The following is a 52,777-nucleotide window of genomic DNA, read 5'->3' as shown; positions in this document are numbered from 1 at the left end:
AGACGTAGGGAAATAATACTCAGAGTCCAGGCATGTGATGGAAAATTTATTTTTGTAAAAGAATGAGAGAAATGATGTTACACTCTCACCTTGCATTATGCTGCAATGAATCTTTCTCTATGATGTATATTTTTAGAGAGAGATTATGTAACTAGTCTAATTTTTTTTTAAAAAACTTTTTTTCTGTATTAAAAGACATACAAAAGTTATCCTTTCACGATGCAAAGCAGTAAGAAGGTGATTCCCTAGTTTAGAAATATTTTTGCTAGAAGGGAATTAGAAATCAACTTCATGGCTCAAACTCTCACTTTAACTGGATTTGATTTGAAAATCAAAGGCAAATATTGAAAGAGATAGTGAGATACCGAACCATCTTAGAGGTGCAATTGAGTCCAACTAAATTGATTAGCTAGACGTTCGAGCTTGATTCGATTTAAAATACTCAGATCAAAACTCAATTCGAGATCGATTAAGTGCTAATATCCTAAGCTTGAGCTTGGCTCGATTAAAAAAAAAAAAATTCAAGATTAACTTGAATATCAACTAATTCATACTTGAACTTAAATTCGAGCGTAAGCCTGGATACACACACACACACACACACACACACAGAGTCAGGCTAGAATCAGGTCAATTAAATTTGGATTTAGATTCGATCAGATCAAAATTCTATAATAGGAGTTCTACATCAATGATCCAAACTATTGAATATGATCTACTATCTCAAAACTATTTGCACACAAAAAAATTATATAATTTGGAGACTCCTGGTCTATGCATTAAGTAATCAAAAATTGAACAGTCTAAATAAAATGAAGTTAGATATATTTTTTAATCACTTGATGCATAGATGAGGGGTCTTCAAATCATGATTTTTGATGTACAAGTAGTTTTGAGGTAGTAGATCACATACACTACCTCATATCCAACGACTTGATTCATCAATGTAGGATCCTTAGTCCATTTTTGATCTGACCAGATTTGAGCCAAAATTCGGTCGATTTTACTCAAGTCTCTCTCTATATATATAAAATAAATAAATATTATTAAAAATAATATAAATACAAATAGATTCGCGAGCTTTTGAGCCAAGTATTCTATTATTTGAGCTACTCGAGCTCAACACCAGTTTGATAATAATCGAGTCGAATTGAGCTTGAGTAGTTTGCAAAAAGCTCGACTCCTTTATCTATCTATTTGATGGAAGAGTCTTGTAGGCAATGGACTATATAATGAGTGGTAGCCTTTCCCCAAATATTTCTATGCCTCCCAAACTCTGGTGAAGGCATGATTTGATCTCAAGTCACTTCTTGTTAAAAGTTTTACTAATTTGGCAAGTTAGCAGCTTCTCTCTCTTAAATAGGTAAGAACAACTGATTGTAATAGTTAAATCTCACCTCCCTCATAAACAATACCATTGCCTTATGCTAGACTCTGCAGGGAAGATCATAGCCTCTCACTAAACCTTTCCTTCTCTCAAGTTGTCACAAATTTAGAATAATCATCCTATTGAGAACATCGATAGCGTTGATTCAGAATAAGGTCAATTATCTATATATCTGTTTTCAGAAATCTTTACCCTTTTATTTCCCTCCCAAAAGCTAATGTTTACCTGTATATTCATAATGTTATCTGGTTGTCATTGCTCGATGCACGATCCCTCGCATTTATTGTATTACATTCCTGCATGAGAGATGAAATATCAGTCATCTGGCCATACTGTTCAGTGAAATCTAATCTAGTTGGTGACCCTATTGCCCATGATGAGATTAGGATACATGGGACCACTTATTTGAATAGGGGTTGAAACCTTGAGTCTTTTTCATCTGTTATGTTGATCTTATTCCTCTCATTTTTAGTGCTATAAACATTGCCAATCACTGTTATCGGAAAAAAAACATTGCCAATTAGATTTAATATCATTCTCCACCCATTTATTGTTGACAACATTGGTGTTGCAATTACATGTTGTATCTCCCCATTAGCGTACCCATGGAATAAGGCCATGAATACACGTCAACAAAAGAATCTAGTCATTTCCTTGCCACCAAACTGTTCCTGAGTGATCTCAATCTAGAAAGGAAATGAACATAATTTCTACCAATTTTTTTGATGGTCTATATAACATCAATTTGATAAGCAGGGCAGGGCCCCCTTGGGCTCAGAGATTCCGACATCGACTTGATGGAGAATCTAAATGATTGGCGGTGACCTGAAAAATTTGTCTCTAATCAGAAGTCTGTAAGCTGTAGCCTCCCAAATGATTGTGCTTTCCTTTTCTTTTAAAAGTTAAGTGCTTGTGAATCCAGGTGTCTTCAAAAATCTCACCAAAGCAATTGTGAAAATATCACCAATACAATAGTCGCAAGTGGAAGATTGCTTTCTCTAGTGGAATATTTGCTTCCTGTTCTGCTGATGAGTTTCCCCGCTTTCATTCAAAAAAAGAAAAAAGAAGAAATTCTTCCATGATTTTGCTGCATTACCTCAATGAAGTTGGTTAGGCACTGTGAATTTGTGCTTCCTATTTACAGGGTTGATCTTATGCATCAGGATACAATCTATTAAACTATAATTATTTTTTACAATCAGCTCCCACCATGGCATCAATCTTCTGTGCATGAATTTAGGATAAATCTTGGGTAATTAGTGTTTTTAGATATGAAAACAAGTTTACCAGTATCATCTATCAAGCTTAGCTCATTATTTTGGAAAGATATGTGCGATATATACATCATCAAATATTTTAACCTGGATTTACTCTAACAAGGTTCAACCCCTGTCGTCCTCATATATTGAGGATGGTTACAATGATTAAAAAGACTTAACTTTCCAGAAAGACTCAAGTCTTTTTTGCTTACAGTTAAAACTTTCTCCTCCTTTTCCAAAAAGGGTATTCTGTAAAAGAAAATAAACAAAATTTAATATAAAATGCTAGTCTTCTTTTTTTTTTTTTTTGTTGGGGGGGGGGGGGGGGGTAAGATAAAATGCTAGCCTTTTATAAAGAAGATGTAGGAAGATATTTTATTGATGAAATATGTAGGAAGATAGTGTCAGGAACAGTACAACTTGAGTGCATCCAAGAAGGACACGATTATTTCTACATGACCATATGCTTCTTCATTCCTTTTGACATACTTAGATGTAGTAATCAATCTCGATGGACCCACTCTTGATTGCTACAGGTTCATGGAATCCGCATAGCTGCAATCCAATTACAAGAGTATCCACCCACCCAACCTAAACCAACTTAATAAAATGAATCATGACACCAGCAAATCCCCTAATTTCAATCAACTCACAGCAGCATTTTTGGTGCTTAAGGTATTTGGCCCGACGGTGATCGTAGATTGATCTCCTGCGTCCATGCACTCTTGTCTTGGTTGTGGATGTGCCAGTAAGTCTGTGCTAGTGCATCTGGATCCATTGTAAAGTCCATGCTTCGATTTCCTCGTGATGATCTGATTAGCCTCATCATACGAAATCAGGCAATATTGTTTTTTAAAAGGCAAGTAACAATGTATTCGCAACAAGGCAAATCACTTAAGAAAACTTGACTCCATTTCCCTCTTATTTTTACTTAAAGACAAATTGGAGGAGAGAGAATCATACTTGTATTCTAATTTTCTAGGTTTAAAATCTTATGAATAGACGCAATGTGGAATCATCATGCACCCACTTATTGATTAGTAGGCTTCCCAGTTATTTGTTATTGTTATGGCATAGATGCCTGGATGGACAAATGACAATAGCTATGCTTTTACATATATATATATATATATATATATTAAAGAAACTATGAGAATGATAAAAAAAGGATATTGCATGCAAAATCTTGAGATACTAGGAGATGAAAGCAGACTATTCTTCTTGCAATTTTGATTCTTGCACTTTTGAGGAGTGGAATATGTTACTTCTATTGCTTATGTTGGTCTTCAAAATTTCAAAGAGTAGTATGTTCTTTGCCATCAAAAAACGCTACCAGCCTCACAAAATTTGAAACAAAATCAAGAAGATTCCATAGTCTATTCCTATTGTTTGATTTTCATAGGAGTTCTTATTATTCATCCCTTTATCTCTCTAACTGATCCCGTTATCTTTTCAATATGTGAATTCTTTTATCATTTTTATTAAAAGCTGGAGCCTTCCTTTATCATCAAAAGAAGAAGAAGAAGAAGAAGAAGAAGAAGATAATGATGATGATGATGAGAAAACCACTAACCTGGGCATACCAATTACTCCATCGATGATAACATGAGCAACATGGACACCAGATGATTGGAACTCTCTCGCTAGGCATTGTGACAATCCCCTCAGAGCAAATTTCCCACAACCTATTTGTAGAGCGAATTAGCATTAGCCTTAGTCTAAATCAACATACCATCTCATATATACTACTTTTTTCATCCCATGCAATAGAAAGTTTTGTTTGGAATAAGATCCTACTTAATTCACAGAAGCCTGCAAAGCCATTAAGAGAAGCCGAAGAACCGGTGAAGATGATGGTGCCTCTGCCCCTCTCCACCATCCCAGGAATCACCTTCAAACAACATAAGCAATTATACACCAATAGAGTTATCAAAACTTCGATGCCAAGCAATCTATATATTTGTTTGTCCAATCAAAGCCATGATCAAAATGCATGATTAAAGCTCAAGTTTTCTCAGTGCCTGCCTGCTGCGCACAGTGGAATGCCCCCACCGTGGACACTGCGAGAGATCGCTCGAAGGACTCGAGGCTAATGGCAGTGAATTTGGTGGCCTGGCAGGAGACAGGCTCGCAAGCATTGTAGACCAGAATCTCGACAAAACCAAGTGAAAGGACGCCTTCAAAGGCCTCGCGCACCGACTTGGAGTCGGAGCAGTCGATGCGGATGGCGAACACTTGAGCTTTTGCTTCCCTGGCGATCTCCTCGGCGAGCCTCGATAGTTTAGCTGATGGAGATTTGAATGGATAGTTACGGATGAGGGAAGGAAAAAGGAAAAGGATATAAATGGATGGATGGAATTTAAATTGATCACCGAGGTCTCGTGCGAGGATGGCGACCGTGTAGCCTTCATAGGCAAACTTCCGAGCAATGGAGCAGCCGAGTTTGGGGCCAACACCGACGATGGCAGCGATGCCTTTGGAGGAGTTGGCGCTTGACATGGATCGCATGTCTGCCAAGTTGTCACCAAAAGGAACAAGTCTTTATTCTGGAGGAGGTGGTTGTGTGGGGGTGTGGAGTGTGGAGAGAGAGATGGGGCTGCGTTTGGAGCCCCTTGGCTGCCTCTTGAGAGACGTACCTTGGTTGATCTTTAAGAGAGGTAATGGTGAGATGTAGTGGGCTTCTTTGTGTTATATAGCAGCTGCAGTGCATCAGTGTTAAAGTGGGAGATTCATGTAAGCAATGCCAATGGATGCCGTGTGGCAGGCATGTGGCAATCATTGAGATGCGACGTTTACGAATGTGGCACAATCATGTATGCATGTCTGATTTGTCAGGCTAGGTGTGCTTTAGATTGGCTACTGCTAAGAGTAATTTATACTGTTGATTTATTACTTGGTAGTCTTAAGTTTTGGATAGTCAAGTGGTTAGGTGATGTGTTATGAAAGTGAGATCGCTAGGTGTTGTGCATTCAAATCACCTATAAATTAGCTATTTATCTTAGTAATTCGATTGTCATCTGACCCCATCTCAGTGTCTATCTTACTTCATGCAAGGGTTTTTGAGATAAGTGGTTGGTTAACAGCACATGAGGCCTTTGTTTGTTGAGATAAGCTGTTTGTGAGTCCCAAATGCGGTGCCTAGACTTAATTCTTTTTGGGTTGAAGTCAAATCAAAAGTTTCATATAGTCCTCACCGACGATCAAAATATCTAAGCTGAATTTTGTCCTCATGTAAAATAAAGCACTGTAATATTAGCTATCCAAAACAATCATATGGGTCGATTGTATGGATATTGTTGATTTTGGAGGCAATATCTTTTACAATCACACGATCGAATCTTTAGGTCACGTCTTTCTTAGATGCAGATTCCTTGAGACTTTTCATTCTGTGATCGTTGTCAAATTAAGTAGTCAGGACCTGCCAAAGAATTCTCCTCTCTGTTCTATGGACTGGCTTGGAAAGAAAGAACTACAAGAATATTCTTAAACAAAGCTATTTCAGCAGATGGTGTTTTACAATCCAGCATCCACCTCTTCAATGACTAGTCCATTTTGTGTACTCAAAAGCAGCTTCTCTGTTTTCAAAAGATTTAGTGCAACATTAGGCCAGTTAATTGCTGATGTATCTCTCTCTCTTTTTGATCAGGCTTCACCTAATCTTTTACTCCTGTTCTTCGCTTCTCTCCTCTGTAATTATTTCCTCTCCTTTTGAATAAATTTTGGGTGGTTTTTTCCTCCCTTAAAAAAGAAAAAAAAAATTCCTATGATTGGCTATGCATAGAGGGAAACAGTCAGTATGCAAGTTATCTCAAACCTTGTTGATTTCCAGTATTATACAAACTATGAAACCTTGGCCCTCATCGAACTTGCGAGCTGGTTGATTTAGAAGAAAGAAGAATATGAACAAGATCTCTTTGGTCTACAAACAATTGCTGCATGTACAAGTTATAGGGAAAGTCCAACAACATGGGTAAATAGAATCTAGTGGCCAAAGTTATCACCAAGGCTGGATTGTAGAGGCTTAGATTTGTGTGGACAATAAGCTGCTTGGATGTTGGACAGGATTGGAATCCCACTTAAGTTGGTCCTTATTGGATTAGGTCTGGCTAAAATCTTTCTACTAAAAGCAAATTAGACTCATCAAGAAAGCTGGGTCCATATTATTCCAAACTTTCTCGGAATCAAATTGGGTCCTAGGAAGAGCTTAAATGACATCCTATTTCAATTAAGATGTAGACCTCTATTATAATTCTCTGCTCATGAAAAGTAGACCTGATTAGCCATTTTACTCAGCACTAGTAAGTAGTCCTCAACCATTGTCCTCCAGACCCTCCACTTTGCCCGAATCCATTATCCAAGAGTCAAGCAGATGAAGGTTCATTTGTTGTATCCCATGGGAAAGCAGCTAAGTGCATGTGGAAGGTCTTTAAGATTCTCTGTCCGTTAACAGGCATCCATACACCTGAAAGTGGGGAGGTCTCTTTGCTGGTCTGCATTGAAAAGTGGGGAGATTCTCTGTCTAGCAGCTTCTTGCATTGATATCTAGATATTTTTATGTTATATATTCATATGGTTGCACTGCAAAGATATTAGTTCTACATGCACCACCTTGGGAGGATGTATCCAGTAGTCAGGAAGAAAGAAAAGTCTCTCCCTTGGGAAAGGGACCGGGACCAGTCTTTGGATACATTCCAACCACCTAAAAGGCAGGATAATTAGTTGGTTGATGTGCCTGCAATTGCTCTACACACATCATGAGAACTCCAGACTCGGTTTAAGTAAACACTATAGAATGCGAATTATATAAATCGAGGACACTTCGAACTGATATGTGATCCGTCATGCAAGCTAATTGGTTAGACTTTATCCTAATTAAATTCAATAACCAATATCTGCTACGGGAAAAGTCTTATCCATTATAGTTGTGATAAAGATCTGAATCCAATTGATCCTTTTTTTTATTGCATATTAGAGCTCTCACAAAATATCCAGGGGGATTTTATTTTACTTTCTGGTGAATTGTTATTAGGTTTATTTCTTTCAAATGTTCAAAGTTTAAGTTTAAATGCTATATTGTCAAAAAAAAAAAAAAAAAAAACATTATTGATTACAGTAAATATCTGATTCTTAATATATCGAATTTTTAATTGATGTTTTTCTGGATTTCATCAGATCTTGTCACGATTTTAGTTTCAAATCACAATCAGATCTTTATGACCTTGTCTGAATTATATTCGCATAGAGAGTAGATTCTCAATGAAAATGTTGTCATTTTCGGAATAGAGAGTTGTTGATAGTTTGCTACAGTTCATACTTTGCCAGAATTAATGTTACAAACTGAAACTTGTCCCAGTGGATATACCCATCTATCAATCAAAAATCCTGGCTTGACATCTTCACTGATGTATTTTAAAGTATTGAGATCTAGGCAATTATAATGCTGGTGAGTTTCAACCAAGATTCTAGCGTCTCTTGGACAACATTGGAAGGAGGGATAGGCTTTGCATGAATAATGCCAAACTAGTAATTGTTTAGTATCTTTCCTTTAGACACTGTAGCTGCTATCACTTTTGGTCCAGGTTGTCTTTCCCAGCATCAAGGTGCTCAATTTGGGCATCCAAGTAGCCAATTGGGCCAACCATGTTCACCCACTTGTCTAGACATCTTAGTGAGAACCACAAGAATCAAATCCTGATCCATTCTTATCTACAACTATGTACACAGATGCATCATGAACAGGTTAACTTTCCACCAAAATGTCACACCAAGTGATTCACTACTTTCCTTCATTCTTGATGATATTGATGATTGTTTCACCAAGTTAGAACTACAGTCTTCGAGATAAGTGTTCCCCAAGAAACTAGCATGTTGGAAAATCTGTTTTCAAAATGAATTCAGTTCATTTATCAAGAGAAATGAATTCAATTTTGGTTTCTATGATTGAGATATTTGGAGAAATATCTCATACAGAAAAACACCAATTAGTAATGAAGGTCAAATGTCGGTAGTTTAATTAACACATTCATAGAATTGTGAGTAAGATCTAGTGACCTACTTTGCTTTAGAATCATTTTTCCTTTTTCTAGGAGACTACCCAAAGAAGATTTAAGACTGTTATTATTCTCATTGAGTTTAAATTGCCAGATGGTTACTTAAGTTCAGTCTTAATATAAGAACATTGGACATTTTTCCCATAAAAATCATCATTTGTTCTTCTATCTTTTCAAGAAAAAGAGAAGAACACCCATCCAAGCTTGCACTATAATTACTTAGGTGTTGTTTGGTATATGTGATATAATCACTGGAGTGATGTGATCACTAAGATGATATGAATACTGAGGTGATGTGCAAATATTGAGGTAATATATAATCACCGTATTTGGTATATCACTGAAAATAAAACTTCACTGTGTTTGATATATCATCAAATAGTAATGTGATAATATATAAAATACCATAAATAGCCTTATATATTGGTATATAATAATTACTTTATAATTTGATTAAATATTCTTCATGTATAATTCCTCACAAAAATATGTAACAGTAGTAATAATAATAATAATATTTATTTATTTATTATTATAGGTATTTATTTTAATAAACCTATTAAAATGACATTATGATAATATTATATATAATCAGACTTGACTAGGCTCAGCCAATTTTAACCATTAACATCAAGATTGCTCATTAGAAATGATTTAGCCATCAAAATAAATTAAAAAAAAGAAAAGAATGAAGGATTTAGCGTAATCTATCTATACTAATTAACCATATCTACTGTTAGGATTTGACGCCTCGAGATTCAGTCCATATTGAGCCCACAGCGAGGTTCGCGATAAAAAATGGAGTCTAACGAGATCAAGATCACCCCAAACGGAGCTTGGATGGAGGAGATACGAGCTTTTGAAGTCGGCACGAGATCCGAGGCGGTGGAGGACCGCCGGCAGCCGGCGGCAGGCCGGTGGAGGGGTGGCGGCGCGCGGCCCAGGTGGGGCCAATGCTCGGGATGCGCGACCCAGGCATGCGGCTGAGGCCGCGAGTGCGGGCGCGGCCCAAGCCCTCGCGCGCGGGCAGGCCCAGGCCCAGGCGCCCTGCCTGGGCCTGTACCCCAGTCCACCATGGACCGGGTGGTCCATGACTGGGCCTGTGGACCGCATGGGTATTTTTCAGGCATTTCACGCGGTCTACGATACTATTTCATAGACCGATTGTGATTGGATGGCCCAAAGAGTTTTCGGTCTTGATCCGACGGTTCAAGGGCGTGGTTTGGCTTGATTAAGAACTGCTAAACCTAATCTAAGTCATATTTAACCCTTTTAAAAGGGCCTGTGACGCAGAGGAAAATAGTGGTTCGGTTTTTTGCTGAGGGCACCGCACGGAACCTGAGAAGAGAAGAAAAAAAAAGGCGTGAGGCCGCTGAGAGAGAAGGAGCAGGGCTCCTGGACAGCGGACGCCGGTCACTTTAGAGGTTCAGGGGGTCTTCCAAGAGAGAGAGAGCTTTCGAGAGGAAAACTTCTAGAGAGAGAGAATTGGGTGCACAAGGGTTGAGGGTGAGGTCTCCTCTTGTAAAATTTTCTTTTTCATAGTGAAGTTTGCTTGCCCCATGGAGGCGAGCCCTTTTGTGGCTGATCCACGTATTTTGATTATTTTGTTGTGTTTCTTTTTTCTTCCTACTGCATCGCGTGGTACTGAAAAGGTCTTGAGAGGTAGTATCCTGGCTAGACATCCATCCAACAAGTGGTATCAGAGCAAGGCGATACAAGGATGCAGATTGCAGTGGTGGTGAGCAAGACTGAAGATGGAGAAGATAGGAACAATCAAGATGGAGAACAATAAGTTTGATGGTAAGAGCAATTTCTCCTTGTGGCAGACAAGGGTGAAGGACGTGCTCATCCAACAGGGGTTGATCGATGCTCTCTTATGCAATGAGAAGCCGACCATTATGGAGGTGCGGGATTGGAAACGGCTACAGATGTAGGTGGTGAGCACCATCCGCATGTACCTGGTGGATGAGGTGGTGATCCATGTGCTGAGCGAGACTTCTCCGACGGTGCTGTGGTCGAAGCTCGAGGAGTTGTACATGGCGAAGTCTCTCACCAACACTCTTTTTCTCTGGAGGCAGTTTTACCAACTGCGGATGGCCGAGGAACAGAGCGTGCAGGAGCATCTAAGTCACTTCCAGAAGATCCTCACTGACCTCCTCGGCGTTGGCGAGAATGTTGAGGAAAAGATCAGGGCACTGATTTTGCTGGCGTCGCTTCCTCCTTCGCACGAGTCCTTGGTGACTGCTCTTCTAGTGGGGAAAAGCACCATCAAGATGGGCGAGGTCACCGCAATGATACTCCAGAATGAGGTTCTCAGGAGGAAGAATCCAGCTTCGAGCTCAGGTAGCGGTAGCTCAGCTTTGGTGGCTTCTGGAGGAGCAGGAGGTGGTAGATGGAGCGACAGGAGATCGCAACGAGGGCGGTCCAAGTCTAGGAGGGACTTGAGCAAAATCAGGTGTTATCAGTGTGAGGAGTTGGAGTATCTAGCTAGAGATTGCCCTCAACTCAAAAATCGGATGGTGGCTGCTATAGCGACGGCCGGCAGCGATTCAGATGGAGATGTCCTGGAGATATCTGACGAGGTATCTACTTCTTTCCAGCAGTGGATATTAGATTCTGCATGCCCCTATCATGTATGTTGCAGAGAGGAGCAGTTTGACTCCCTGGAGAATAGTGAGGGCACTGTATATCTGCCGGATGGATTGAGCTGTGCGATCAGAGGCATCGGGACGGTCAGTTGGAGGACACATGACGGTGCAGTGAGGAGATTGGGGGAGGTCCGATACATATTCGATTTCAGATGGAATCTTATCTCACTTAGCAGATTGGATTCGAGAGGCTACAGGACGGTAGCTGATGGAGGAATCCTGAGGGTGCTACGCGGCGATAGGATTATGTTGGAGGGGAAGAAGGAGAGTAGAGGACATTATTACCTGACGGGGAGCCCAATGCGAGGTGGAGCTTCGGGAGCCAGGCGGAGCCCAAAGTGAGGTGGAGCTCCAAGAGGCGGATCGGACACGAGACAGGAGACTCGAGAGGACGAGAGGCGATGTCGCAAGGTGAGATTCTTATTGCCGCAGGATGATGCCTCGAGCAGGTCTCAGGTCAGGAGGAGCACAGCATACAACAGAGATGGGATGGAGCAGCCTGGCTCGACTCCCATGTTTGCCCATCCATGATCAGCAGGCGATTGCCTCAGGATATGGGGGCGAGGAGATCCAGAAGCTCTCGAATTTTGGAGGAGACCGAATATCTAATCGAGGTGGAGATTGTTAAAATTTGATGCCTCGAGATTCAGTCCACATTGAGCCCACAGCGAGGATCGCGGCGAAAAATGGAGTCCAACGAGACCAAGATCACCCCAAACGAAGCTTGGATGGAAGAGATACGAATTTTTGAAGTTAGCACGAGACCCGAAGCGGTGGAGCGGCGGTGGCGCACGGCCCAGGTGGGGCCAATGCTTGAGACGCGCGAGCCAGGTGCGCGGCCCAGGCCGCGCTGCGGGCGCGGCCCAAGCTCGCACACGCGGGCAGGCCCAAGCCCAGGCGCCCTGCCTGGGCCTGTTCCCCGGTCCACCATGGATCGGGCGATCCACGGTTGGGCCTGTGGACCGTGTGGGTATTTTTTAGGCGTTTCATGCAGTCTATGGCACTATTCCATGGATCGATCATGATCGAATGGCCCAGAAAGTTTTCGGTCTTTATCCGACAGTTCAAGGGCTTGATTTGGCTTGATTAAGGACTCCTAAACCTAATCTAAGTCATGTTTAACCCTTTTAAAAAGGCCTGTGACGCAGAGGAAAATAGTGGTTCGATTTTTTACTGAGGGTGTCGCACGGAACCCGAGAAGAGAAGAAAAAGAAAGGCGTGAGGCCGTTGAGAGAGGAGCAGGGCTCCTGGACAGCGGACGCCGGTCACTTCAGGGGTTCAGGGGGTCTTCCAATAGAGAGAGAGCTTTTGAGAGGGGAACTTCTAGAGAGAGAGAATTAGGTGTACAAGGGTTGAGGGTGAGGTCTCCTCTTGTAAATTTTTTTTTTTCATAGTGAAGTTTGCATGCTCCGTGGAGGCGAGCCCTTTTGTGGCTGATTCACGTATTTTGATTGTTTTGTTTTATTTCTTCTTTCTTCCTACTGCATCGCGTGGTACTGAAAAAATTTTGGGAGGTGGTGTCCTAGCCAGACATCCACCCAACATCTACTTATAGAAATAAAATAGGTATCTAATAAATAAATAAAAAGTATCCATATCATTTAACTAAATCTATCAATAAACATAAAAAAAAACACATCTAGTAGACATGTGTCTATAGAAAAAAATGAGGAGGATTTTTATTTTCTTTCTAATTTACTGACTAAGAATATTTTTGTTCCAAGATAATTTCAGTACATCATCATCCGGTGATGTGCTATCACCTGCAATATATGCGGTGATAGCATCACTACACAATACAGTGATGCAATCACTGAATTATCACTGAATCTTTCATCACTGGATGGGATTTTACAATACCAAACAAGATGATCACATCACCTAACTTACATAATTGGAATGATGTGAAATATCACCTCTTATCAAACAGCACCTTAGGTTCCACTACTTGAGGATGCATCACCAAATACTCAATCCAGAATCGCTGGTCAAACAAAAAGTATAACCACTAAAGCAAGTCCATCTTCTTCTACCTTGAACAAGCACTACCTACTAAAGTTTGGATGCAAGTTAGAGTTGATTGCTCATAACACGCATTTCCATCTTTTTCCTCAAAATAAAGATGTTGGGGAATACCGACCGACCCCGCTCGTGCCGACTTATAATCGGACATACACGACCAACCGACCGACCGACCGACCGATCGACCGACCGATCGTCGGGTGTCGTTACCGATCGATCGACGGCTGTCAGCTAACCGAGGATATGTCGGTCGGGCAGACCTTTTCCGCTCTCCCGACCGACTGCACCAGGGGGGTCCGATGCTCGACTCCCGCGACGTGCCCGACTGACCATCGGAGGGGTCCGAATCTCCACCCGACGCCCCTCAGTTGGCCGCCGACCTAGGATCGGTCGGCTCCTCCAATCGCTGTACTACTGCTAGAGATTGTCAGTTCTGACAACAGCATGCGGCACTGCCGTCTAGGGGCATTATCCCACCTAGGGTGTGGGTCAACCCTAGAGATTTGACAGTCCCACGGTGATTTGACACCTTTACGGCGACTCTGACAGTCTACAGTGAGTTGACAATTCTTCAATTGTCCGCGCCATTAATGACGGCGCCATACCACACTCCACTATATATATCGGGGAAGGCAACAGTGCTAGAGGTCCCTTCGAAACTCTTGGGCTTGCTCCCTCTCTCTCTTTCCCTCTCTCGTTGAGCTCCTTATTTTCTTTTCACTGTTGCCTAGTCTCCTCTCTGACTTGACCGTCGGAGGGTCCCCGCCGGAGCCGTCTCCGGTCAGTGCGGACTTTCTTTTGCAGGCGCTCGTTCCCGGCGACCAGGCGACGAGGAGATTGGCTGCAACAGATTGGCGCGCTAGGTAGGGGGGGCAGTGCACTCATAGTGACAAGTTGGTGCTTCATCGACAGCACCGGGGATCGTAACCCCCATGGAATTCAAGATGACAAAGATAAGAGCTCAGCGATCGAGGGTCACTGGATCGACGAGGCGCTCTTCCCGTCGGGAAGAGGCCTCTCCTCCACCCTCCGTGACGAAACCCAGCTCTCCGCATCCCGCGGTGACCACGGAGGTGCAGATCGCGGTGATCGTACGGCAGATGACCGTGCTGACGGACGTGGTCAAAAGCCTTCAGCAACAGCCGGTCCAGCTGCCGCCATCACCGATCGGACAACCGACGGCACGTCCGATGCCCTCCAGGAGCAGCCTCCGATGCCCGCATCGATCTCCGTCGCCTCCGCAGGAGCGCCTGCCACAGCGCTCCCACAGAAAGGAGGAGGGGCGGCCGCGGCGCGACGCCCATCGGTTCCAACAGCATTCTCCCTCCCAGCTGGAACGAGCGAGGAAGGAGAAGCGACCGCGAACGCCGTCCGCCTCTCTCTCGGACTCTTCTGGAGACTCCACTCCTGGGGTCTCCCAGCACCGACGGACAGACGACTACGAACGCAGGTTCGAGGAAATCGACTGTCGGCTCGCGCAGTTGCAGGTGGACGGACAGAAGTCTTCAAATGACGTCGACTTTCAGACCGCCCAACCTCTCTCCCAACTCATCCTCGACGAACCGATCTCCGGTCGGTTCAAGATGCCGTACGTGGAGCCCTACGACGGCTCCACCGACCCAATCGACCACCTAGAGAGCTACAAAGCTCTCATGACGATTCAAGGGGCAACCGACGCTCTCTTTTGCATCGACTTCCCCGCCACGCTCCGCAAGGCTGCCAGGGCCTGGTACTCTGGTCTTCGATCGGGAAGTATCCACTCCTTCGGGCAGCTCGAGCACTCTTTCGTGGCTCACTTCAGCACCAGCCGGAAGCCACCACGAACGTCGGACAGACTTTTCTCCCTCAAACAGAGAGAAAATGAGACACTCCGACACTTCGTGATGCGATTCAATATGGCCACGCTTGAGGTCCGGGACCTCAACGAAGACATGGCCATCTCAGCTATGAAGCGGGGGCTGAGGGCATCCCGATTCACTTACTCCCTGGACAAGACCCTCCCCCGGACGTATGTCGAATTGTTGGAGTGCGCATACAAGTACATGTGCGTGGACGAAGGAGCCTTCGACCGATGCTTGACCGAATTCAAGGGCCCGAAGGAGAAGCGAAGAAAGGGTCGGGACCCCGCCGAACCTAGCAGGCCCCCGACCGACGGTCGGGTCTCGCCCCGCGATGAAACCAGAAGTCACCCCGACGGCAGACTCCAAGGCCGACACACCCCAGGTATGACTCCTACACTCCTCTCTCTGCTCTCCGTGCATAGATTTTGATGGAGATCGAGGGGGAAGAATACCTGCGACGGCCTCCGCCTCTGAAGGCAAAAGGCCTCGACCGACGAAAGTACTATCGATTCCACCGGAGCCACGGCCACAATACCGAGCAATGCATCCAGCTTAAGGATGAGATCGAAGCTCTCATCCGTCGAGGGTATCTCGGTAAATTCCGGAGGAACCCGCCGACTCAACCAGTCGCAGATCGACGACCGCAGCCGATTGAAGAAGCGACGACTAATCAGCCAACGGTCGGGGTCATCAATATGATTTCCAAACGACTTGGCCTGGGGACGTCTGCTGGAGGGGAGCCGACTTAGAGGCTGCGCCCGGATGATGCAATTACCTTTACGGAAGAAGATGTTTGGGGCATCCAAACTCTCCACGACGACGTTGTTGTTGTCTCGACGACAATAGCGAACTACGATGTAAAAAGAATTTTTGTAGATAATGAAAGTTCAACGAACATTTTATTTTACTCGACCTTCTCTCGGATGCGACTATCAACCGACCGACTCAAGAGGGTCCCTACGCCCTTGATAGGCTTCGCCGGGGATGCCGTCGCGATGGAAGGAGAAATTACTCTGCCCGTGACGGTCGGCACCGAACCATGACAAAGCATGGTCCATTTGACTTTTGCGGTCGTCCAAGTGCCCTCGGCCTATAACGCCATACTTGGAAGACCCGGACTAAACGCCCTCAAGGCGATTGTCTCGACGTACCATCTTTTGGTTCGGTTTTCGATAAAAAATGGAGTCGGAAAGATGCGTGGAGACCAACAGCTCGCTCATCGATGCTTCCAGATCTCCGCTCAAAGCGACGAGTTGAGGGGCTCCCTGACGATCGACAAACTAGACCAACGGGAGGAGGAAGAACGGGGCTCGCCGGCCGAACAGCTCATGTTAATCCCGATAGCGGAAAGCCCCGACCGAAAGGTGTGGGTCGGGTCTCAACTACCCGACCCAGAACGACAACGGTTGGCGGAGCTGCTGAAGGCCAACGCCGACATATTTGCTTGGTCGGCGGCGGATATGTCGGGCATCCCTCCGGAGACAATAATGCACCGACTCAACATCGACCCGACGATGAGGCCGGTGAGGCAGAAGAAAAGGTCTTTTGCTCCCGAAAGACAGAAGGCCATCGACGAAGAAGTGGACAAGCTACTTGAGGCGGGCTTCATCAGAGAAGCTACATATCCCGATTGGCTCGTCAATGTTGTCATGGTCAAGAAAGCCAACGGGAAGTGGAAGATTTGTATCGACTACACCGACTTGAATCGGACCTGTCCGAAAGACAGCTTTCCACTTCCAAAGATCGACCAGCTGGTGGATGCGACGTCCGGATTTCGACTGCTCAGCTTCATAGATGCCTTCATCGGGTACAACCAGATCTGGATGGCACCCGAAGACGAGGAGCACACTGCCTTCGTGACCCCCAAGGGCCTCTATTGCTATCGAGTAATGCCCTTCAGGCTGAAGAATGCCAGCGCTACCTACCAACAACTTGTCAATAAGGTCTTCAAAGATCAGATCGGGCGCAATATGGAAGTATACGTGGACGACATGCTGGTAAAAAATGCGCAGACTGTAGATCATGTTCGAGACCTCGAAGAGGCTTTTCGCACTCTACGACAACATCGAATGAAGCTGAATCCGACTAAGTGCGCTTTTGGAGTGACATCGGAGAAGTTTCTCGGGTTCCTCGTTTCTCAATGAGGAATCGAGGCTAATCCTGAGAAAATAAAGGCAATCATCGACATGCGCCATCCGAACACCAAGAAGGAGGTCCAGTAGCTGAACGGAAAGATCGTCGCTCTCAGCCGGTTCATCTCTCGATCGGCTGAAAGGTGCCTCCCGTTCTTCAAAACTCTGAGGCAGGCGAAGGGCTTCTCTTGGTCGGATGAGTGCCAATGGGCCTTCGAGGATCTGAAGAGGTATTTGGCTTCCCCGTTGTTGCTTGTGAAGCTGGGGGTCGGGGAGGTATTGTATCTCTATTTGGCCACCTCCCCCGAGACGGTCAGTTCGGTGATCGTCAGAGAAAATGAGAGCCGAACTCATCAACCTATCTACTATACCAGCAAAGTGCTCCGCGGCACTGAAGCTCGATATTCGGAGATGGAAAAGATGATTTTCGCCCCGACCATCTCCGCACAGCGACTCCGCCCATACTTCCAGGCGCATGCCATTGTGGTCCTCACCAACCAGCCTCTGAGGGCGATACTGCGCCGACCCGACACATCGGGATGATTGGCAAAGTGGACGATGAAGCTCAGCGAGTTCGACATACAGTACCGACCGTGACCTGCCTTAAAGGCTCAGGTCCTGGCCGACTTCATCGCAGAATGCCCGACGACCGACAAAGGGTCGGAAGACGTGGACCCCGGACGAGATGCGGTCTCCAAGCCTGACCCGGTCTCCACCTGGGTACTGCACATCGACGGAGCTTCAAACGCTCAAGAGAGCGGGGTTGGGTTCCTGCTCACCAACTCGGATGGGATAGTCACCGAGTACGCCCTCCGATTCGACTTCAAAGCCTTCAATAACCAAGCCGAGTATGAAGCGCTCCTCGCCGGCTTGAGGATGGCAAGGAAATTTGGGATCGACAGTCTCCGGGCATTCTTCGACTCTCAGCTGATCGTGGGGCAGGTCAAAGACGAATTCGAGGTGCGAGATCCAGCCATGGCAAAATATCTCCAGAAAGTGAAGGATCTCGTGATGCGCCTCGAGTATTTTAAAATCTGCCACATCTCCAGGTCGGAGAACGTCCGGGCCGACGCACTCTCCAGACTGACGATCTCGACTTTCGATTCTTTGGGCCGGACGTTCGTGGAGAATCTCGAGCAGCCGAGCATCGACAAGGTCGAGGAGATGCTACAACTGACAGCTGAACCAAGCTGGATGGATCCGATTGTTCGGTACCTGACCGACAGGATCAGCCCTGAAGATCCCATGGAGGCCAGGCGGCTCCGGTGGTCGGCCTCCCAATATGTGATCATGGATGGCCGACTCTACAAAAGGTCGTTCTCCCTTCCTTGCTCAGGTGTTTGGGACCGACCGACGCAAATTACGCACGCAGGGAAGTGCACGAAGGAATCTGCGGGAGTCACTTGGGGGGCAAATCCTTAGCCTACAAGGTCCTACGGCAGGGTTACTACTGGCCCACCATGAGGAAGGATGCGGCTGAGTTGGGTCGAAAGTGTGAACCATGCCAGAAGTACGCCAACGTACAACACCGATCGGCCAGCTAAATCACTCCTATTGCCGCCTCATGGCCCTTTGCTCAGTGGGGGGTCGACATCCTTGGTCCTTTCCCTCCGGCATCGGGCCAGAGGAAGTTCATAGTCGTCGCCATCGACTACTTCACCAAGTGGATGGAGGCCGAGCCCCTGGTGCAGATTACCGAACGAAAGATGGAGAACTTCATCTAGAAGTCCATCATCTTCAGGTTCGGATTGCCGCATACCATTATCACCGATAATGGGCGACAATTCGACAACCAAGACTTCAGAGACTTCTGCGCGAGGTTTCACATCACGCACCGACTGACTTCAGTCGGGCACCCACAGTCCAATGGCGAAGTCGAGGTGACCAACCGGACCATACTACACGGGCTTAAAACCCGACTGAATGATGCCAAAGGCCTCTGGGTCGACGAGCTGAGCTCCGTTCTATGGGCTTACCGAATGACCCCCCGCGTTCCGATCGGAGAGTCGCCTTTTAGTTTGGCCTAAGAGACGGAGGCAATGATACCGTTCGAGATTGGGCTGCCATCTACCAGGGTCGAGCAGTATCAAGAGCCGAACAACTCTGATTGCCAGAGAGCCGACCTAGACCTCCTCCCCGAACTACGGAACGAGGCTCAACTTCGCATGGCTTCATACCGACAGAGAGTAGCCCGGTATTACAACGCCAAGGTCAAGCCAAAGCTTTTCAGGCCTGGGGACTTAGTCCTGAGAAAGGCAGAAGTCTCGAAGCCCCTGGACCAAGGAAAGCTGGCTCCGAATTGGGAAGGGCCCTACACGGTGGCGGACACCTACGGGCCAAGGGCTTACCGACTGAAAACTCTGGAAGGGAAATCGATTTCCCGGACCTGGAATGCTGACAACCTGAAGTTGTATCACTAATGAACTTTGTACTTGTTCATTTGGAATACAAATTCAGTTTCAAATTTCGGAGTCTTAGCTCTTCGACTGATGATCGGCGCTCACCAAGAAGGTCGAGTCCCGACGTCCCAACTCGGACTTAGTGTCCGCGTGGAACCGACGGCTCGACCGCCGACCGCCGACGATGTATCGGGCGCTCACAATGGTCGAACCGTCCACGACAACGGGAGTTAACACTCCTTCTACGATCAGAGTTTCGGGCCAAACGATCGGCTGATGTGCCGACGGGGCCCCAACTAAGGAAAGGCAAAACGCCTGTGCGACCGCCGTCGCGACTTACTGACTGAGCTACGGTCGATCGAAGGATATTCGGCTTACCACCGTCTATCACACGAAGCGACCACCGTCGCATTCATAACTCACCGACCGAGCTACGGCCGACCGGGAGATATTCGGCTTACCACTGTATATCACGCGGCGCAGTGTAAGTACCCGACACAAGGGTATCGGGATCCGACTTATCATCGTTTCTCCGACTAAACGCGCTGAACGACATCCGGCTGAATGTGTCGAAAGAGGTCCGACTGCCAAGTCTTATCCGATGGTCGATCGACTTTCGGCTCGATGAGTACGCCCGACTCACAGCCAGGCGAAGGATGACCGACTCACAGTCGGGCGAAGGGCGCCCGACTTAAGCCCCCGATCATCAAAAGATCGATCCAAAGTCGGGACTTGTTCTACCTTCGTGGCGGCATGAATTACCGAACGTCCTAACTGATCTATATGGGTTAGCGACTTACGTGTTCAAATGCATTCCACAACACATAGAAAAAAGAAAGACATGCAGAAGGAAAAAGTTCAGATCCAAAAAACTTTGACTTTGATTTCATTGAAGATCAAAATAAGCCTACAAAGCTGGGCCAAAGCCCGAATACAAACCGGAGCAAAAGGAAAAACATAAACAAAAAATTGACTAGTCCTCAGAGTCAGCCTCCTCCACTGGGTAACGACGAGGGACGGTCGGCGAACCCGCTCTGGCTTCAGCAGTCGGGGCCGCCTGATCTTCGATAGCTCGCTCTGCGTCTTCTTCAGCTTCCGCCCTGGTGGTGAGGCCTTCCGATACTGGGTCGGCCGTCTCCTCCACAGCTGGAGCCTCCGACTCTGGCAGAACAATGCTGTTGAGATCAAGCTCCGGGTACAGGCTTCGAACGACTTCCCGAGCATCCTCATACCCGACTCGATACGAAAGGAAGCCGCTCTTCAGAAGCTCTTCTTGGTACTCTTCCGAGTCACAGAAGTCTTCGACGGCCCGACCCATGGCCTCCTTCGCCGACTCCACTTCTGCCCTCGCGATGTCTGCATCGGCCTGGACGACGGACAAACCTTCCTCGGCCTTAGCGAGATTTCCGAGGCATACTCGGAGCTGCTCGCGGTCGGCCTCCAGCTCCTTGGCGAAGCTGTCCCGCTCGTGCCGAAGCCGACGGATGGTCCGGGACTTCTTCTTCACGTCGTCCCGGGTCAACTGCAGTTCCGACTCCGACGTCGCCAAGGCTCCCTTGAGTCGGGAGACCTCCTCCGTAAGTCGGGAGACCTCCCCCTCGAGTCGGCCCTCCCGTTCGACCGACTGTTGCAGCTGGTCGACCAAGACGACCTTGTCGGCTTCAACGGTCGCGACCTTGTCTCTCCAAGCCGCGCGCATGTCGCCGAACTTTCGGTATCCGGCCTCTAGCTCGGATATGTTGTAAACCAGCTGCACAAAACAAAACCGACTGTCAGGAGGCCGAGCCTACGAAAACTACGTTGGAAACGAAGGAAAGAGGGACTTACTCGAATCATCATCGGGTAGAACGAAGACAGCATGTCGGAGACACGCTGGTTCTTCATCGCCTCGATGTCGGTGGGAAGGAGGAGCGCCTGGCACAGCCTCCTGGCCAAGTCATGGTTGGCTAGGCTCGATGCACCTTCGGGGAGTGGGAAGTCGGTCGATCCTCCATCGCCGGCCGACCGTCCTTCATCGCCCGACGCCATGGGGGCCTTCCCTCGACCGGACGCCCAGGCCCTGACGTCGGAGATGGACGGCAAGCTCGAGCCCGACTGAGTCTCGACCGACGGTGCGGCAGCAGCAGACGCAGGTCGCTCGGGCTCGTGTGCCTCCTCCCGATCCTCCTCCATCGGCTGAGCAGCCGGTGCGCCATCGACCGACTCATCGGCCGCCCTTCTTTCGGGCGAGGTGGTGCCCTCGCCCGACGGTCCCTCGGACGGGACTTCGACGAGCACTGTCGGTGCCGACAGTGCGATGACGGGCTCCGCCCCCGACCCAGTCGGTTCGCTCGGCGGCGCTACGTGGGGCCTCTTGGGAGGCCGCGACGGCCCGACCCCTTGCGTCGGCCTCTTTCGAATGACGTACTGACGTACGTCGGCTGCCGTTAGTCTTGATCTTGACGGCATATCTGCAAACAATGACAGACGGTCAGCACCATAAAGAAAAAATAAAAAGAAGAAAAAGGGGAAGAAAAATGAAAAACCGACCTAAGTGAGGGACCGGGCTGAGGCCGGCGTCATACAGGGCCTGCTCGGTGACGAGCTCCCTCTGCTTCGGCACCGAGATGTTCTTTAGCCGGTGGAAGTCTTCCCGATCCTCGGCTTCCACCCGACTATTCTCGTTCGGTTCGGTTCGGGGATTCCCCCAATGGGCAGGGAACCCCCAGGGAGCGGAAGAGGATGCGAAGAAGAACTGGTTCTTCCATCCATGAATGGACGACGGAAGACCAGTGATGAAAGAAAGCCCCTTCCGAGGATTGAAGTACCACCACCCTCGGACTTTAGGGTGGGGTCGGAGGACGAAGAAAGCTCGGAAGAGGGAGATCCGAGGATCAGTCGGCAAAAGCCGACACAGAAGAGCAAAACTGACTATTAGCCGAACTGAGTTCGGTGCGAGTTGTGCCGGGCACAGCCCGTAATAGTCAAGAATGTTTCGGACAAACTTCGAGACCGAAAAACAAAGGCCAGCCCGGAGGTCCTCCACGTAGAAGGCCACCTGGCCCTCAGGCGGGCTGTTAACCCGATCGTTGGCACCAGGGGCGAATAGCCGAAACTGCTCTGGGATGCAATATTGCTCCCGGAGCCGATCGACGTTCGGCCCTGAAAGTGAAGAAACCTCCACCTCCGAGGTCGACCGAGGGTCGTCAGTCGGCTCTCCCGACCGACTGCCTCGTGGAGATGTTCTAGCCATGGACTGGAACAAAAGACAAGGAAATGAAGAAGAAGGCAGGGAGGAGGAGACGGTGAAGATGATGATGGCCCCCAGAAGAAGAAGAGGGAGCTCCTAAGAAGAAAGGAAGCGGAGAAGAGTACCTGGAATGAGGGATTACGCAGGCAGAGTCTCGACAGTAAAGTAACGGGGGGGTAAAAACTGAATATGGGCGATCCTGTATATATAGTACCCCTCGACGGTCGAGATGAAGGCACGACCAACGTGAAGTCCCCAGATCTCGCCATGTGGTGTCATCCGGTCCGTCTGTCGGCCCGACGGTTCGACGCACCCATCCTCAGATCAAGCCACGTCAACTCAATCCGCTCCGACGGATCCATCCCAATGGCCACATGCCACGTGGCACAGAGGCCGTGATGTTTCGTATCCCCGAAGGGGCGGCGGGAACGACGGTTTTCCTTCCTGATGGGACGAGACGTCTGACACCTACAGGACGTCTGACACCGACATGACACCTGACGCCGACGGGACAGGACATCTGACACCGACTGGACATCTGACGCCAGCGAATCGCCCGGCATTCATGAGACGCTTAACATCATATCAGCCAACGATACGGTCGGAACTTGATACACCGAGGATCCACTCCTTTTCGCCCGACGCTACTGCCCGAATGAAGACATCGGCCAGCGCACCGTCCGACTCAGGAGTGGAGGGGGGCAACTGTTGGGGAATATCGACCGACCCCGCTCGTGCCGACTTATAATCGGGCATACACGACCGACCGACCGATCGATCGACCGACCGATCGTCGGGTGCCGTTACCGACCGATCGACGGCTGTCGGCTAACCGAGGATATGTCGGTCGGGCAGACCTTTTTCGCCCTTCCGACCGACTGCACCAGGGGGGTCCGATGCCCGACTCTCGCGACGTGCCCGACTGACCGTCGGAGGGGTCCGAATCTCCATCCGACGCCCCTCAGCTGGCCGCCGATCTAGGGTCGGTCGGCTCCTCCAATCGCCGTACTACTGCCAGAGATTGTCAGCCCTGACAACAGCATGCGGCACTGCCGCCTAGGGGCATTATCCCACCTAGTGTGTGGGTCAACCCTAGAGATTTGACAGTCCCACGGTGATTTGACACCTTTACGGTGACTCTGACAGTCTACAGTGAGTTGACAATTCTTCAATTGTCCGCGCCATTAATGACGGCGCCATACCACGCTCCACTATATATATCGGAGAAGGCAACAGTGCTAGAGGTCCCTTCGAAACTTTTGGGCTTGCTCCCTTTTTCTCTTTCTCTCTCTTGTTGAGCTCCTTGTTTTCTTTTCACTGTTGCCTAGTCTCCTCTCTGATTTGACTGTCGGAGGGTCCCCGCCGGAGCCGTCTCCGGTCAGTGCGGACTTTTTTTTGCAGGCGCTCGTTCCCGGCGACCAGACGCCGAGGAGATTTGCCACAACAAAAGAAAGAAAAAAGAAAAATGTTTGATTACTCAAGTTTTACACACAAATCATATCACGCAGGAGGCTATCGAATTTGAAAAATCATCACTAGTTCATTCTATAGACAATCTATTCTTTGATACCAATCCATGCAGTTGACTTGGCAAAAAATCCAAAGCGTGACAGGCAAGACATAACGAAATCATTATCATAACGCAAAATAGTAATTGTGAATTATATTTACCATTAATATAAGTCAGTGATAAGATCTTTAGTGTTTTTCTTTCCTTTTCATCTAAAGAAATAGCTAAAAGCGGCAGGTTACAGCCCATGAAAACAGCACAACCAATAGAGGCAAAAAAAAAAAAAAAAAAAATCTTTAGCCATCATCTCTGGTGGAGAAAAACAGAGATGGAATGCACCACTTCATCGGATTTGACCATGTAGTGTAACTAATGATAAAGACTACATCGATTTCCAACGTCACAGAAATTTAATACGACATAATTTTTTTTTTTCAATTTTTTTTAACAAAAATACTCTTTTCTTTCGAAATATCATTTTTTATTTTATTTTATTCATATTTGATCAGAATATCATAAATAATAATAGAATATTATAACAATCAACAAGATGCTATATAAAATAGTAAAACATCATAATAATTGTATGATATCTTTTTGTATCTTATGAATAATTATTGAAAAGCATGACTGACACGGGATGTCATACCAAGCATGTGACGTCCACTTATTTTTTATGACATCTTACTATTGCTTTTTATGATACCATATTGATTATTATCACTTCATGTTATTATTTATGATAGAATTTAAATTTTATAAATAATTATCGAGAAATAATATTATTGACGTAGGATGTCATACCAAGTATATGACATCTAGTTACTTTTTATGGCATTCTATTGATTATTATTACTTTTCTTTATTCTCTATGATATTTTGTTGGCTATTATGACGTCCCATTATTTTCTATGATATCCTGTTGAATCTTATAATGTCTTGTTACTATCTATGATATTTTGATCAAATATAAATAAAATAGAGTAAAAAATGACATCTTAAAAGAAAAGAATATTTTCATCAAACAAAAATAAATTATATTAAATTACTGTGGCATTAGAAAACTGGTGTAGTCTTATTATTAATTATGCTACGTGGCTAATCTAGTGAAATGGTACATTCCATCTCAATTTTTCTCTACCAGAAGCAGTGGACAAAGAATTTTGCTGCAAGCAAATGAACCAATCCACTGGAAACTACCATCTCATACAAAGAATGCCCGGCTCAAGTCATCCACCAAAAAGAGGAAGGAAGAGAAACCAAAATTATATGCTTTTATCAGAACCCCAAGACATCAATCAAAATCCGCTCCAATAGAAAAATCGATCCTTGCACTCTCCATGCGCTTTCTCTGTCCATAAATGCCGGGAACTTTCAGACAACAAAGCAGATGGTGTTGATGAAGGATGATATGACGTAGATAACGGACGTATCTCATACACTGTGGTCGTAATTACGCGGTCTACCTCATGTTTGCAGTTGTGGTGGTGTGACCTGAACTTGCTTCAATTTGGATATTAAAGTATTGTCAATTAGGCTTCGTTGTTTATCATATATATATTTTTTTTATTTTTTTGTGATGATAAAGATATCCAAAATGGGCCCAATACATCAAAGGGCCTTCGATGTGGAGCCCAAAAAAAGGATCAGCCAACATCGGCCCTCTGGGCTCTAATCATGGGCCCAAAACAAAAGCTTGCTTCTGTCACTAAAATTATCTGCAGTTAATTTGTGAGTCCTACAAGGCAGAGTGTATGTCTTGCCAATGATGCTAATGATATATCAAAGGCATGTTTGCTTGGAGAAAATTGGATTCTAAAATATGAACAGGAACAAGTAGCTCCCATTCTAGTAATTTGCTTAGAGGGAGTTTCATTTCCATTTTGATTTCAGAGAAAATGAGAATACTCTAATAGTTCAAAACTCAACTCCTATACTCTTTCAGTATTCAAATTCAATATCGATTCTAATTCTAGTCATAAACCAAATATATTAGAGAATATAGCTATTTTGATTTTGGTTTCAACCTGTTTCGAATTCCATGATGATCCAAATGTACCTCCAGTATATTCAGAACTTTAAGTTGACTGACATTTGATAAGGATATTCCAGGCCTTAAGACATATTATAACACCATTTTAGTAGTGACGTCGTATGAAATCTTAACATGACTCTCTCACTCCAGTATCCTTCTGTTTTTAACCTACCATCCCATAGAGGATAGGCTTTGAACCTGTCCACCAATAATAGCAACCAAACCGATGGACAAGTGGATCCAGGGTCACTTGGCGTTATCATCCTTATTCAACGCTAGAGTCCAGCAAATGCAACGTACTTTTTTTTTTTTGGAAAAAAAAAATCAATGGCTCGTAAAAGAGAAGATATTATATAGTGGAGTCCAGAAAAATTAATACAGTAGAAGTATAGAGAGGCTGGGATTTTTTGATAAATTTATTGAGGCCAGTGTCCCAGTCTTTCGTATTAAAGGCAAATAGTTCATTCTTTTGAAGAGGATGACCATTTGTAGGGTTATCATATCTCTTTCAGCACCATACGACCAAACAGTTCTAATTGTATTTGCAACGTTTAATTATAAACAAGCAAACAGTTTAATTGCAATTATAAACAATTGCAATCCGATGCCGGTCGTGTTTGAACTGTATGCAATTAAATTGCAGACAAGCAAAGGGTCCCATGATGTAGTAAATGTCGGATTCATATGCATCTAAGTCAACCCAACCAGAGGACCACTAACAAAGAGCAAAGGAATCCAAGAGGTGGAAGATCTAATGTCTGTAGAAGTCTGAGAGAGAAAACGGGTCAACACTGGTGCTCAGACGATCAGGACGCTGCTTTCTTTGGCTGCCAGTTTAGGAGACTTGGTCTTGGCTTTATATCCATGACCCACAAAACCACGATGTGACTTTTGGCTTCCATCTTCTTGCAGACTATTCTGTCACAGAAAGCAGAGCTCCATTTATTGCTGTGCCTCTCTTTGGGATTTTTCCTGCTCAAGTAGAAGAAATCGAGGTTGGGATTAAGTCTGTGGTTGATTTGATATTACCTGTCCTCAAATGCCACCGTGAACTTGTCCCTCTGCAACCAAACTAGGTGATTAGAAAAAGACCCACTTGAATGGTTTTCAAGGGCCAATACTAGCCAACCATATCTAGTCAGTTCATGCCATTCCATGCGGAGTACTCCAATGAATGATTATGCCCATTAAATTACAATACTAAGCTTTTCTGGCTATGCCTTTTGAGAGTGGAAAAAAACATCCCTGTCCTTCCATTTATATCAGCATTCATTTCCATTCCTAACAGTTACCAGCTCTTATATCAGTATCTGCTGAAAAGAATTCTCCCAGTTTCAAAGCATTGAAGCAAACAAAACTCGTATATATGGACTCAAATCTTCTCATTACAACATGTAACCAAAAAAAAAAGGAAGGAAGGACATACGTACATAACGTACCATCAAAATGATGATCACATTCCCAATTCAGGAACAAGGGAAAAAGAAGGAGGTTTTACATGAATCCGAAAGAATAAATCCATAGGCACACACGAGCAGTCATCTGGTTAATTTCATGAGGATCGGCCGTGGGTGAACGAGCTGCCGAACCCCCTGGCAATCCTGTTGACAGCCGGGTTGAAGCGGAGGCAGCTGAAGAGATTCTGTCGGTAAGGCAGCGGCGTCTTCTTCATCTCCTCTGTCGCAGCCCGGTTCACGGCATAGTGCATCTCATGTGCAGAGACCGCCGATCGGTTCCCCCTTCGCATTGACCCATCGCTGTCAACCGACCTGAAGCTTGAATTCCTCGGGTCCTCTCCCCCACCTAAGCCATTCTTCTTCGATACCGGTAACGATAAAGATGGGGAGATGGATGTGAATAGTAATGTATACTTTCGGAGAGGGTCCTTGCTCCTGTTTCCGATGGCGCGTCCTTCCGATGCGCTGCGGAACAGGAGCAAGTCCCTCAGCCGCCACTTCTTGCTTCCACCACTCTTCGGAGTGGTGGTGGAAGTTGTGGCAGTGGTAGGAGGAGGGGAATTCAGACACTTTTGAAAGAATCCTCCTCTTCCTCCTCCTCTCAGGGGAGAGAGTGATCTCGACCCCTTCCTGCTTCTTGAGGAAGCAAAAGAGGGGGAGGTGGGAGCTCTATCCCTCCCTCTCTCTGTTGTTGCTTCCACCATCGCTGCAGTGAAGGGGTCGAACTCTTCTCCCTTTCTTCCCCTCCCTCGGTGGAGGGGAGACCAAAGCCCCTTAGGCTTAGGGGATCGGGGCGATCGCGGAGAGGAGGCAACGCTGCTTCTATCTTCCATGACTGGATACTGGAGCCTAGGAGGAAGCTTAAGTGGACGAATCTTCCCCTCCTCAAAGAGCTCATCAGCTGTTAATAATGTTGGCGTCATCCCTGCAGCCTTGTCGAGCTGCCCGCTGCAATCAAAGGCGAAGTCGAATGGATCGGTGCTGTCATGACCGGTGGTGGCGGCGGAGGAGCGGGCTTTCGGTGTGCCGGGCTTCTCCTCCCAATCAAAAGGGATTGCTGAAGAAGGGGAAGAAGATGAAAAACGAAGGGAATTATTGGTGGAGATGGTGTTGACGTGGGCGTAGATGGCGGCAGCGCGCGTCGGGCTGGTCGGAGCGCTGGTGTAGTGGCAATAGAGGTCGAAGGGGTCGCCGAAGCGCTCCGGGCTCGATGGAGCACTGATATAGGGGGTGGTGGTCGTGCTGTCGAAGTGGAAGTCCTGCAATGGCACTAACACCTCCATGTCCACCTCCCCGGTCTTCTATTCTTCCTCCTCTCTTTGTTGCAACTCTTCTTTCTTTTCTTTGGTTTTCTACGACATTTGAGAGGCTTTTGTTGGGAGTTGGAAGGTGGTAATGGAGAGGGAGTTTAAATGGGAACAGTCGGAAGGATTGTGCGGAAGGTGGGAGGAAAGAAGGGCGACGGTTTGACCAACGAGTAGCGTTTGGAACGAAATACTAAAACAAGGAGCAAGTAGATAAGAGGGTGGGGTGGCGAGAGAGACATTGGCCGCCTTTTATTACTCACAAGCTATTTTGTTTTGGTTTTGAATTTTCTACACGATGTAACGTAGAACCCAGATAAGCATACAATCCCATTGGCTGGAGAAGGGAGAGAAACATGTGGGCCATGTTGCAGGTTTGGGTTTGGAAGGTGAGGAATTGTTCAAAAAACACGTGAGGTCTAAGATAATAAGTGCTTCCTGGCTTGCTTTATGAGTAGATCGTCACGGTCACCGTGGGAAATACGAGACTTCGTAGGGGCACAAAGTCTTCCCATGGGTCCCACGTTTCCGACCTTTTGTTGATGGACCCACCAAAGATTGAGAAGGATATGGTGAAGGCACGAGCTCAGAAGAGGGAATTTGTACCCGACCTCAACCCAATTGGCTGGGAAGGGCATGGTTCATAATTCTAACAAATTAAATCCAGGCACCATGGCTACTTCTTTCCAACACGAGGCTGCTGATAGTTTCAAATTATATATATATATATATATATATATAATGATATTTTTTTAATAATATTTTATTATAATTTTTTTTTAAATATTTTATTTTTTTTTACTTTTTCATCTACCTCATCTTCTGTGCTGCTTCGCTCCCTCCCCTCTCCGACGGTCCTCTCCCTGTGCTCGTGCCCTATGCCCCTGCTCATGCTGTCCCCCTTCGTACGATCGGCACCACTTTCCTACTCGTACCGTATCACCCGTCCCTCCATCAGCGCTCGTGCCATCGATATCTCTCTTCTTGCGATCGTGCTACTCGTTCTTTCTTCTTCTTCACCGGCGGTCTTCTTTCTTCTTCTCCACTGCAGCACCCCCTGCTGTCGTCTTCTTCCTTCTTCTTCTTCTTCGCCGTAGCCACCTCCTCCCCCCCACCTCCTGTTCTTTCTTCTTCTCCACCGCAGCTGCCCCCTCTCGGTGATCTTCTTTCTTCTTCTCCATCGCAGCGTCCCCCTCCCCCCCATAATTTTTTTTTCTTCTCCGCTGCAGCCACCCCTCCTCCCCCTCCCCCTCCCATAGTCTTCTTTTTTCTTCTCCACTGTAGCCACCCCCCCTCGATATGCTCGTGCCGTGATCGTGCCTATCTGCTTATGTCATCCCCCTCCCCCTCCCTCTTCCTTCTCGCAATCGTGCCTCCCTGCTCGTGCCACCCCCCTCCCTGTCTAATCGGTGCTCCTCTGCCCATGCAGCTCCACCATTGCACCCCCCTCCTTCACACACAACACCCCCACTACACTCCGACGGGTCCTTCGCCAATCGGTGCTCCATCCTTTATCCACGGTGCCCCCGATGTGCCTCTATCGTCGTCTCTTTTAATTTCTCTATCTTTCAGGGTGGTAGTCAGAAAAAATATTTATCGTATTAGTCATGTATCTTTCAGGATGGCAGTCAGAAAAAAAATTTATCGTATTAGTTATGTACATGACCTCTCGTGTGTGTGTGCGCGCGCGCGCGTGCGTGCACGCGCGTGTGATTCGGCTGGGCTTGGCTTAAGGTCCCGCCAATTCCTAAGATTAATTTTATATTTTCGAAAGAAGCGTTGCATTCATGAGGTTGGCTTCTTACCTTAAGCTTCAGGATATGAAATGGACGGATGTCCCAATGCCATCTATGACAACCACTACCTTAATTGTTCCATGTGGCCTTTAATTTTTAAATAAAGGCTTTTGACTCTTATCAAAAAAAAAAAGGGGGGCTTTTGACTCGTACTTTGGCACGTTAGCTTGTGGGCTGGTGGCACTAGGCTTTACATTGTTGGCATGATAACAACCCTCATCTTTTCTATTAACCATCACTTCTGATTTCGTGTAGGCCATCAAATTTTTTTCCCCTCTTCTTTTCGGGTTAAATCTGCCTATGAATAATATACATTAGTTTTTTTTTTCTTGGTACAATTCTTTTCATTAGTTGCTTGCATATAATAATGGCTAAACTGATATGATTAGTTTCAGTTATCAAAACAGCAATCAAGCATATATTATTGCGTATATGATCAGAGTTAATTGAAATAGTTTGCTAATGCATGCAGGAAGCGTTTCAGGCAGACACTGGGTAACTACAATCAATGCTTCTATAATAATGATAGGAGAGTTACGGATCATATCTAAAGACACAATGTGGACTACATTTGTTCCCCACTTTATTGGAGGAACAACTCTGGTGGGGGTTGGGGTTGTCAAATATGATCCAACCCTACCTTCATGTATAATTATGGATGGTGATTGCTGGGGTTGACCGAGTGGACCCTTTTTGATGCAATTCCAAAGCATGTAAATTTAGCTATGCAAGAAAATAAAAGCTTAGTTTTAGCATCATTTTATTACCAGTGGGTTTTTTTTGGGGAAAAATAGTAGTGGTTTTTAATGCAATCATTAGTATAGTAGCATATGCATAGAATGCACATCATGATAAAACATAATAAATTAATTAAAGGATGTTTTATGTATTTAATCTAATAATTTATGTAACTAACAAATGTTCATAATTTTTCAAAAAAAAAATCAATGTTTATTGTTATTTCATCTATCTGGAGAAGTTAATTACATTTCAACAAAATAATTTCTGTTCAATGGTAACTTTTTTATTTACATATGAATGCATCATATTTACTGGACAATCTTCATATCAAGTGATATTTCCTTTTTATAGTGGAGTCATTGAAAAATGGAAATCAATATGCCAAATGTGCCAGATAAGTAACACTAGATAGAAACTATTGTTTGTAATGGAAATAATGACTACAAAGGATAATGACAATTGGAGAAATCATTAAAGATATTTTGGGAAAAAAAAAACAGAATTTACATGGAAAGTCCTCAAATTTAAAATTCTCATATATCAAGCATAATTTTTGTAATAATCCACATGCATTTTTTCTAGAAATGATTTTTATTTGGTGAGATGGGAGTCATATCGAATGTAAGTTTGTCTTTGAGTGATCTCTTGCTCCCCCTTTTTTTTTTGTTTGATAAGTTATGAATCTAGAATGAATGCATCGAAAAAAAATAAAATATCATGAAAGCTGAGAGTCCAAAACACCCAAGTCTTGCTGCTAGAATGATCCGCAATACACCATTCTGTCAACTATACTGTTCACTTCCTGATATATATATATATATATATATATATATATGTGGAACGAAGCATACTACTTTGACCAATCTCCATATGTCCACTGTTTAAACAAATAAAATTGATTAAGAAACTTAAATTAAATGTTTCTATTGCTCCTTCTGTGTGAACGCATGGCAGGGAAGTCTTGAACAGGCCTTTGGCATAAGACCTTAGAACCGATGTCGATTCAATAAATTACTCGCCAATCCTCCCACTTGCTCCAATAAAATTATTTGTCACGCCATGCTAATGCCTTGAACATAGATATCAAATTCCATTTGTCTTTCCTTACTTCAACCCTGAGTGTATGATTGTATTGCTGATCTCAACTTGCTAGAGACCCCTGTTTGTTATATATTATGTGGTATCTATTGCCTTGGACGACTTCTTTGGGTTATTAGATTCTTGAGCCAACTGAAGTAGGAAATATTTGTATGATATGAGCTCAAGAATTCATTTTTATTTTGCTTGTTCATTAATTTCTCTTGGCTTTTTGAGACCCAACAAGAGTTGGTTTTGTTTTTTCTGTTTTTTTTTTTTTTTGGTAACAAAAGGGTTGGTTTTGTTTGACCGACCAGATGATTATGGACACGTGACACTCATTGCACCTCCAGGCGTTGGATTGAGCCGGGAAGTAAGATGTCACATCTAGTATGAAACTATTAAGTACTAACCTCATTGATGATCTATGGGAAGACCATGTACAAGGTTCATTAACTAATTAGCATGGACAAGTGGATGATTATTGATTAATGGAATGAAAATGGTTTAACTATATATTCATCAAATTTGGCGTTAGACATGTTCAACCTTTTTAAAAAAAAAAAAAATTCTTTTTCATTCCTTTTCCATAGAAGAAGGGGTGATAAACATGTTCTTAGTAAGAGCTAAATAAAGAGCATAACAGTTAGGCACGCATTCAATTTGCTAGGTTAAATGAAAAATAATCCAGATCTATTTGGATGATTGAGCCGAAAATCCTATATGATTCATATGTTAGGTTAGTACAGCAAGCAAAATCATAAGATTATAAGATGGACTGGATCTATATTCATAAAAACTCAAGAGTGACTTTAGAGTAGACCGGTCTATAAATCCTAAAAAAAAGAACTATTAAAAAGGCTAAGGAACATATTTGGGCTTACATTCTAAGCTCATTGGCTTAATTCTATTTTTTCATCCTCTATCACTATAAGAAAAGAATATTTTTGTAATGAAATTATTTACGACGTAAATATTTTCATTACTAATAATAGTATTTATAACAAAAAAATAAAATAGATTGTAAATAATAAAATATTTATGATTTAAATAATTTTTCATCATAAATAGTTGCATATTAGCGACGAAAAAATTATTCCGTCGTAAATATGAATTATTTACGCTGAATATTTTTATCGTAAATAATACATCATTTATTTTAATTTTAATTTTATAAATATTTACTACAAAAATATTTTTATCATTAATAATTTAAGTATTTATGATGAAAAATATTATTTTATCGGCAATAAGATTATTCTCAATGAAAATATCTTCGTCGTCAATATTTAAAAAAAAAATTAAAATTTAAAAAATTTAAAAATTACAGATTATTTATGATGAAAATATTACATCGTAAATAATTGAGTATTTATGATAAAAAAAATTTTCATCATAAATACTCTTTATTTACAATGAAAATATTTTCATAGCCAATAGTTAAAAAAATTAAAAATTAAAAAAAAATTAAAAATTACTCATTATTTATGATGAAAATTTTTATTATAAATAATCACCTTTTATGATAATAAATTTTTTTTATCATAAATATTTAATTATTTACAATGAAAGTATTTTCATCGTAAATAGTTAAAAAAATTAAAAATTTTTAAAAAAATCAAAAATTATTAATTATTTATGATAAAAATTTTTCATCGTAAATAAAAGCTTTTTATGATGAAATTTTTTTTATCATAAATACTTCATTATTTCTGATGAAAAATTTTCATCGTCAATAGTTAAAAAAATTAAAAATTAAAAAAAAAAATCAAAAATTGATTATTATTTATGATTAAATTTTTATTGTAAATAAATTATTTTTATGATGAAAATTTTTTTTATTGTAAATACTAGATTATTCACGATGAAATTATTTTCATAGCAAATACTTAAAAAAAAATCAACACTTTAAAAAAATCAAAAGTTGCTTATTATTTATGATAAAATTTTTCATCATAAATAATGATTATTTATGATGAAACTTTTACTTTCATCGTAAATATATTTATTTATGATGAAAATATTTTCATCATCAATATTTAAAAAATTAAAATTTTAAAAAATTATAAAATTAAAATTTTTGATTTTATATAAGGTAATTGCATCTATTTTTTATAGCAGTTGTGTACATCTTTTGTCCTTTTACATGGTAAAGAAGCAAATGTGAGTTATGATCTAGACCAAACTTTTTGTATGAAAAAATCATATAGAAGTGGGTGATATTCATAGATTAGAATGAATAGATTCTTTTGAATGAAATGCGCTATACGTTTATTTGTGATGTAAAATTCATCTGTTCATTACTATCACTGTTACTAGTGATATCAATGAATCTTTCTAATGGAGTGTCTACCTTAAGCTGCATGAAAAAAGCTTCTTTTCATACAAAAATCATATAGTTAAGCAGCGTATTCTAGTATGGCTTCTAGGATCTCAAAAGGTATCATACTTTTCGTATCGATCGACGCTCAAATATATCCCTATAAGAGTTCCAATCATGAGAAAATAAACAATACGAGTACTCATCTTCCTAGCAATGCAAGGCATAAATATGAGCTTGTACTTTATAACACAACTTGCACTATCCCCAAGTCTGCTTTGATTCTGGTTAATTGCTAGATCTTTGATGCTCACATAATTCCTGACGAATTTCTCAAGCTCGATCCTTACATGCATGTAATATACAAGCTTTTAAACCTCTAACTTCCTGTCCCTATCCTATCTTTCAAATCTCAATCTTGATGAATTTCTCTCGCAATCTCAGAATCACTGTAATATTTTCATACTCTGACTTTTGAAATGAGGACTCCAAGAAGAAGACGAGCTCCTTAGAGATCAAAGACCTCAAAGCTATCGATTTCTCATAGTGCCCATTCCATTGTGGAAGTTGAAGAGCTGTTCTTATAACAATTATTAGCGACATAAATTAAACTTTTCATTGAAATTATATTTTTTATGTACATAATTTTTTTTAAAAAAATCATAAATTAACTATTTATATAAATTTTTTTGATTAATAAAAATTTATTTTTTGATAAAATTATTTTGAATTTTTTTTAGATCAAAAATTTTCTTAGATTAAAAAAAATTAATTTTATTTTTCATCATGAATATTTTTTTAATATCATTTTTTATTGTTAAATTTTTTGGATGGAAAATTTTCTTGATTAAAAAAATTCAAAATTAATTTTTTATAAAATTATTATTGAAAAGATATTTAATTATTAGCAACATAAAATAAATTTTCATCACAAATAATCTTTAAATTTTCATCAATTTTTAAAAAAAATATTTTTGTGACATAAATATAATTTTCATTAACAATCATGTTTTAAAAATATTATTTTAATCAATTTTGTGAACAAAAAATTTGTTAATTGGAAAAATAATTTTATTAATGATGAAATTATTTTTGTGAGAAAAACTATTTTAAAAATATATTTTTTAAATTTTTTTGAAGAAAAATTATTAGAGGGAAAATTTTTTTTTGACAATATTTATTAACGATGAAAATCAAAATTTTGTTGCTAATAAAGTTATTAATGATGAAATCTTTTTTTATCATGAATAATTTATTTTTGGATGAAATTTTTTTAGAGAAAAAAATTTTTAGTGAAAAAAATTTATTGACAAAAATTATTGGTAATGAAAATCAATTGTCATTACTAATAAATTTATTAATGATGAAATTTTTTTCATCGCCAATAATTTTTTTAAGAGAAAAATTTTTTTTAGTAAAATTTTTTTTGGATGAAAATTATTGATGAAGAAAATAATTTTTAATCGCTAAGAATAGTATTAGTGACAAAAATTTTCATCGCTAATAATTCTGCATTCAATGCACATTAATTCGATATCCCTTCGCACGAAACCTAGGGAAACCGTCTTCCTTCCCTCCTCCCTCTCCCCTCTCCAAGCTCTCCCTCTCCGAGCTCTCCCCCCCTTTCTTTCCGTCGGCGAGCGCCTCTTCTCCATCACCGTTGTTGTCGTCCGCACCCTCGGCCGTCGTTGCCGTTCGTGCCTCTCTGCCATTGTTGCTATCTGCGAAACCCTCTTCCTTCCCCACCTCCAACGTCGTCGTTGCGGTTCGTCGTCCGCCGGAGGTAAGGGTACTTCCAACCCTTTTTTTTTGGTTGATCGGGCCACCGGGGGGTGGAGAAGGGGCCGTAGGCAGCTGGGGGCGACACGGGGGCGGGGCTGTGGTCGGCGGGCGGTCGGGGGCAACATGGGGGTGGGGAGGGGGCCATGGGCGGCTGGGGGTGACACGGGGCCGGGGAGGGGGTCAGCCGATGGAGATGGGGTTGGAGGGCGGCCGAGGGTGACACAGAGGTGATGAGGGGTCCGTGGGTAGCCAAGGGTGACACGGGGCCGAGGAGGGGATCGACCGGTAGAGATGCGGTCGGGGGGCAACTGGGGGCGACACAGGGGCGGGGAGGGGTCCGTGGGCGGCTAGGGGCGACACGGGGCCAAGGAGGGGGTCGGCCGGTGGAGATGGGGTCGGGGGGCAGTCGGGGGCGACACAGGGGAGGGGAGGGGGCCGTGGGCGATCGGAGAGGGGGCTGTGGGCGGCCGGAGAGGCGGTCGGATAGGGGTGGGTGACGATGGGGAGGGAGGAAGGGAAGAGAGAAACGATGAAAAAAAAGTTAAAAAAATATTAATAAAATATTTTATTATTTGATTAATAAAAATAAAAACTGAGTCACGATCCGAATTGGATCGAGGTCGAGATTCGGATTGAGATTTTGATTCAGATTGGGATCCAGATCAAGATCTGATTAGGATTCGAGTTGGGATCCGGGTCACGGGGGGTTGGAGAGGGCGGCGGCACCGCGGGCGGGTGGGTCGCAAGGAGTGGGTGACGGCGGTGGCACCACAGGAGCGGGGGTCACAGGGGTCGAGTCCGGGCGGCATGGGTTGGGTGATGACGATGACGCCGGCGTCGTGGGAGCAGGGGCCATGGGCGACCAAGTCCGGATCTCGTTTAAGAGAAAAAACATTTTGAAAAAAATAGTTTTAGCTAAAAAATATTTTTTAAAAAAATAAAAAACTATTTATTATTTTTAAGTAAAAATATTTTAGAAAAAAATAAAAAATCATTGGATCCTCGAGATTAAGTTTCATGTTATTATTTTACGTTAATATTATTTTATATTTTTAACTATTTATAGTTTATTTTATATTTTTTGTATAAATTTTTTAGTATTACTGCTGAAATTTATAATTTTTTTTTGGTTCCACTAGCACAATACGCATTATTTTTGCTTATTATAATTTAATTATTTTGTGTGCTATTTTATATACTCTTACTTATTATAATTAAATATAAAAAATATTTTTATTTTAGAAAAAAACTCTACTAAAATTTTTGATGAAAAATTTTAATATAGAGTTACTCTTTTTTAATAAATTAAAAATTCATCTTTGAATGTATGTTCAGAGATGGTAGTTAAATTATATTGAGAAAGATATGAATATTGAGGAGTGGATCTATATTCTTTGTTCAATCTTCTCTTGCAATAATGGTATGTGATATAATTCTATTCATTAGAATATAATTTATTTTTTATTATTATTGTTCAATATTATATTCATTCATATGTCAAGAATTGCAGATATGGCACCAGAAGACAGACGACGATGTTCGCGTTCGCAGTCTACCTCGGAGACTGAGGTGCCTTCATCGATTTCTACTGTCGCACCAGCTCCATTGTCAAAGGGTCCTGTACTAGCAGGTCCCAGTGAAGCAGGTCCGAGTGAGGCGGATCCGAGTGGTATTATTATACTTTTTATATAATAAAATTTAATTTTTTTATTTAAATAACTATCATACTAATGATTTATTTATTATTGTTTCAGACCAGTCTCCACTAATAGTGAGGTGAGGGCGAGGTCCATCGAAGAACCTCGCTCTAGAATGTTGGAGATGCGAGCACCCAGGATAGCATCTCTGTATAGGGTTACCACTCGGCTACACCAGGCCCATTAGGAGATGGTGTGAGCCACTTTAGTGCATTGGAGACGCGAGCACCCGAGATAGCATCTCCATATAGGGTTACCATCCGACTGCACCAGGCCCATTAGGGGATGGTGTGAGCCATGATAGATTGAGCTGGGCATCATATGCCGCAGCTATGCCCCCGTGATATTTTTTGATTGGCATCACATTGTATCGGCTCAGAGAAAGATTTTTCACATCCAGTTACAGATAAAATAAATTATACTGTAAATATTTAATTAGCATAGTATTCTTCTAATATTTGTTATTGGCAGGGTGTATTTGATATTATTGATTTTGAGGAGGATCGCGTGCGGCGTGTTGTGGACGCTCATTTATCTTTTCATTTCAAGGAGTATTGCCACCGCATCCATCAGCATTAATACCATGTGATGCAGGATCATGGGGTGGAGGCAGCGCGGCAGTGGCCTATAACAGCATCACTATGGATGTTGGGCTCTCATATACCGACATTATGAGGATACGACATATCAGGTTACATATCCAAACTTTTTTTTTTTAGAGTTTAATGATTGAATTATTTATTCTTAAATTTAATTTGTTATCTACTAATTTGACTGCTAATTGTACAGAAATGATGTGCCCAGAACATCGCGAATCAGGCGAGATAGATCATATCGCATTGTGGGGGTTCGAGATCGTTCGCTCGTCATATGGAGTAAATGATAAGTAATTTTTAATTAGTATATTTTAACTCTCTAACTATTTAAATTTTTTTTAATTAATTATTCTCAAATTACAGAGAGATACAGAGAGTAGCGAACTTTCTGGTAGGATTGATATCTATCAACAGACCCACCAGCGACGGTCAGAAGAGTGGATGACGGGGAGCTAGGAGCTTTTTATAAATTTTTTTAATTATTTTTCATTCACAATCTGATTTTCAGTATGAAATTAAAATAGCTATAACTTTAATTTTCAAGACCGTATGATAGGCTTCAGATCCCAGCCTATCCCTGAGGACTCGACCACACCCATAGATGACGATATCTGTGATTAGATGCTTGGTATGAGATCTTATTATGTTAGGGATCTGGGGTATGGATCAGTGCTCTCTCATCCTCACGCTCGTCCAGGGCTGATATTCATGCTGCTTGCGATGCTCGGCTGGTGGAGGTGCAGAGGTAGGTTGAGCAGTGAGCTGATGAGTTGACTGCACATGTCGACAAGTATCAATGGCTTCAAATCCAGATGATGGAGCGGATAGCGTAGATAGAGCAGATGATGCAGCTGATGAGGCTACAGCAGGTCGGTTCGAGCTCTTCTGAGCACTCTCCTTTGCCAGCCTGTCTCCTTCTGCAGATGTCGACACTTGACAGCTTATTTATATAGCATTTTATTTTTATTTTAGATCTTTTATAATTTTAATTTAATATAATAAAATGATAAAATTTATTTATAAATTTATTGTATAATTTTTTTTATTTTTAATTAATAAAAAATATTATAAATATAAATTAAATATATATATTCATAAATTATTTTTTTTAAAAAATATGTGTAAATTATCAGTGATAAAATTATTTTCGATGAAATATTGATTCTAAAAAAATATATTAGCGATGAAAAATTGATCATAAATAAAATTTTTAATAAATTTAAAAATATCAAAATTTTATATTAAATTAATAATGATGAAAATATTTTTATCATAAATAATTAAAAATTTATTATCGATAAAAATTTATATCAAAAATTATAATATTTATGATGTAAAATGTACATTGCTAATATTTTTTAAATTTAATTTTTATAAAAATTATTAATTAAATTAATAGCGATGAAAATATTTTCATCATAAATAATTAATAATTTGTTAGCGATGAAAAAATACATCAAAAATTATCATATTTATGATGAAAAATTTACATCGTTAATATTTTTTTAAATTTGATTTTCATAAAAATTTTTAATTAAAGTAATAGCGATGAAAATATTTTTATCATAAATAATTCATATTTATTAGCAATAAAAATATGCATAAAAAAATCATATTTGCAATGAAAAATTTACGTCATTAATATTTTTTATAAATTTAATTTTTATAAAAATTTTTAATTAAATTAATAATGATAAAAATATTTTTGTCGTATATAATTGATAATTTATTAGTGACAAAAATTTACGTCAAAAATTGACATATTTGCAATGAAAAATTTACATCACTAATATTTTTTTGATTTTTATAAAAATTTTAATTTAAATTAATAGTGAAGAATATAATTCATCGTAAATAATTATTTTTTATTAGCGATGTAATATTTCATCGTAAAGTATCTTTGTTTACGACAAAAATTTTTCATCGTAAATAATTTTTGAAAAAAAAAAATTTTAATGATAAAAATTTTTGATCAATAATATCGATTATTAGTAATAATTTTTTTTTCATTGTAAAAAATTATCAATGACATTATTATTTACGACTAAATATTAGCGATGATAATTTCATCGCTAATAATTGTTAGCGACGAATTTTTTTTGTCGCTAATATCTTATTCTATTGTAGTGTATCATCAACAACTGCTAAAATCTAGACAATACTAAAAAAGCATAGGAAAAAATCTTTAATTCTATTAAATTTGTCCATGAATAGCATACTATTTGATTTATAAACAAAACTTTATCATATAACAAATTTATTTCTCCTCTACATCAATCTCCCTCTCTCACAACCTTACCTCCAATACATACATACCTACATACCTATCCTATTTTAACTTATTTATACTTTATTTATTTTCTATATTCAATATTATGTAATATTTCTTATCTAATTTTACTTGGTTGTCATGCATCGTGCAATACTTGTACACTAGTTTTAATTAAAACACGCAAGCTAATTGGTTAGATTGTTGGTAAGGATATCCATAAGCCGAGCTAACTTGCCTCATTGCCTTGATATGTTAAAACCCAAGCTTAAGTTCATAAATTTGGTGTCATGAAGCATGTCTGGCAGTGAATTTGCCTAGAATTAATGATTTTTTAGACAAAGGGGATGCTTTTTGATGCCTACTTAATTTATTATGATAATAAATTTTAAAATAATGCATGTAGAACTTGAACCTAGGTCATTGCCAACACTTCCAAATAATTTTGCAACTGAAGAAGTTAGCACTCATTTTTTTAAAAAATTTTATATAACATTTGTTGAAGCAGGAAGTATATGCTAACCATCTCTCCTTTTAACAAACATATTAAGATTAATAATTTTATGTGAGGCCTGACCAATCTAATCAACTAGTATGGCTGATTTAATATTGGATCGAATATTGCACTGAATTATAGATTCGATATATGCTGCATTGTACCATTTCTGATCAATTGGGTCAGGAGTAATTTTAGTTGGGTCTGATTTTTTGCCATCCTAATCTCCATCTTGTTGGAAAATCGGATTCAATCTTAAATGCAAACTAAAATCAGGGTTTTAGATTACAAAATTGGAAATGTGTTTATATATTAATTCATATATCCATTTAAATGGTGTTTGACCTCGTCAAAAAATCAGATTCAAAATTGAATGAAAACTAAACCCATGGGTCCAGAATACAAGGCCCGTTAAGAAGAATCCTTCAAAAAAGAAAGTTTCATCAAATCGAAAACTATTTTAAGTAATAGTTTTGATAAATTTCAGATTTATCTAAACTATATAACAAGGATAAAAAAAAAAAAAATTAACTTACTGAGGGCCTGGTTAGATTGGTTCATAGATTTTAAGAAGTGGAATTAGAAAAGATGCGGAAGCATATCGGACATTATCCTAAAGCAAATTTCTGACTCTTGTGCCGGTGTTATGGAAATTCTATCTCAAGATACGATGGAAATACTCTTGAAGGACAATCACAGAGAGGGCTAACAATCTTTCTTTGATACTCAGCAACAAGAAGAAGAGAAAGAAAGCAACAAAAAGAGAATGAGAGTTTACACAGGCTATGACTCTTGATGAAAAAGTAAAAAAAAAAATTGCTGATTTTAGATGCCCCACAAATTAGGACTCATAGTATTTTATAGACCGCTAGTATGCGTGTGTGTGAAATATAAAATCTACATTCCCTTGAGACCCTTCAAATAAGGATAGACATGAAAAGATAGTTTATAAATACAAAGATAATTTTGCCTTCTTCCAATGTAGGACTAAAAACTTTGTAACACTTTTAAAAAATTTTGGAGAGAAAAAAAATTTTAAGTTTTTCCTCCAAAACACTAACGAGGCCATCATATGTTAGCTCTCTATTTCATACCTAATGAATGCTAGTTGACAAGTTTGTGGCATAAGTCTCATCTTAGGTTAAAGCTACATGAGCACAACGGGCCTAGGTGAAAACAGATAAACTTTAGAAATTAAGTTTGAGTTTGATATATACAAATATTAAGGTTAATTGTATAGATCTGTTTAATTCATAATTTTCTTTTGACAAATATGCAGCAAATCGTTTTTGTTGTGTAATTTTGGCGAGGCAGAAGAAAGACTGAATATTACACATATGACCAACAAGTTGAAGCCCAAATTGAACACCTTCAGAAACCTTCCGAACCCAACGCCATGCAATTATGGAGGATCTTCCTTTCGGCGCGCGCGTGTTTGGGCGGTTCGCGCGCGACACGCAAAATAAATTAAACGATTGGCAGTTCTGCTACCGTCGCCGGCATTCTTGACTCTCGAGCATGATCGGTTGCGTCCCTTTAACCTATTAAACTATTTATTTTGAGCAAAATTGCCATCGTTGCCCATAGTTATACATGGAACTCTATGCGACACTCCCACTCATAGTTAGGGCAATCATGCATTTTTTTTAATAAATATCCTATCATTGAGAAGAAACCCGTCAGTAATGCATGAGGGATGGGTTAAACTAAAATCTGTAATGAGTTACACATAAAGATCGGCAAAAAAAGTATTAGCAAAATTCAGATGAAACTAAGCTATGATCGTCTATATTAGGAGAGTAAATGAGTCGAACTGCTCGCGAGCTATTCGAGCTCGACTTGATTATTATCGAATTTAAGTAGCAAAATACTTGGCTCGAAATTAAACTCGTAAGTCTATTTGAATTTATATATTTTTAATAATATTATTTTTTTTATAATATATATTAATATATAGATTATTAGTAGACTAAGGTTCGATTTCAAATTCGAATTCGAGTTCGAATATAGTTCGGTTGATATTCGAGTCGAGTCGAGTAGATCTTGAGTTTTATCTATTTTTCATTGAGCCGAGCTCAAGCTCAGGATATTAAGACTTGATTGATCTCGAGTCGAGTTTCAAACTCGAATATTTTGAGTCGAATCAAATTCGAACTTCCAACTGCTTAATTCGACTCAGTTCACTTGCACTCCTAATTCATATCAAAGTCCTCAGCCGTTCATTTCTCTCCAATCAGCAGCCTGATTGCCTTCTTAGTTGCTATGGGAAGTCTGAAAATCCCTGTCCAGCTGTGAGAGAATTATAGAAGAATCCTCTTCTTACCAGACTGGTGGTGCTCTGAACCGGTGGACTGCACATTGAAGACCATTCCACGCAACTACCAATTCTGCAAATGAAATAGAAGGGTAAGATAGAGTTCGACCAATAGCCCACAACAAGCGGGCAAATTGGTCTCGGAAGACGAACCCAGTCCGGTGCCCTCGCACAGCTCCTGCATGAGGCTTTGTAAGTTTAGGCTATTTGTCTATGCGTCACATATATTTATATTTATAGGTGCTAGACTCCAAGAGTAAGTTATGACCAAATAGTTGTTCTCATACTGATTGCTAGTATAGCGTGGGTCATTTGGACGGAACACAACAGAAGAATTTTCTTGGAGAAAAAGAAAAAGCTTCATCGTCTTAAGCTGCAGTTGAAGGGCTGAATTTATTCAAGGACCGGTCTATTCTCTGCAATGGTTCTGATCTAATGGAACATGGGATGATTTGGCAAAAAATCAAAGGTTTGACAGATCGTCTTGCAGATGTTTGAAACTCCTCTACCTGCATTTAATCACCAGGATGCTGTTTGGTCCCCTATTTTGTTATCTGAGAAGTGGATTGGAGCTGGAAAAAACCAAGTGATCTTCTCTTCTTCTTTCTGGTTCGGCAATATTGATTCTGGCTGCAAGCGCTGTCCCTATCTGTCTTCCTCTCCAAAATGCTACCTGGATGTTCTGGAACTTGGCACCTCATCATTAGACTTGAACCCAGAGGTTCCTAAGAGATGCAAAGTTTCATAGATTAATCTGCGACGCATAGTGTCAGAGCTCTGTACATGAACTTGGGCTGTTAAAGAGTCAAAATTTATGAGGCCGCAGAATTTTGCTCCTGGGGTTTGTCAGCTTCTGAAAATCCAAACGTAATTTCCTCTTCAAAGCACCTCATCAGCCGTATTTTGTTTACTAGTCTGTTGTGTTTGCAACTACTGTTTTATAAAGAAGTTTTCAGACTAGCATGAGTCTATTTTAGACATTCAGTTGGTTCAAGTACTGAAGTGAGTTCCTGCAGTATAAACCAATTAAGAAAGAAATTCGCACCATATATTTGGTCCTGAGAGAGTTGCAGTCGCTTCATTCTCACTTGCACCAAAACAATCAGTCCATAAACTTCACATCCAAATCAAAGATAACCTTACATAAGCTAGAAAGTTGAACTAAAAAAAGAGCAATCTCCCTTTACCCGAAACAGAATACAGCTCCATTCTCCATCTCTGACAACTTTTTTCCAAGCCTTCATAGCTGAAAGTATCCATCATTTTTTTTTTTTTTGGTGCAAGTAGACGGTCACACCATTTTAATATGAGAGCAGCCCATTAAATCAAGGTACAAAAGATTTCACAGGTCCGACGGACATGTATCACCCTATCTCTAAACTCTGTATCCATCTTTTACGAATTGTTTCAAGCAATTACTGCAGTCCGCCACTAATTTTATATTTTTATTTTTAACTTCATATATCTTTACATCAAAGAACTCCATTAGGGATGGCATGGATCGAATATGAATTGGATCGGCCTATATCCATACCCATCTCGCAAGTAAAAATTTTTTACCCATATCCACTCCATACCCGCTTTAGGTCGGGTTGAATCAGATCAAGTAGAGATGCAAATCGGATCGGGTTGGATAAATGAGAGGGGTTGATTGGATTGGATCGGATCGGATCAGATTCATATAAATAATATAAATATAATGTTGAAAGAAGATATATATTAAGATTATATCGAATTAGATTCGGATCGGGGCATGTCATTATCTGTATTCGATCTGAATCCACTTCGAATATTTTATTTAGAATCTATATTTGTCTTAGGTTTTAATTGGATCGGATAAAATCGGTTCCATTTGGATCAGATCCGATTGGATATCTAGCGGATTGACTAATTGCCACCCCTAAACTCTATATGTATTTACCATCACTTCAAATATTTACCGTACTTTTTTGCAAACTACCCCTGTTTTAAGCAGACCACGCTCGCTTCTTTCAATTTTTTTGAGAGCACGCCCAAATAATCCCAACAATTTTCCTAGTGAGCTCTCTGGTGGTACAAAAAAGACCTAGAAGAAATGCATGGAGATACTACTAACAACATTACTATATAACCGAAGAAGTCTGTCCCCATAATGACATTAGCTTGCCTTTCCAGCTGAATAATCTTCTTTCCACCTTCACTACAACCAGAATTTGTTCCTTTTCCCCCTTAGTCTCTCTGTCTTTCAATTAAGCCCCCAATTCCCCTTAATTACAAAATTCCCATTCTCCTGATCCATACATGAAGACCACAAAGTTCTCGATAACACTAATTTTTAAGCTCCCCTTTCTTAAAAAAGCAATAATTTCTTCTCACATATTAGGGTTGTTGCTGTTCACAATTAAAATATGTCGAACATATGACATCTGAAATGTGTTGATTTATAGCTTAAATGCTTTATTGGGAAGGAAAAAAAAAAATTACAGCTTAAAAGCTTCCTCCAAACGTATCAAAAATTGCTATTCATGCTTGCTAAAGGTCCATATTCCATGGTCGCCTCCTAAACAGCATATTTATTAACTATGTTTGGTGTGTCAATTACCTAGTCAAATATTGTTTGAGGGAAATTGAGGTACACTTACCTGGATTGACCGTCAAAATGATTAATCTCAATTAATTGAAAATTTTATAACTAGTTATTGATTCGATTGGTTGCTTTATGTCTAGTCAATGGTTGTGCAAAAATATATAAAAGTAAGAGAAAGTTTTTGTACACCACGTGTGGTGCAATAAAATTGATGTGGAATGCACCATTCAATCATATTGGAGCATGTAGTCACCGCTTTCCAATATATATTTAATAGCATATTTAAAATCTATAGTTCTGCTTTTTTATTTAAAATTTTGAATAATAAAAATATTTTTTTTGTTCTAAAAAATTATGACATCCTGTAGTCATATTATGATATCGTGCGATCAAATTATGACTTCTTGCACACAGGAAGCTATAATTTTTTTCAGAAGTCATAAAGAAGAAAAGACATTTTCGTCATTGAAAATTTATAAAATTTTTAAATGGCAAAAATATCCCTCCCTTTCTTATGACATTCTGTGGTCAAATTATGAACATGAAGCCATAATTTGACTACATGATATCATAATATAGTCGTAGAATGTTATAATTTTTTCAAAAGAGAATGTGTATTTTCGTCATTCAAAATTTCAAACGAAAAAAATGAAACTGCAAGTGTTAAATGCATGTTGAAAAATGATAGCTATGTGGCCTAATCAGATGGGACAATATATTTTTTCTATATTATTTGAGGTGTACAAAGAATTACTCATAAAAATAATGTGATTATCTAAAAGAAAGAGGCCCAACTCTATTTAAAAGAAAAAAATATTATACTATCGAAAAAAAAAAAAGAAATTATTAGATAGACTAGATCCATTGTAAATCTAAGATGAAATCATTCTAGGTGGTTTCATTTCACTTAGGATAAGATGAAATCAATAGGTAAATTCATTTCACCTTAGATCCATGGTAGAAGATCTGATCCATCTAATAATTTTACATCTAAAACATGGGCTAACAGTGACCAGGGATCAGACATAAAATCCACGCTGGGAAAGACTTACAAGATGGCAATCAAGGAAATGATTGGGTGTTATTTTACCAAGACAGTAGTTCTACGTTCCATAAATCCCAGCAACTAAACCACTGTGTTTGATATGAAAGGCTTCCAATTGATGCAAGTTCTTTTTCTTTTGCTTTTTTTTTTCTCTCTCTCTCCCATCATCACATCTGTTGGGGAATACCCACCGACCGACTTACGGTCGAAGGGGCCGACCCCGACGGCCGACCGACAGACTGGCCGACTCCGACTGGCCGACCCCGACGGCCGACTCCGACGGCCGACCGACCGACTGGCCGACCCCGACGGACGACTCCGACTGGCCGACCCCGACTGGCCGACCCCGACGGCCGACCGACCGACTGGCCGACTCCGACTGGCTGACCCCGACGGCCGACCCTGACTGGCCGACCGACCGACTGGCCGACTCCGACGGCCGACCGACCGACTGGCTGACCCCGACTGGCCGACTCCGACCGACCGACTGGCCGACTCCGGCCAGGAAGTCTGATGGCCGACTCTCGCAACATGATGCTCGTCGACCAATGGAGGGGCCCGACACCACTCAGCTGGCTACCGACTTTGGGTCGGTCGGCTCCTCCAACCACCGTACAGCCGCCAGACGTTGTCAGCTCTGACACGGACATGCGGCGCAGTTACCTAGGGGCATTGTCCCGCCGAGAGCGGGGTCAACCCTGGTGATTGGACGGCCACACGGCGACATGACGTTTTCACGGCGACTCTGACAGTCCACAGTGAGTTGACAGGTCCTTACTTGTCCGCGCCATTAATGACGGTGCCATACTATGCTCCACTATATAAACCGGGGAAGGCAACAGTGCAAGGGATCGATCCGCCCGTCTCTCTCACATACGCAGGCTCGCTCCTCTCTCTCCCTCTCCCTCTCCCTCTCCTTCTCAGAGCTCTCTGTCTGCATTTCACTGTTGTCCAGTCACCTCTCTGACTTGACCGTCGGAGGGTCCCCGCCGGAGCCGCCTCCGGTCAGTGCGGACTTCCTTTTGCAGGTGTACGCTTCCCGGCGATCGGGCGACGAGGCGATTGGCCGCAACAACATCAGAAGTTGACAATGAGAATTTTCCAATGCCTATGTTTTGCTTTTTCTTTCTTGCAAGTAACATTGCCAAGCAATCCTCCCTCAGAAACCAGCTTTCTCACACATTCAAAGCGTGTCAAAGAGAACATCGGCCCAATCCACTGTAGGGACTTTGCTACAAATATTGTCACCGCTTTTGCAAACTCGCATTCGGAAAGACATACTTCATCTCTTCCTCTGCTAAAAAAAACATTTGCTACAATTATGTTCAGAATAAAGTATACACACTAAGCTGTAGAGTATATTCTTCCCATACGATCAATGTTTTGAAACATTTCGAAGATTAGTTGGAAGATCATTGATTATTATGAGATAAATTAACAAGGTCATGTACAAGAGATCTGCAATAAGATATACAGCCCTATTGCTATCATGCCATATATCAGAGATTTGATGGTACTTATTCCAAATTTTTGAGACAATGTACTGTTTCAATGGTCTAGGAACCGAATCAATTAAAGCCTGGGATTATTGCAAACGATTCAAGTCTCTTAACCACTCCATGACATATTACTGGCATCATTTGTATCAATTATTATCACTTTACAAACCACAATCCTTCAAACATTTAACAGTGAATAGTCTGTGATGAATAATTCTTCAAAGAAATGGTTAGGGTTGTTGGGGAATACCCACCGACCGACTTACGGTCGAAGGGGCCGACCCCGACGGCCGACCGACCGACTGGCCGACTCCGACTGGCCGACCCCGACGGCCGACTCCGACTGGCCGACCCCGACGGCCGACCCTGACTGGCCGACCGACCGACTGGCCGACCCCGACGGACGACCCCGACGGACGACTGGCCGACCCCGACGATCGACCCCGACTGACCGACCCCGACGGCCGACCGACCGACTGGCCGACTCCGACGGCCGACCGACCGACTGGCCGACCCCGACGGACGACTCCGACGGCCGACCGACCGACTGGCCGACCCCGACGGACGACTCCGACTGGCCGACCCCGACTGGCCGACCCCGACGGCCGACCGACCGACTGGCCGACTCCGACTGGCCGACCCCGACGGCCGACCCGGACTGGCCGACCGACCGACTGGCCGACTCCGACGGCCGACCGACCGACTGGCCGACCCCGACTGGCCGACTCCGACCGACCGACTGGCCGACTCCGGCCAGGAAGTCTGATGGCCGACTCTCGCAACATGATGCTCGTCGACCAATGGAGGGGCCCGACACCACTCAGCTGGCTACCGACTTTGGGTCGGTCGGCTCCTCCAACCACCGTACAGCCGCCAGACGTTGTCAGCTCTGACACGGACATGCGGCGCAGTTACCTAGGGGCATTGTCCCGCCGAGAGCGGGGTCAACCCTGGTGATTGGACGGCCACACGGCGACATGACGTTTTCACGGCGACTCTGACAGTCCACAGTGAGTTGACAGGTCCTTACTTGTCCGCGCCATTAATGACGGTGCCATACTATGCTCCACTATATAAACCGGGGAAGGCAACAGTGCAAGGGATCGATCCGCCCGTCTCTCTCACATACGCAGGCTCGCTCCTCTCTCTCCCTCTCCCTCTCCTTCTCAGAGCTCTCTGTCTGCATTTCACTGTTGCCCAGTCACCTCTCTGACTTGACCGTCGGAGGGTCCCCGCCGGAGCCGCCTCCGGTCAGTGCGGACTTCCTTTTGCAGGTGCACGCTTCCCGACGATCGGGCGACGAGGCGATTGGCCGCAACAAGGGTTATTAATAGCTTGAAGCCAGAAGCTTTATGAAGCTTTTTGACCCATTGTTATCGGTATAAACTTTTGAGGGGTCAAATGGTTAACTAACTTGATGGTATCAGTTTCAAGTTAGGAGTGTCAAGCAGCAGTAAAGCTGCATTTGTTAGGAGTGAGACTGCTCAGTTCATTTCTAGCAGTTACTTATAAATTAGCCACGGAAGTACTGATCATGGGCTGGGCCTCGGGCCTAAATATTCTTTATTTTAGTTGGGCTTTGGATCAGGGCTATTTATAATTTGATATTTGTTGTGCCCGAGTCTGGCCCATGATCAGCTCTAGCCGTATGTGTATGTCATGACCCTTAGCATTTAAATGATAAGTTATGACAATTGACTCCTAATTGTTGAAGGATATCTTTCTAATGATAGTTGCTAATGATTGCTATGCTGCAGCTGCGTTCAAGCGTTTACATAATAGCTATTCCAAACAAATAATTCTAAGGGTAATTCTAATGACCATTTCTGTAGAATTGAAGAATGAATACTTGAGGAAAAACTTACTTGTAATTTCTTCCTAACAGCATCATTTCGTGTGTGCGCGCGTGTGTATTTGATCTTGTGGTAAGTCTTTTTCTTACTTACCAAATCAGCCCTTGGGAAACTGGCCAAGGGATTTTCAGTTATAGAACGTAGAATACATCTAGTAACTCATAATCTCATCCAATAAAACTAGTCAAAAATATTATTTAGATTTTTTAATCTTATATAAATATCCAAGATATGTCTAGTACATAATTTATATAAGAATAAATATATGCCTATACGAATTTTTACATACTTCTCTTATTTAATTGTAGCATCTTCGCTAGGCTAAAAATCCAATTTATGCAAATCCAATTATAACTCCATGATCAGCTTATGATTAACCAAATGGGCTTATATTATAGTATCCCTAACTTCACATAGGTTATGGACTGGATTCATTCTGATACCATTTATAATAAATTAGGGCTTCAACCAAAAAAACTAGTTAAAAGATATTATTTGGATATCTTAATCTTATATAAATATCTAAGCTTTGCCCACAATATAGCTGGTGTCGAACTAAATACATAGGCATATAAAAACTTGCACATCATGCCAAATCCGATTTGTAAGAACCAATTAAATTGCATTATACTGGCTTATCAAGCTGACAATCAAATGGAACAGTCTAGACCCCCTTAAATGGAATCTATATGTTGCCAACAAAACTATAAGCATTCATAAATTTGAAGGCTATTATGAAATTCATTATTATATATATATATATGTTGGAAAATACATTGAGGATACCACTCTCAAGGTTCAAATCCGAACCTTTCTAATTGGGAAAGGGATGCCTACCAGCTAAGCTAAATTGGTTGGAGATCAGAATTGTAGATTGATCGTTGGAATGGTGACTGAACATTTCAGAGCCTTCTGCTGCAGATCTAACATCAAGTTATGGAAGACTGCCACGATGTCTAAAACACTTGTGGTGTTACTTACCAAAAAAAAAAAAAAAAAAAGAAAAACCCTTGCGGTGTTAAGAGGTAGCAAGAATCCAAGGAAAATTTATTAAAAAGCAATCCTTGGGAGCACACTTAGTGAAGGTCAACAAGGACGGACCAGTATGTGGCATGGATGTCTATTTCTTCTTCTTCTTCTTCTTTTGATGAAGGCATGGATGCCCATTTCAACCTGTCCCCCAGAACCTTATAAAGCCCATGATGCGGGTAAGACACCTCACAATTGACAATTGAACAAGAAGACAACATGACATGGATAACAGTTTCTCGAATCAGATAGAGTACATTCCGCAGCTAATGTCCAGCCTTGACCCATCTGAGTGAGACTTGTGCAAAGGAGTAGGACTCGTGAAAAGGGACTCTCAGTATCAAGCAGAGATAAGAGTAAAGTGTAGGGGAACTGTCAGTTTACTAGGTGCCAAAACCAATTATGTACTCATAAGACCCTGTTT

At 42.1% G+C, this 52,777-nt stretch overlaps 2 protein-coding genes across 3 annotated transcripts; both read right to left on the bottom strand.

The window, feature by feature from the left end:
- Window positions 1-2,993: 2,993 nt before the first annotated feature.
- LOC105058509 (uncharacterized) lies at window positions 2,994-5,284 on the bottom strand. 2 transcript variants are annotated; one of them, XM_073249463.1, is made up of 5 exons: window positions 5,019-5,284; window positions 4,672-4,931; window positions 4,444-4,537; window positions 4,220-4,331; window positions 2,994-3,467 (listed from the first exon to the last, which is right to left on the bottom strand). In XM_073249463.1, the coding sequence occupies exons 1-5, from the start codon at window positions 5,152-5,154 to the stop codon at window positions 3,317-3,319; spliced, it is 753 nt and encodes a 250-aa protein (XP_073105564.1). In that variant the 5' UTR covers window positions 5,155-5,284; the 3' UTR covers window positions 2,994-3,316. The 2 variants fall into 2 exon arrangements, with proteins under 2 accessions (XP_073105564.1, XP_010939769.1); XM_010941467.4 differs by having other exon boundaries at window positions 2,994-3,458.
- Window positions 5,285-27,854: 22,570 nt separating this feature from the next.
- LOC105058510 (uncharacterized) lies at window positions 27,855-29,428 on the bottom strand. Its single transcript, XM_010941468.4, has one exon. It carries the CDS (start codon window positions 29,250-29,252, stop codon window positions 28,065-28,067), a length of 1,188 nt encoding a protein of 395 aa, XP_010939770.1. The 5' UTR covers window positions 29,253-29,428; the 3' UTR covers window positions 27,855-28,064.
- Between the last annotated feature and the right edge of the window lie 23,349 nt (window positions 29,429-52,777).

Source organism: Elaeis guineensis, chromosome 15 (assembly GCF_000442705.2).
Source record: "Elaeis guineensis isolate ETL-2024a chromosome 15, EG11, whole genome shotgun sequence".
NCBI classification, from domain to species: Eukaryota; Viridiplantae; Streptophyta; class Magnoliopsida; order Arecales; family Arecaceae; genus Elaeis; species Elaeis guineensis.
This window is presented reverse-complemented; position numbering and strand designations above follow the sequence as displayed.

Bases quoted from the DNA above. Each gene is read 5' to 3' on its own strand.
- LOC105058510 (XM_010941468.4), bottom strand. From the start codon at position 29,252: ATGGAGGTGTTAGTGCCATTGCAGGACTTCCACTTCGACAGCACGACC.
- LOC105058509 (XM_073249463.1), bottom strand. From the start codon at position 5,154: ATGCGATCCATGTCAAGCGCCAACTCCTCCAAAGGCATCGCTGCCATC. The intron at 4,538-4,671 runs GCAGGCACTGAG...TGTTGTTTGAAG, and splicing joins CATTCCACTGTGCGCAGCAG to GTGATTCCTGGGATGGTGGA. The intron at 4,332-4,443 runs GTAGGATCTTAT...CTCTACAAATAG, and splicing joins TGCAGGCTTCTGTGAATTAA to GTTGTGGGAAATTTGCTCTG.